The sequence below is a fragment of the Balaenoptera musculus genome, chromosome 5, assembly GCF_009873245.2.
Source record: "Balaenoptera musculus isolate JJ_BM4_2016_0621 chromosome 5, mBalMus1.pri.v3, whole genome shotgun sequence".
NCBI lineage: Eukaryota > Metazoa > Chordata > Mammalia > Artiodactyla > Balaenopteridae > Balaenoptera > Balaenoptera musculus.
In genome coordinates this window covers 53,115,888-53,187,976 of record NC_045789.1, presented here as the reverse complement: position 1 = coordinate 53,187,976, position 72,089 = coordinate 53,115,888, and the positions used below count along the sequence as shown (strand labels likewise).

The 72,089-nt window shown below is 35.3% G+C and overlaps 1 protein-coding gene across 1 annotated transcript; it reads right to left on the bottom strand.

The window, feature by feature from the left end:
* Positions 1 to 27,324: 27,324 nt before the first annotated feature.
* On the bottom strand, positions 27,325 to 52,550 carry SULT1E1 (sulfotransferase family 1E member 1). Its single transcript, XM_036851966.1, has 8 exons — positions 52,439 to 52,550; positions 48,403 to 48,564; positions 46,228 to 46,353; positions 45,129 to 45,226; positions 35,133 to 35,259; positions 33,154 to 33,248; positions 30,093 to 30,273; positions 27,325 to 28,174 (listed from the first exon to the last, which is right to left on the bottom strand). The coding sequence occupies exons 2-8, from the start codon at positions 48,551 to 48,553 to the stop codon at positions 28,062 to 28,064; spliced, it is 891 nt and encodes a 296-aa protein (XP_036707861.1). The 5' UTR covers positions 48,554 to 48,564; positions 52,439 to 52,550; the 3' UTR covers positions 27,325 to 28,061.
* Between the last annotated feature and the right edge of the window lie 19,539 nt (positions 52,551 to 72,089).

Genomic DNA, 72,089 nt, shown 5'->3' with positions numbered 1-72,089 from the left:
CTGAGCCTTAGAATAAACTTGGTAAACGTTTTGATGAATTAAAGGCTTTTAGATTTATGTTAATAATCATAGAGTTACGTGATATATTAAAAGTTTTTAGTCCTAGGTATAGGAAGCAGATTAATTTTATTTAATCAATTGTGTTTGGTAAATGTCAGCATGTAATTAATCTCACAACTGATTTCTTTGATAATTAATTTGACCCTGTCTGGTAATCAGCCTTCAGAGAGAACATAGTAGAGTGATGAGATCATGAACTTCAATGTCTACAACATAAACGTGAGTTCAAATACAGACTCTCTCTCTAGTTGCTCGTTGGGTACACACTATTAAAACAGAAATGAGCATTAAGTAAATTCTCACATACAACTGCCACCAATCAAATATATTCTCTTCTTCCTCAAGAAAGAGAGCTTCATTCGGTTAGGTGAGGCAAGGTTCTTGGGGCTGTGAATATGGACGTGTATTCTTTTTTCTTTCTTTGCATTGTTAATAAAAGTGAGTTTTCAGAACAATAGACAGAGAATGTCTCAGCACCAAAGTTATAATCTTGGGTGCTACAGGAATGCTTACTCTTTTAGCTGCCGAAGAGAAAAGCCCTGTTTGACAGCTGTGGTTTTTGTATATAATCCTGGCCTTATCTTGACCCTGGAGAAGGAAATAACCAAGCCTGCTACCTGATGTCCAGTCTTCTTCTTCCCATTTATACACACCCACTCCACCCCCAACACACACACACAACACACACATGCAAGGAGGGTAAACCCCACTCTTGTTCACCATAACGTTAAAAGGGCTTGAGTTGAAGACATTTCTCCTCTTATTCCAAGGTGGAAGAGAAGAAAGTAGAGACACAAGTTGGTTCCTTCTTTTCTTCTGTAGGCTTGGGAAAGTAGAGGTAGCAAGCAGCTACTTCTACTGCCCATACGTTTTTCTGTGGTTTACATTTCTTGAAAAAGAAACAACAAAAGCTCTCTTAAGGAGGTGTGTCTTTAGCCCTAGTTCTCATAAGCTGCCTCAGCAAAGGTAAAAATGATATTTTCTATTAACATGTAATTTGTACTGTAATATCCCAAACTTTACCCCTCCATTCCTCCCTCCCTGACCTCTACGGCTTTAGAGATACCTGCCCCATATCTGAACAGCACCCACTCTGAGCCTGATTGGGCAGGCATCCCTACTGAGTACATTGCTTTGTATAAGTTTTAAATAAATGAATATTTAATGGTTTGTATTTTAGACTGAGTAGTACTTTTGTGTATATCAACTGAGTCAAAATACTGTATAATAATTTTTTTATTAAAATCATCTTTAGAAATTATGATTTCATAACTAAGTCCTTAGAAGAGTTTTCTGTTTTCTTTTAAGCTCCTATCTTCTAGATTTTTAATAGAAATTGTTTTTGCATAAATTGCCATCATTTACTGCTTTAGAAGAAGTTATATTGTTAATGCTCTTGAGAATTTTGACTTTCATAGCTGGATGAGGTAAACACATATCAAAGAGTGAGTCATCTTTTTTTTTTTTTTTTTTTTTGGCAGTGCCATGTGGCTTGCAGGATCTTAGTTCCCTGACCAAGGATCAAACCTGGGCCCCCAACAGTGAAAGCCCGGAATCCTAACCACTGGACCGCCAGGGAATTCCCAAGGGTGACTAGTCTAAAATGGTTGTTTTATGACTATTTGAAATACAAAGCAAATGATTGCTTTTACTTGCATGAAATAAAATGCATTATTTTCTTCTGCAAGGAATATTAATGATGTTTTCATTTTGGTTTTAATAAAAATAAGGTGATATTATACACTATAGTTCTTGAAATTTCCAAAGTTTATATTAACTTGAGATCTGTGAGATCTTTTAAGGTACTACATATTTTTAAAGAAATAAAATGCTGAGTCTAGGGTTAATTTTATGTTATCTGGCTATACAGTATTTTAACTGACATAGTTGGTTGAACACACACCCTATGAATATCTCAGTGTACTCATAAAATAATAAAGAACTTTAACCAGGAAATAAACACAGAATGGTGATTCAGATTTCTATAAATATAGTTGGCTCATAGAGAAGTTCCTTTAGCATTTGTTTTAAAGCTGGTTTGCTGGTGCTGAATTCTCTTAGCTTTTACTTGTCTGTAAGGGTTTTAATTTCTCCACTGAATCTGAATAAACTCCTTGCTGGGTAGAGTAATCTTGGTTGTAGTTTTTTACCTTTCATCACTTTAAATATGTCCTGCCACTCTCTTCTGGCTTGCAGAGTTTCTGCTGAAAGATCAGCTGTTAACCTTATGGGGATTCCCTTTCAAGTTATTTGTTGCTTTTCCCTTGCTGCTTTTAATATTTTTTCTTTGTATTTAATTTTTGATTGTTTGATTAATGTGTGTCTTGGCATATTTCTCCTTGGATTTATCCTGTATGGGACTCTCTGCACTTCCTGGACTTGATTGACTATTTCCTTTCCCATATTAGGGACGTTCAACTGTAATCTCTTTAAATATTTTTTCAGTCCCTTTCTTTTTCTCTTCTTTTTCTGGGACACTTATAATTTGAATGTTGGTGTGTTTATTGTTGTCCCAGAGTTCTCTGAAACTGTTCTCAATTCTTTTCCTTCTTTTTTCTTTATTCTGCTCTGCAGTAATTATTTCCACTATTTTGTCTTCCAGGTCACTTATCCATTCTTCTGCCTCAGTTATTCTGCTATTGATTCCTTCTAGAGAATTTTAAATTTCATTTATTGTGCTGCTCATCTTTGTTTGTTTGCTGTTTAGTTCTTCTAAGTCTATGTTAAACGTTTCTTGTATTTTCTCCACTCTATTTCCAAGATTTTGGATCATTTTTACTATCATTACTCTGAATTCTTTTCAGTTAGACTGCCTGCTTCCTCTTCATTTGTTTGGTCTGGTGGGTTTTTCCTTTCTCCTTCATCTGCTGTGTATTTATCTGTCTTCTCATTTTGCTTAACTTACTGTGTTTGGCATCTACTTTTCCCAGGCTGCAGGTTCGTACTTCCCATTGTTTTTGGTGTCTGCCCCCAGTGGGTATGGTTGGTTCTGTGGGTTGTGTAGGTCTCCTGGTGGAGGGGATTTGTGCCTGTGTTCTGCTGGATGAGGCTGGATCTTGTCTTTCTGGTGGGCAGGACCACTTCCAGTGGTGTGTTTTGGGGTGTCTGTGAACTTATTATGATTTTAGGCAGCCTCTCTGCTAATGGGTGGGGTTGTGTTCCTGTCTTGCTAGTTGTTTGGCATGGGGTGTCCAGCACTGGAGCTTGCTGGTTGTTGAGTAGAGCTTGGTCTTAGCGCTGAGACAGAGATCTCTGGGGGAGCTCTCACTGATTTATATTACCTCGGGCTGGGATGTATCTGGTGGACCAATGTCCTGAACTCAGAGCCCCCACCTCAGAGGCTCAGTCCTGACACCCGGCCAAAGCACCAAGACCCTGTCAGCCACACGGCTCAGAAGAAAGTAGAGAAAGTAAAAGAAAGAAAGAAAAAATAATAAATAAAGTTATAAATTAAAAAATTATTAAAATTAAAAATTAAAAATAGTAATAAAAAAAGAGTAGAGAGCAACAAAACCAATAAACAAATCCACCAATGATAACAAGTGCTAAAGACTAAACTAAGATAAACATATAAATCAGAAACTAGTCAGTCACTTACAGCAAACCCCAAGTCTACAGTTGCTCCCAAAGTCCTCAATTTTGGGGTGATTCGTTGTCTATTCAGTTATTACACTGATGCAGGGTACATCAAGTTGATCATGGAGATTTAATCCATTGCTCCTGATGCTGCATGGAGAAATTTTCCTTTCTCTTCTTTGTTCACACAGCTTCTGGGGTTCAGCTTTGGATTTGGCCCCGCCTGTGAATGTAGGTTCCTCTCTGGCATCTGTTCTTCCCCCAGACAGGAGGGAGCTAACGGAGGGGCTGATTAGGGGGCTGTCACTCACTCAGGCTCTGGGGAGGGAGGGGTACCGAATGCGGGGGTGAGCCTGTGCTGGCATAGGCTGGCGTGACGTTGCAACAGCCTGAGGTGTGCCGTGCCTTCTCCCGGGGAAGTTGTCCCTGGATCACGGGACCCTGGCAGTGGCGGGCTGCACAGGCTCCTGGGAGGGAGGCCTGGATAGCGACGTGTGCTTGTACACAGGCTTCTTGGTGGCTGCAGCAGCAGCGTTAGCATTTCATGCCTGTCTCTGGGGTCCGCGCTGATAACCGCAGCTAGCTCCCATCTCTGAAGCTCGTTTAGGCGGTGTTCTACCTTCTGTGGGCAGACAGGGAAGGAGTCTTCTCTCCTCACGCACCCCAAAACAATGGTTTCTTGCCTCTTAGGAAGTTCCAGACTTCTTCCTGGACTCCCTCCCAGCTAGCTGTGGCACATTAGCCCCCTTCAGGCTGTGTTTACACAGCCAACCCCAGTTCTCTCCCTGGGATCCGGCCTCCGAAGCCCGAGGCTGGTGAGCGCTGGTTGGCACTGATCCTCTGTGCGGGAATCTCTCCACTTTGCTCTCTGCACCCCTGTTGCTGCGTTCTCTTCCGTGGTTCTGAAGTTACTCCCCCTGCCTGCCCACCCCCTTTTTCCACCAGTGAAGGGGCTTCCTAGTGTGTGGAAACCTTTCCTCCTTCACAGCTCCCTCCCACTGGTGCAGGCCCCGTCCCTATTCTTTTGTCTCTGTTTTTTCTTTTACCCTACCCAGGTACGTGGGGAGTTTCTTGCCTTTTGGGAGGTCTGAGGTCTTCTGCCAGCGTTCAATAGGTGTTCTGTAGGAGCTGTTCCACATGTAGATGTATTTCTGATGTATTTGTGGGGAGGAAGGCGATCTCCACATCTTACTCCTCCACCACCTTGGTGGTCCTGTCTAAATTCTCCTTTCTGAAATTGTATACTGAGATCAGAAGTTGTTTAAATTTACAGCAAAATATTTCTAAACATATTCATAAAATATGTTTGAAATAATAAAATATTATACAAAATATGTTTAAAATATTAAAATAGGCAAAATATTTAAACATTCAAAGATACAGAATGTTTGTCACTTCCCTGGTGGTCCAGTGCTTAAGACCCCGTGCTTCCTCTGCAGGGGGAGCGGGTTCAATCCCTGGCTGATGAACTAAGATCCCACGTGCAAGATCCTGCATGCCACATGTGGCCAAAAAAAGAAAACGTATAGAAAGTTTATATGTGTGTATATATTCTAATGTAAATTCTTTATATAGGCAGTTTTAAATTTTTTATTTGACTTTAAAAAGAAAAGACAATTGCATTAATTTTCCCTCAGATATAGCCTCCATCTGATTGCAGACTTTTCAAAATAAGAAGTGAGTTTGTGTGATTTAAGACAAAACAGTCCCACAACTGCTACATGTGTTCACTTGTCAAGTGATGTGCAGGTCAGTGGTCTTACACATATGGATCAGTAACTAATCAGCTAGTACAAATAAGTGAAAACATCTTACCAGTTTGGGACAGGTGGAGATAAGTAGTTCATCTGGTCAGCTTTCAAATGACTCCACCTGGGACCAGTTCTCAACAGTGCTGCAAAAGAGGGGGACACCCTGAACGTCCACCAAATCCCTCCTGAAGATATCCATCCAGCTTGCTGTCCATTTTTGAGACACTAGATTTTTTTTTTTTTTGCTTTCAATTTTATTTTTTTAACATCCTTTTCGGAGTATAATTGCTTTACAATGGTGTGTTAGTTTCTGCTGTATAACAAAGTGAATCAGCTATATGTATACATATATCCCCTTATTCCCTCCCTCTTGTGTCTCCCTCCCACCCTCCCTATCCCACACCTCTAGGTGGTCCCAAATCACCCAGCTGATCTCCCTGTGCTATGCGGCTTCTTCCCACTAGCTATCTATTTGACATTTGGTAGTGTATATATGTCCATGCCACTCTCTCACTTTGTCCCAGCTTACCCTTCCCCCTTCTCATGTCCTCAAGCCCATTCTCTACATCTGTGTCTTTATTCCTGTCCTACCCCTAGGTTTTTCAAAATCATTCTCTTTTTTTTTAGATTCCATATATATGTGTTAGCATACATTATTTGTTTTTCTCTTTCTGACTTACTTCACTCTGTATGACAGACTCTTAAGTCCAACCACTTCACTACAAATAACTCAATTTTGTTTCCTTTTATAGCTAATATTCCTTTGTATATGTGTGCCACATCTTCTTTATCCATTCATCTGTCGATGGACACTTAGGTTGCTTCCACATCCTGGCTATTGTAAATAGTGCTGCAATGAATATTGTGGTACATGACACTTTTTGAATTATGGTTTTCTCAGGGTATATGCCCAGTAGTGGGATTGCTGGGTCATATTGCAGTTCTATTTTTAGTTTTTTAAGGAACCTCCATACGGTTCTCCATAGAAAATATTTGCAAACGAAGCAACTGACAAAAGATTAATCTCCAAAATACACAAGCAGCTCATGCAGCTCAATATCAGAAAAACAAACAACCCAATCCAAAAATGGGCAGAAGATCTAAATAGACATTTCTCCAAAGAAGATATACAGATTGCCAACAAACACATGAAAGGATGCTCAACATCACTAATCATTAGAGAAATGCAAATCAAAACTACAGTGAGGTATCACCTCACACCAGTCAGAATGGCCATCATCAAAAAGTCTACAAACAATAAATGTTGGAGAGGGTGTGGAGAAAAGGGAACTCTTTTGCACTGTTGGTGGGAGAGACTAGATTTTAAACAAAGGGGAGCAGGTTAGATGGTCTTTATTTTAATAGTATCAATCAAATTAAAAATCAATTTATACTGTATCAAATAAAGTAACGTTTCATTACTCTAGATCTAGCAGCCTAGATCACAGTACTGTGCATTATGAATCAGTGGAAAAAGAAGGTATTATAAAAACTAAAGAGGTATTGCACAATTCATTTCATTTATGTGCTTATGTTAAATAATAGTTACTGGACTTTGGAGTCAGGAGAAACTGTCTTTACCACAGTGCTCTAATGCATCACAACGGACATTTGAACAAGCCCCTTAACTGCACTGGACCTTCTTAACTGTAAAATCAGGAGTGACCTAAGTTAGTACTTCCATCCCCTTAGATTACAGAGTGGATTGGTAAATTATTCTATCTAAGCTCATACATACTGACATAAAGGACAATGTCATGAAAGCAAAATAAATTAATTAAAAATTTACTGAATATTACTATTACTATTGAATATTACTATTTAATATCTGGCAGTCACTGTGCACTGGAGAATCTAATGATGAGGGGGGGAAAATGTAGCTGTCTTCATGGTGCTTAGAAAAGTGGGTGGGAAAGATAAATACTTATCAAACAATCATGCCAATAAATTGAAATTTTCATCAGTGGTAACTGCTATGAGGCAGAGGTATATCCACAAATTGAGGGAAATTGACAGAGTCAAGCTGCTTAGAAATGTTTCTCCTGAGTAATGAGTAAGAGTTAATCTGGAAAAGAGGAGAACTTTCCAGCCAGGAAATAGCATGTGCAAAGACCCTGTGAGAGGAGAGAGAGTAGTAAGGTCTGTGTGCCTGGAGTGTACAAAGTGAGGAGTAGCGTGTGAATACTTTGCCAAATTATGTAGTAAGAAACTAGAAATTTCAGGGTGATTAAGTGTGTCTGGGATATACTGAGTTTCTGGTTAGAATCTACCAGAATAGGGGTGTCCACTAACTTGCCATTATGCATAGTTTCAACAGCAGTTTTGTCCTCATGTAAGAGCCTGGTGATATGCAACTGATTCTGGGATGTTTCTGAGCACCACTGGGAGAGGAGTATATAATTAGGTATTAGTGATATAAGTTATTTTTTTTTTAACCAAAAAGTTTGGGGATTTAAAAGACCATATAGTTTCAATACCAGTAGATCATGAAAAGTTACCTTTTGTGTTTGTTATACCTCAAAAGTAAATTTATGACAACATTGGGGTATGGTTTAATCATACTGGTACTGTAATATTTCTTGTCGATTTTGGCTAAGTTTCATGAATTCCTAACTGTGAAAAGAAAGCATAAGAAATGTAAAGTTTAAAAAGTGCACAGTTAGAAGTTGTTTCTTTACCCTCCTTTCAGAATAACATATTTTGATATATTTATTTAATAGTATTTGCTGGAAACTACTGGATACCAAATACTATTTCCAGGCACTGGTGATAGAACAGGGGCTGGGGCAGGAAAAGTGCTTTGCATTCACAGCACCTTTATCTCTTTCTGAGCATAAAGACTATGTTTCAGACTCCCTTGCAGCTAGATTGGGAGGATGCGACTGAGTTCTAGCTGATGGGCTGTGGATGATGTAAATCCATTCCTCCACCTCCAGTCCTTTCTTTCACTGCCATGGAGCCCTTGGAGTCTATGTGTTCGAATCCTTAGGTACAAGATGGAGATGATCTTCCTCATACTGTGGCAGTGAAAAATAATTATTTAACATGTTAAACCGTTGATGTTTTGGTGTTTGTTTTTTTTTGTTTTTGTTTTTGTTTTTTTTTGCTGTAGTATAGCCAAACATATTGTGGATAGTATAGGACCACTGTCACATTGATCTCCCATCTCTTTGTTTATTCTCAATTTCCAAAAAAAAAATATTTCTACCTATTTAGGCCAGAAGTATTGTTTTTCCTTTGAGTCCCATGGTTGACTTCCTTATTTTACACACTTTTCCATGGTTTTAACAACCACCTGTAAGCTGATGCCTCCAGAAGATAGATTTATCTTCTTTTAAAAATTTCTGTTCTGAGCTCCAGACCTATATATCCAACTGCTACTGCTACTGCCTGTCTTTCCCCAGAGTTCCTCAGCCAAGTCTAATTCAGTAATTACAAATTTAACTCATTAGCCTTGCTCTCCAGTGAACCAGTTCTTGTCCTAGATTCCCTACATACCTCATATTTTGGTGATACCACATTCACTCCACCACTTAAGTCGGAAAGCTGGAAGTCATCTTAGATTCTGCCTTCTCCTTGACACTTCCAAATCCAATTGGCTCATAAATCTGATTGTTTTTATCTTTCAAGTATCCCTGGGAAAAGCAGCTTCTCTTCATGAACTAACTTAGTGGTTAAGACTAAGGTCTCTAGATTCAGAATTCTATGCCAAATCTGTCATTTACTATCAGTGGGACTCTGGACAAAACATAAACTTAAGTTCAACTTCCCAATCTTAAAACAGAGGTAATGACTTATTTACTTTATAGAGCTATTGTGATGGAGAAATCAGAAGATGGGTGTAACATGAATGTTCATAAAACATGGTGGGTGTATTTGGTAAATGGTAGCCATTATTAATATTATCATTATTATTATCCCCCACAATCTGCCTTAATTTATGTCCTTATCATCATTCACCCTGTACTCGGGCAATAGTCTTAAAATTAGTCTCCTTATGTCTAAGCTCAGTTCCTCCCTTTCACCTGCTAACTATCATGATCTCTGTAACACCTGATCACAACCCCACATTGAAAGGATAAAGTTTAAAGAGCTTTGCCATGGTTTTTCCAATTAAACTTCTCTGACTCTCTCTAGTTTTTAAAAATGATAGATCCACCCCCTTACATCTAGCTGTTGCATTTGCATGTTTCTGTCTTTGAGCTGATACTCTTATTTCTCTTGTCTATCCAGGCAACTCATTCTTTTCTCAAACTCTTGTACAAGTTTCACATCCTCTGAAAAGCTCTCCTGGTGACCTAAAGAGAAATTAGTTACTCTTTCTTCTCCATTTCCATTTACTAAATATACTGATATTATTTTATATATTTTAGTATGTTGTTATTATCTGTTTACAACGTGTTTCCCTGATTAGAATTTAGGTTCCTTGTCCCTAGATTGAAATATATATTTGACTTTGTAATTCCAAGGCCTTTACTGTAATGAGGTTAATAACTGTATATTGAAATGAAATGAAGTTTCTCTAATATTCTAGGTGGAATAATCAGGGTTTTAATTATTTTATCTTACCACTATAATTTTGATTATCAAGTTAGCACTTTGGGATATACTGGGAAGTATCAGTACGTCATAGACCCAATCAACAAGGAGTTTACTCTCTAATTCATTATTCAAAATACATACACATTCACACACACATGTATATACACACACACAACCCTGCTTTCAGTGCATGTATTATGTTATTCAATCATTGAAAAAGTCTTCTAATTTAAGTTCTATTATCCCTATTTTACCAAGTGGAAAATCAGTATAGAGAAAACTTAAGTAATTTGCCCAGGTGTCATTATCAGTTAGTGGCAGGACTGGGTTTGAACCCACATAGTCTGACTACAGGGCCAGCAATCTTAATCACTATTCTACACTACCTTCTAAATATAAACTTTGAAGAGGTAAATTTTAATACAACATGATATAAGAGAAGTGCCAAGTTATGGTAAGGTGGTTGGTTGGTAGATCTCTAGTACAAGCTGTGATTTGATTTTGACCGCAACGTTTGGCTAATTAGAGATTCAAAAAATATTCAAGGTAGAAAAAAATAAAGAAACAGTATTCTTTTTTGCTCAATGTCACACACACTAGTGCTTCATAAATATATGGAAAAGACTACTAAAGTGCATAGGAAATGACTTTTAGAAAAACTGGATCACACTAATGATTTCTTTTAATAATATTTGTTTTCCTTTAATACTCATATATTTTTACCTGATTATATAAAATTTCATTCAGAACCATTTCTAAAGGGAGATATTATGCATTTTAACCTTGTTTCATGTATGAAAACTGTACAATGAAATGTTTTAATTTAATTTATACACAGGTTTTTGTAACTTTTGGAATATTTGTGTTTTTTCCAATATCTGGTTATTATGGATCATACATTGAAGGTGAACTAATCACATCAGTGTATTTTAATACTTCCTGAACTGGATTCAAATTTTGCATGAGTTTAATATTCTAAAGTAACATTATTACTCAAAAAAACTGAAAAAAAACTGATTTATTCATAGAACAAATGCAGTCAAATTTAACTTACCTTTAAACTCCTGAGAGCTTTAAATGAATATCTTCAAGTTAAGAATCAGGGCCAGCAAATCATTAAAAGGATGATACCCTTGTGTGGTGTATAACTTACTCTGTTTAAGAGAAATTGAGTTGGTGAAAGCTCAGGAAATGTTGAAAAAAGATGGTTGCTTGCTTTAGGGCTCTTTTGTTTACTCGTCTGAAAATGTCCCTTGAAATATAACTATCTCTGGAGGATAATTACAAGACATGGGAAATAAGTTAGTATCCTTCACGCTGATAAAAGTCAATGTTAGACCACATTAACTTAAACAAAACTATTCACTCTCATGTCCATTAAAGAGTTAAAACAATGCAATGTTTTACCTAAGGATATGATGATGTGCCTTTATCATAAAAAATGAATATTAAACTAATAATAATCAATACATTATTCTTTTAGAAAGTGATACTTTGATATTCAGCAGATCTTTGACCTTAACAGGATAGATCTTATTAGCTCCTTTTTAAATAGGTGAAAGCTAAAATACTTTAATGCTAGGAAAGCTGTATTTGTAGGACTCTTCTAAGCATAGCCTCGGGAAGCTGAACAGAGGCATTTAGTACAGCTCTTCCACGAACCAGCTGAATGACCCTGAGCTGCTTACCTCATATTTATTTTTCATATGACCATTGGTAGTTTATCTCTGCAATAAAAAAATTCAATTATGTGACTTTCAACTGTTGTTTTTTGCTCTTTTTTTTGCTTGCTGTATACCTAGAAATGTGGCTATGTTCCTTTCCCACACTCTGTATCTTATAAATAATCTTAGTCTATATTACAATTATCGAATTTAATTGGCTAAAACTACATGGACCAGAGCATCAAGCCATGGGCTATGAAGACGCTTAATATTTACTGAATACTTACAGGCATTATAATTTCTGTACCATACATTTTCACTTGAACCTAATAATAATAGCTTTAAAATTCATATAACCATTAGAAATTTTCAGAGTTTAATGTAACCTGCCCAACTACACAAAATTTATGAATGGTGAAATCAGGCTTCAAATCTTGGGAAGTAACACACTAATGGTGAAAACATTTAGCTTTGTTGCTGGAAAGGCCATTGTTAGAAAAATTTTTAATTTACCACCTATGTAGCTTTGGGCAACTGAAATTTTTTTTTTTGAGCATAGAATTCTTCATTTTAGTTGATCGTATCCAATTCATAAAACCATTGTCATTGTGTCATTTTCATTGTTATAATCTCATAAATGAAATAATTTAACATGTATAAAGATGCAGCATGCTGTCTGGCATGTAAAAATCACTCAGTATAAGCTTAAGTATTACCAGGATTATTATCACATTATTGCCACTGGTACCATCATAATCTCAAAGTCCATGCTCTTTATTAACATCAACACTGCCTCAAATCAGCAGAAAAATACATTCTCTTTAACCTAAAGTACAGTTCTCCATCCTTCAGTCAGTTCCACACAAAAAGAGATAATGGGTCTAAGTTTTTATATTTGATCTCTGCTTTACAATCAGTCTTGAGCAAGTCATTAACCCTATTAGTGCTTGGCGACTTTAGCCTTTGACTAGAGATAATCACACTTCATCTTATACAGATGTTCTAAGGTTAAATATATCCTATTCTTTGATATCCTCAGTAATTAACTGTATATAGTCAGGAAGTACCGTATGCCATTTGCTACTAGGCGCTCTTATTGTCAGGGTCTTTTAATGTAGGTATTTTATGGTGAAGAGCTAATTATACTCTTCTCCATCAGGGTCCCTGGGGTCTAATAAAATCCAGAAAACAGCTTTCCAGTACCGTAGCAATGGAAGAGATCAGTGAGATCATCATCTCAGTTCCTGAAAGCATAAAAAACTCCGCTTTATAATAGGCCTTACTTGTTTGTCAGCCTAAATGAAATATATTATTAGAAATAGGATAACAAATATGGATCTTCATTAAAAATGTAACTGTGTATGTGTGTATTTGCATATGTGGGTTTCCCTTAACTTTATTTTATCTCTGTTTCTTTCTTTAATGATTTGGTTTTCCTGTCACCCTAGTGCTGCATGATTTTACCTAAAGTTTTAAGTAGGAGATTGAGAAATAGACAATATCCTGCAGAGCTGGTTGTAACACAGGTTGAGACAAAGTTTCCTATTTTTTAAAATCAAAAGTAGGCAAGGAAAGATTGGTGGAGAAATAAACATTTAAGCAGCATCTACTAGAGATTGAGCCAAGTTCTCAAAAGGACAATTCAAGTGTGATTTTGAATAATTCATGTACATTTTCTTTGCCATAATGTCCTCATCTGTAAAATGGGCATTATTTTATGCCCCAACATACTGGATAGTTGTGAGAATTAAATGAGTAAAGTACTTAGAGCAATGCTTGATGCAGAGTAAAGATCAATAAAATATTAACAACAAAAAATATGTATAATAATAATTTAGCCTTACAGCAATTTTTGAGATGGATATTATTTATCCTTATCTTACAGAAAAAGAAACAGGCTTAGAGAAGTTATGAACATTTCCCAAAATCAAACAAGTATGTAATGAAGTAAAAAATCATAACCAGTTTTATGGATTTTGGAAACTATTGTGTTCTTTTTTTTTTTTTCAGTTAAATAATTTCTTTTTTTTTTTAACCTAATATGAAAACATTTAAGGTTTTAAATTTGGCACTGATCACTGCTTTGCCCAAAACCCAGAGATTTTAATATTTCCAGTTTTTATTATTCACTACATAATTTATGCTGAATTATATGATGACTGCTGACTCAATAAATTATTTTAAATAAAATGAATTTGGTTTAGTTTTAATTTTCTAATCAATTGCATTTTACAATAATGTTTAATTAGACTCTATATGTTAATTTGCTGGTCTAGAGAATACAAACATCACAAATTCTGCATTTTAGATTTGGTTGTGATTTTCTTGTGCCAATAAATGATCATTATGTTGCAAGTTGTATTACCTATTGATAGTATAAGCATAAATGTGTGTATTTATATATACACACACACAAATGAATTCAAGAGCAATATATTTTTAAATCTTCAAAATCTTTTTTAAACATTTAATCAGTTGGATAGATTAATATTGTGTTAAGATCACCCTCTGCACATATGTTTCCATCAGTTTTTCTCAAAAATTTAGCATACACAGGTGAAAGGAACTATGTCAGGAATGACTGAGACATGACCTGAGGACTTTCATGTTTGTTACCCATGCGGAAATTCCACTGAAGATTCTAAAATAAAACTTCTGGATAGTTGTTGAGTTGCCAAAAGAAAAGAATAATGCTGAGAACTGGACTCTTTTGGACTAAAGAAAACACACCTCTCCCTAATAAAAGGTGAGATGCATTCCATAACCCAATAATGTGTACAGATTAAATTTACCCTCCAATCCAAATTCTTGGTAAACAACTTGTGTTAAGTCAGCATTAAATTCCTCCTTTCTCCTATAAAATTCCCTATTCATTTTCCTCTAGTGGGACATTATTCTGGGTTCCTCTGGAATCTGTGGTCCTCGAGTGAAGTTCTAATAGCCCAAATAAAATGCCTTTTTGCCTCTTTATACTTCATGGTCCTTTCAGTTGACACACAGCATGTGAGTTTCCTTTTTACTTTGAAAGTGTGTTATTTAAAGCATAAATTTTTATGTTTATTATGGAATATAATATTTATTATTATAGATACACCTTTCTATCACTTAATTCTTTTTGTTTTGAACTCTGTCTTGAGACAATAGTATTGTTAGGTTTTTGTGGGGTTTTTTGTCTATATATGTTATCTTTTTTTCAACTAATCCTTTAAAAAATCCATATATATGTGTACATATGCATACACATATGTATATAAATATATTTATGTAGTTTTTATTCTTAGACAATATAGATGCACTTCTATTAACAGAGGTATTTCATTATTCTCCTTTAAAATATGTTTCCTTCTTCCTTACCCTTCTGCAACTTCTATCAGTACTATAACTTTTATAGCATGAGTTTCTTTTGAAGATAGAATACAAAATACAGAGTCTTTCTTTGAGAAATAATGATATTTATATAGGTTAAAAACTTTGATAATATCTGCTAACTTGAGAAACCTAGAGTTAGGGATAGCCTTAAGTCCACATTTTCAAGGACAAAGTGATCCATGTTGGCCTGAATCAGACCCAAAGAAAATTAGCTGGGCAATGGCAGATCCCTTATTGTCGAACCTTTTCCCAAAGAATAAATTTCTCTTCTCTAGGAAAGATTAATGTTATCTTCTTCCTCTCTAAAATCTGCTTTCAGGATGTGGTGAGATTAGATGAGATAGGTACATTGTGAAACTTAACAAAGAAGTCCTTCAATTCTTCATAGAAGTAGATGACTACCTGCTTTAACCCACTTGAGTATCTTAGATTGTAACATTTCAGATGTTGCCTGGCCACCAGTCCTCTGCTGCCTGGCCACAAGTCCATGAAAGTACTGAAAGAGCAGGACCCCATGGTCCTTGCCCCCCATGTCCTCCATCTGCCTTTCATCTATGGAAAAACTTTAACCAAAGAATAAAGTTTAATCAGAGAGGTGAAAAAATGAAGAAACAAAGGAAAACAGTCCAACAAGGCTAAATAATAATAGTTTAGTCATTAAGCATAGCCAAGGACCTTTAGTTATATCTCAAGGGTTATAGGTAATATTCTGAGCCACATCCTGTGAGCTGTTTTGCAGATACTGACGCCACCACCAGGTGGAGGAAGATGACTACATGATGACCACATTGAAGCCATGACATAAGCTGCTCCACTTCACACAATTCTGAGAACTGGCATCAGAGAAATGGGAACAAACCCGGGCACTAAAGATTAACTGTACTGAAAACAACCAAGATGACACTGATCAGACCACTGCATTACTGATTTTGAGATGACTGTCAGAGCTGACCATGTTGTTCTGCTTCCTCCCTCCACTTATACAATCCTGAAACTCCCCTTTAAAAACTCCTGTCCCCTGAGCAGCAATTGGGAGTTGGTTCTCAGGCAGGAGTCCACCTTCTCCCCTGGTTGCTGGCCTTTGAAATAAAGCAAACTTTCTTTTCCTACCAATACTTGTCTCTCGAGTTTTGGCTTTCGAGCAGCGAGCAGCTGGACCTCGGTTCGGTAACAGCATTCTGCAAAATTTCAAAGGCTTTTGAAAACTACTTCCTATCAACTTTTTAAATCACTTTCAAAAACTCTGTCATGGTTATTTGTATCAAGTTTCAGACCACAAAACGAAGTCACTCTTAGACGCAATGAACAAAGTTATAAATTTGCTAATGCTCAAAGGAGAACAAAGAATCAAAATGATGTTGAAGAGCATCTTCTTAATATGCTGGGCCATGATGAAATACTAAATGAGTCATGTGACCCAAAATGAATGTTTTTTTTCAATCACATGAAAACCTCGTTTAGAATATACGTTGATAGTTAACAAATCTATATGCCATTAAAAATAAAAATACAATTTTGGAACATTTTCAGAACATTGGCTTATAAATTTAAAACATATATATATATATTTTCCTGTATCTGAGGAAAATATTTAGATTAAAAAATAAATAAATAAAACAGTAATTGTGAAACATTTATCCATTGAAAAAATTTTGTATTGACCAGTCACAGGCATTAGGCTAAATAGATGAATCTGACTTACTAGAATTTTATTTAATTTAAAATATTTGGGTTTAAAATGTATTGAATCTTTTTTCATTTGTTGTTAAAAAATAAGGTTAAATATTCTCATTACTACAATAGATGATGATATCATGCGACTCTTCTTTTATTAGAACTTTTTGTGCTGATGTGGGGTTCTTGGAATATTGTTTTGGTAATAAACTCAGGGAAAAGACTAAGGGATGTATAAGAGACCATACTGAAGTGGTCATCATTAAAATGACAATAGGAGGGTATATGTGAAAATAAAATAGCTCAAATCTTGTTTCAAAACCCTTTAGGAAGTAATGAATTTCCAGAAATTTGAAGAAAACATCATTATAGTAGTTCTCTGGTTTTATAATAAAAAAGATCATAGATGTATTGTAGTGAAAAATATGCCATGTAGCCAAAAATTTTTGAAAAAGAAAAAAAGCAGTTATCAATGGAAAATGCATTTATCTGGCATCTAAACAATACATGGTCTTTGGGAATTTTGAGAGGTACACAAAAACAGAGTTGTGAGAACTATTATCTTTGCCTAGATCTGATTTTCATATTCCCACACAGATTTTTTTAAGAACTCAACCTAGCAGCAGACCATGCATGAATATTCCTTTAGAACTAACTAGAAATATTGAGAAGGTGGAAGACTAATTGACTTTAAATTTTCTTGTAGCTTTACCAAACTAAAATTAGTAGAGCTGATTACCTCAACACAATTTTAAATATGAAAAATAATCTTGTGAATTTATGATAGGAAATCTAAAGAATTCCCAAATATATCCCGTTTTGTGGCAAAACAGCTATACTAGAATTTTCCATTTCTCATTTTATAATTTTTCAATTGTTGAATTTAATAGTTTTATGGAAAATATAGGCTCTTTGAAGACAGATTTGATAAATCACTTACCTAGTGCCAGTTTAAAAAACTGAAGGTCCAGATTTTGTTTCTACTGCAATTGGTTAATGGAAGCTTTCACTCTATATGTTGTTTCAGTCAACTGAGATAATCCATCCTATGCATTAGGAAGGCAAAAAAAAGAAGTCTATAGAACTGTATGAAGTTGATGACTAAACTGTAAAAACGTCTGTTGTTATTTTAAGAATTAAAGGCTTACCAGAAGGCTTTTTTGTTGTCTCTTGTGGTGGTAAATAAAATGAAACAAAGAGCCCATGGAAATCTACTAAGTTTAGCAACTGTAATTAACTGCTCTCAGATGATTATGTGTAGTAAATGAAGGCCCTTTACTTTTGCTTTGACTTTTGCTTCTGATTTCAACAATAAAGGCCAAGTAAAATACAGATGCTCTTTCATGGCTTCAGGGCTTCTATTAAAAACCCTCACTTAAACGTGATTTATCCTTACCTCTAGAAGTACCAGCATAAGTTCAACAAGCAAGAGCATGCTCCCTGTGTGGGATCAAAGGGAAAAGGAAATACAGCCAAGAAAATTTGGAGCATAGTGTGAATATTATATAATGCCTGTACCATCTAGAGGCAGGCCTCTATATCACCTTTCTTAGTCACCTAGTAATAGTGGTGACTGTGGTAAAAACACCTGATTCAAAATAGAAAAAAACTTGTTTGAAATTCTTGTCATTTTCCATATGACCAAAATATTTTCTATTACTTGGTTCCTTTTTGTCTCTAGATGCTGAAATCATGATACTGACAAAGGACAAAGTTTTTAAAATCTGTGAGTTTTTAGATCTGTACAATAATGGAATTTGAAGTTGAAACCTCTCATTCAACAAAATATGAAGATGTAAATATTTTTTATTATCTTCTGTGAACATCCTATACAAACATTTTATTTGAATCCCTTGGGGAAAATCTAGAATAAGATTTTTTCTGTCCTGTGATTCAGGGAAGAAAACAAGAAACAACTTGAATGTCAAGCTGCTACAGAGTTACAGAAAGGCAGAACAGCTAGAGGCAATTAGATGCTTTTACAGTTTAGTCTGAAAAGCAAGGGAAAAGCATTCCTAGTTTGCCTCTCTACATGCCTTGTAACCAGAAAATGATCCTCAGGTTCTCAGCATGCCCCACGTCTGTCCCATTTCTCTCCTTGCAGGAGACTGGGGATTTATAGTCTAGAAAAATTGCAATGTAGGGATTCAGGCATTAGGATAACTAGATATAGCCAAGGAAAATGTGTCATAGTGAAAACAAGGGAATTGTGGTAATATTACCGAACATGAGGGAAAACTAATATTTAGTTTGTCCCTTATTTTCTTTCCCATTTAGAAACAACCAGCTCTAGGACAAAATTACTCTCTTTTTCTCTTAACAAAAATATTTCCACTTTTTAGATTGTATTTTTGCAGACAACATATATCTTACATTTTTCATATATTGAAATACTATTATTTTTAGCAGCTTTCCTAATTATATATGTATTACAATTTTTAACCTTTAAAAACTTTAATCTCTAGTGCAAACAAAGAACTGTTTGTTATATTAGCATTTTTTGATTGGCAAACTTATGAACAGATCTTAAAACCTCTAAAAATATGTATATTTTCACAGCATAATTTCTTTCTTTAATGTGATACAAGATGTCCGTTTAACAAATCCAAACATCTTTTTTTTTTTAATTGAAGTATATAGTTGATTTACAATACTGTGTTTGTTTCAGGTGTACAGCAAAGTGATTGATTTAGTTATATACACATATGTATTTTTTGAGATTATTTTCCATTATAGGTTATTATAAGATATTGAATATAGTTCCCTGTGCTATACAGTAAATCCTTGTTGTTTATCTATTTTATGTATAATAATTTGTATCTGTTAATCTCATACTGAAACCACACTCCTTCTCAGGTGGGACTCGAAACCAACCAAAACTCAGATTGGGACTTGAACCTATGATCACTGAATTAGGAGAGGACTCAAACTCATTGTTTTTTTTTGTTTTTTTGTTTTTTTTGTTTTAATTTTTATTTATTTATATTTATTTTTGGCTGTGTTGGGTCTTCGTTTCTGTGCGAGGGCTTTCTCTAGTTGCGGCAGGCGGGGGCCACTCTTCATCGCGGTGCGCGGGCCTCTCACTATCGCGGCCTCTCCTGTTGCGGAGCACAGGCTCCAGACGCGCAGGCTCAGTAGCTGTGGCTCACGGGCCTAGTTGCTCCGCGGCATGTGGGATCTTCCCAAACCAGGGCTCGAACCCGTGTCCCCTGCATTGGCAGGCAGATTCTCAACCACTGCGCCACCAAGGAAGCCCTCATTGTTTTTTAATTGAAACTGCTCATCTGGTGTCAGGACTTGTTGAAGCTCAGGTTCTTTTGTCTCAGCACAGAAAGAATCCAGCAAGAGGCAAAGTGGCAGGCAAAGAGTGAGTTTATTAGCATTCAGGGCGCATGTGAGAAAAACTAGCCTGCAGGCGAGAAGGCTCTGCCCCTTGGTCTGAGAGGACTTTATTTTTATAAACAAAAGAAAAGTGGGGAGGGGGAGAAGACCACCTCCTTCCTTATTCTTGGGCAGACATCAAGGCTTACATCAGTAGCTCCTCCTTTGACCTTATAAGGTTTAATCAAGACTGTCATGGTGTTATTTAAATCATACGCATATTAACCGAAGGGTGGTAACATATACTGATATACAGTAATTCAGGTTTCAGTACAATGTCCCCTTTCACCTAGTTTTTTGTTTTTTTTTTTGTTTTCCCCTTTCACCTATATTCCTGTCTTGGCTACATACAGAAATGCTACTCTTCAAGGACTATTAACTCCCTGACTTACCATATAAGAAGATTCAGACCCCTTACCTATTGTTTATCAGGATTTGTGGTTTGAGTGTGTCTGGTGCTTGCTTGCACCTGGTCTTCCTGCAAGGTAATGTAAATTGTTTCTAGGTTACTGGATTCTTTTCTTGAGTGGTCATTAAATTATAAGTCTCCCAAACCCCCTTAAAATTCTCTTTCTGTCTTTAATCTGTTAGTGTGATTTCTAAACTATTTAATTATCCTACTCTATTCTTATCAATGTTCTTAATTTATCCCTCTTCCCCCTCCCTGTCCCCTTTGGTAACCATAAGTTTGTTTTCTATGTCTGTGAGTCTATTTCTGTTTTGTATATAGATTCATTTGTACTATCTTTTAGGTTCCACATATAAGTGATGTCATATAATGTTTGTCTTCTCTATCTAACTTACTTCAGTAAGTATAATATTCTCTGGGTCCATCCATGTTGCTGCAAATGGCAATATTTCATTCTTCTTTATGGCTGAGTAATATTCCGTTGTATACATACCAAATCTTCTTAAGCCAATCATCTGTTGATGGGCACTTGGATTGTTTCCATGTCTTGGTTATTGAAAATAGTGCTACTATGAACATTGGGATGCATGTATCTTTTTGAAGTAGAGTTTTTGTATTTTCTGTATATATACCCAGGAATTGGATTGCTGGATCATATGGTAGCTCTATTTTTAGTTTTTTTAAAGAACTTCCATACCATTTTCCATAGTGTCTGCACCAATTTACATTCCCACCAACAGTGTAGGAGCGAACTCATCTGAACATACTAATTACTAGTAGTGAAGTTGAATTTGTAATAAAAAATTATAAATATATACACACAAGACAACAAAGTCCCCAAAATATATGAAGCATAACCCTGCAGGGTCCTTCTCCATTTTAGTAAGACTTTTCCAGTTAATTTGATTGAAGTATGCAGCTCACTTAATTTGACCTCATGTGAAAGAGTCAGGAATTAATCAACTTGACTTCACCATCCTTATTCCCTCAGATCTCCGGGCAAATAGAAACCAGAGGGCCCAGAATCCTGCTGATGTAATCCATATGCATCAGCCTCCAGGGCACAGAACAGGATGGAAAAAAGAGGAGAATGAATCTGGAGGGGTAAACTAAAGATATACAGCATGGCAAACTTGTCCCATTTTTCAGAGGGAAAACCCTAACAAAACCCTAATTATTATTTTCCTAAAAAGCATTGTCAATTTGATTGGTGAAAAAATGTGTTAAATATTTTTCTGTAGGGATACATTTTGTAACTAAATATTCTCTTTAGGAATAAATCTTATAAGTTTGCAGAACATGTGTGTGTGTGTGTGTTTGTGTGTGTGTGTAGAAATCAAGATTGAAATAAGTGGAAATATATACTTAATCTAAAGATGAATTATTCATAGCATAAGACTGTGAGTTTTTGAGAGGGAGTATCATATCAGTGGATTTTACCAACATTATCCTGGATTTGATAAGACTGAACCTAAGGGTAAGATTATCTCAAAGCATAGATCTCTAGTTGCTCATCACTAGATTTGATTTCAAATCACTAGATTTGGTATAATGTACTATGGATGATTTTTTTTTTTACACTGGAAATATTCCCACAGAGATGATCATCTCATGGCAAGTTGACTAACATGACCTTAGCCCAGCTAATACCTCCCTTGTTTAATTTGCTCTCTCTTTTTTTTAAAAATTGAAGTATAGTTGACTTGCAATATTATATTAGTTTTAGTTGTACAACATAGTGATTCAATATTTTTATAGATTATACTCCATTTAAAGTTTTTACAAAACAATGGCTATATTTCCCAGTACTGTGCAATGTGATATAGAGAACAAACTAGTGGTTACCAGTGGGGATAGGGAAGAGGGGAAGGGCAAGATAGAGGTATGGTTTTAAGAGATACAAACTAGTATGTATAAAATAGATAAGCAACAAGGATGATCTTTAAGGTGTGGATCAATTTGATGTTTTCACTGTGGCCCAAGAGTCACAAATGATTCTTACACTTTGGGCCAAATATTGGGAGACTCAGAGGCCTTAATGTGAGTACTGTGTGATAAATTCAGCATTTTCTTAACAAGAAAATTAATAACTGAGTTTTAGGGATGGCAGGGGGTTATGAATGAAACTAGAAAGTGCTTGAACTCTTGATAATGCAATTCTTCCTGTAGAATATCAAATAGATAGCAACAGTTCTGATTATGAAGGCTATAAAAAGGTAAGAGAAGATCATGGAAGTTGATGTTAATCTTGGCAAATATTCACTGTCCTCCACTTTGCTGGGAAAGGAGTATACACTTTCCTGCCCAATAACTTTGGACTTGGCCATGATATCTTTGGCCAATTAAATGTGAGCAGAAGTGAGAACACACCAATGATGCTTTAAGAGACTTTACATTTTACAATGGATCTCTTGTTCTTTACTGTGTCTAACTTGAGAATGAACATGTACCCCAAGGGGGCTGCTTCTTCAGCTTGGGTCCCAGAATGAAAAACATGTATCAGAGTCTCAGCCTGTCTAAAACCTGGAAATGCATGGCAGTATAAAGGTAACATGAACTTGGACTAGCCCTCTGTTATTGTAGGTAATGAGAGATTTCAGATTGTTTGGTTTCTTTAGTAAAGCTGGCTAACATAATTGCTTCTCACAGACCTTCCCTAAAATAGTTACTAAGTTGGAGACTGGTTTAAAATTTTTCCAGTGAGTAGTTGTTCTAAAATATGTACAATAAATCTTTTCCTTTATAGACAACTTTGGTCTTAATATTTAGAGATTTGGACAAAAGTACTATATAATTCAGTTAAAATTAATGTTCGATGGTTTCAAGAGTCGATATAAATGAGAAAAATGACATTTTCATTGGTATAAGTAAGGAATTTATTTTTTAAACCCTTTTTAATAACAGAGATGTACATATGTACCTGGGTAGACATTCATTCATTCATTCATCTAATATTCATGAATATATACTGTACACAAGTCACCGTACACAAGGCTTTGTATTGATCAGTGAATAAAACATAGTCCCTGCCTTCATGGAGTTTAACTGTATTTAGATTGGAGAGAGACAAAATGAATGTTATCTTTGATTATTGATCAAGCTGGAGTCTGATAGGTTTTGTGCATCTTAATGTCACCATTTCTCTCTTTGTAATTGATTAGCATTGTCTGGAGAGGTACACTTAGTATCTGCGATATCCAGTTCTACACTGGATTCGTTATATATTATAGTGTAACAAATTACATACACTAAAATGTAGTAGCGTAAAGCAACAAACATTTATTATCTTATGCAGTTTCTAAGGGTTAGGAATATGGGAATGACTTAGCAAGGTAGTTCTGGCTCTGGGTCTCTCACAAGGTTATAGTCAAATTGTTGGTTGGGGTTCCAGTCATCCAATGGCTTGACTAGGATTGGAGAATTCAATTTTAAGTTCTTTGACTTGCATGGCTGTTGACAGGAAGGCTTAGTTCCATTCCAGTTATTGACAAATGACCTAATTTCTTTGTCATGAAGGAATGTCCACAAGGTTGCTGAGTATACTCATGACATGGCAGTTTTCTTTCTTCCTTTGCAATCTGTGTGCTATTTATTTATTTATTTTTGCCTTATTACAGTGGCCAGAGCTTCTACTACCAGGTTTAATAAGAATGATGAGAACAGGTATTCTTGCCTTGTTCCTGATTTTAAGATGAAAGGATTCAGTCTTTTCACAATTGAGTGTGATATTAGCTGTAGGCTTTTTACAGATAGTCTGTGTCAAGTTGATATAGTTTTCCTTTATTCTCAAATTGCTGAGAGTTTTTATCAATGAATTCTATCAAATGATTTTCCTACATCAATTCATGTGGTCATATGATAACTCTTCTTTAGCTTATTAATATGATGATCTATATAGGTTGATTTTCAAATGTTGAAAACTCCTCACATATTTAATATGAATTTCAATTGGTCATATTGTGTGTTTTTTTTAATATATATATTGCTAGATTCAGTTCACTAATACTTTTGTTGAGGATTTTTGTGTTTAAGTTCATTATGGATATTGACCTATGGTTTTCTTTTTTGTACTATGTTTGTCTGGTTTTAGTATCAGGATAATATTGGTTTTATGAGTTGGAAAGCATTCTTTTCTTTTTTATATCCTAGAAGAGATTGTGTAAAATTGGTCTTAACTCTTTAAATGTTTGGTAAAATTCTGTACTGAAGTGAGCTAGGAATGGGTATTTCCTTTTCAAGGGTATTTTAATTAAAAATTCAATTTTTAATAGTTACAGGACTATTCAGGTTATATATTTCATCTGGTCTGAGTTTTGATAGCTTGTAGTTTTTAAGTAATTGGTTCATCTTTTTCTAAGTTGTCAAATTTATGTGCATAAAACTGTTTATACTATTTTCTTATTATCCTTTTATTGGCTATGTAATCTATGGTAACATCTCTTCTTTCCATTCCTGATATTGATGATTTACATCTTGTATCCTTTCATCTTTGCCACTCTTGCTAGAGGACTGTCAATTTTATTGACTTTTTTTTAAGAACTAGTTTTTAGTTTATTAATTTTCTCTATTGTTTTTTTCTGTATTCAATTTCACTTATTTATGATTTAAATTTTTATCATTTCTTTCCTTCTGCTCCTTTGCAGCTTATTTTACTTTGGTGAAATAATGAAAATACTGTTCCAGAAATCTAGAAGAAACAAAAATCTAGAGAATCGAACCCTGCTAATCCCATAAGGACTTCTGATTTCCTGAAAGGTAGTTGAGAAGCTGAACATAGGTTTTGAGAGGCCTGTGGGTTTAGGAAGATAAAAGCTGGATTCTAGGCCCCAGAAAAAGATGGGGGAGAGGCCTTGTATAACCACTGTGTTTTTAATTGAATCCTGAAGACCACATAAGTTCAAATTCATATTTCTTTTCTTCATATTTCTTTTCCTTGAAAATGGTAACATCACTAAGGGCTAAAGAGTTACTGGGGTCTAGCAGGCAACAGCATGCCTGGGTGAGGAAAAAGTGGCAGCGAATCTAGGGGTCAAGTAGGTGGCAGGCAAGAGCAGATAGTAGCATGATCATGAGATTGGTTATCTATGGGGAAAGAGGGGTGTGATTAAGCAAAAAAATAAGTACATTAAAGATAATGGGAAATAATTTAGAAATTTAGAAAATGAAAAGATTGTATAATATTATTGAAGTTATAGGTGTAGATGTAAACTTGTATTTTTCATAGTACATATACTTCGATTCAAATTACATATATATAGAAAGAGATTTATCTATTTATCTATTCATTTACCCCTATGTATCTATATGTCTATCTACCTATAGAGAAAGATATTGAGAAACGAAGAGTGACATAGCTGTGCACTAAGGTGACTCAGAAGCAATGACAGTCTAGAAAAAATGAGCACACAAAATACTCAGATCTTGATTTCTAAATGGTACCTTCCACTAAATTAACTCAAGTTCCTTGGAAAAAATAGCTTGTTCCAAGGTCGATGCAAGGAAAATACATAAGTCAGAAAATAAGTTCTCAAAAGATGATAAGGGAATGTCAAGAAGGCACAGAGCCAGTTTAAAGGGACTCCCACTGGCCAGAACTGAGATAATTTGAGTATCAAATACATTTTGATATGACATATAATAGCTTTTGAATTAAATGGGAAGTCATGAGTTCATATTGATATGAATAAATAAATGAGGGGAAAGAAAAATTCCTTTCTTATAATATAATGCCATGCAATAAATTAAGAATGATAGAAATAGAAACTATTGACAGAATTTGCAATCATTTTAGTGGTGAAAGATTTAGGCTAAATAATCGATGGATGCCAAATGCAAGGGAGTGAATTATAGTCTCAGATTATCTCCCCACAAAATACTAATCAATCACAAAGATAGAAAAGTGACATTATGGTAGATAAAAAGGGCAGACGCCAATCTAACCAAATGATCAAGCTTGACAACACCAGTGTGGAACAGGCTGGTATTGCATGCCCTCTGATGTGATGTGCTGAGAGAGCCACAATTTTTCTGTATGTCCTGAGAGTTGAGATGGGCAAGATTGGAAGATATTGTGCAAAATTAAAAGTCTATATTCTAAAACTGCAAAGGTCACGAAACACAGAAAATACTGAGCAGCTGTTGAGACTGAAGGAAATCTGAAATATGACAATATAATGCAACATGTTATCTCAGATTGGATCCGGGACCAGAAGGAAAAAACAAAAAGCCTTTGATGAAGCAGTTGGGATGGATGTGATTGTAATATATGGATTGGACAGTAGTACTGTGTCAATATTGATTTCCTGATTTGGATAGTTGTGATTATACAGGAAAGTGCCTTATTTGGGGGAAATAGACACTGGCATATTTAAGGGTGATTATGTCTTTATCTCAGATGGTTCAGAAAAAGAATAATGATAATGAATGAGTCTGAATGTGTGTATAGGTATATTCACGTGTGTATGCATGTAACAGCTGTTCCCTCCAGAGACTGAGATTCTAATTCCCACCTCAACCCAAACAAAATCTTAAAAGTTTTCAAGACTCTTCAATTTTTGTATAATGCATAGCAATGTTACACTAAAAAATAGCTTTTATTCTGAAAATCATAATTATTAAATAGGGGGCTGAGAAATTCCTAGCTTTTCCCCCAAAGAGTAAGAAAACATATATCAGTTTCTCCCTAGATTTGATCTTTGAGTTTAGGAAGTAAAGACATTCTATTCTACTAAACACCCATAGTGAATTTTTTGAGATCTTGTGTGTCTTCTGATTTAGAGAAAGGAAGCATTGACTGTTAAAAGAAACATGCTATAGAAAAAAATGATCAAGAGAATAGAGAAAAATAGGAGACATAAGCCAAAACAACATTGTTTAAATAAAAAAATAATAATTCTTCTTTTACTTTTGTTTGTATTTTATTTTAGTGGCATATATCACATTCTTTAAAACTTTACAGAGCTTAATTTTATTATATTGTGTATAGGACAGAAATAATACTAAAGCATAACTATTTCAAATTAGCTAAAGACATTCAAGCATAAATAACACTCATTGGGATTATTTATAAACGTCTGGAAATCAATTCTGTTATGCCCCAAATTTACATTAAACTAAGGTAAATTCCAAATTAAGCCATTTTGCAGAAAGTGAAAGAAAATATCAGGAAGGAAATAACAGATCTATTTATATCCTCATATTTATTTATTCTTTAGTTCTTTCTGTCAAGGTTTTCAGTTTCCATGTAAATATATATATTTATGCATATATGTATATAAATGAATATGTATATACTAAATGTACTAATAAACGGAAAAAAGTAACAACAAAGTTAAAGAATTTGGAATGTTTGGTTATTTTTGATGAGGCTTTAACAACTTCAATAATTTGTGTGTTCCTACATCATTCTCATAGGTTATAGATTTGTGTAATAATTTGTAATAAAGAAAGAAAAGGAAAAAAAATTAAAAGATAACAGCAGGGAAAAAATCTTTCTTGCTTTTTTATACGAAGATCTCAATAATCATGTGAACCTGATCATGATCTTTCACATGACTCATTCTTTACTAGTCTAAAATAAAAGAGGTAAGGAATGATGAGAACACTTTAATCTCAGATGTGTCAAGAAAACCCTTCCTAGATCTCGGTTCGTAACTTCAGTGTAGACCCCTTCATTTGCTGCTCATAGTGTGTGTCAAATTTCTCATTTAGGGCTACTGTAAAGTAATTCTTCCAGTCTCCTGCAATCCCTGTAACAAAAGAGAAAAAAACAGTAAATATTATGTCTTCCAGCCAGAATAATGAAATTTTCTAATATTCATCACTTTCATTAACACCTAATCAAATTTTATTCTTGTAATCCTTAATTATAGAAATAAAATATATACCATAAATACTATATATTTGAGAGCGCAAACAAGGATTTGTCCTGATTGTTACAAAACAAAACAAAACAGACAAAAAAAACAGCAAATTTATTTCTCTGACCTTCCCCTGTTATGCTATCAATACTTCACTTAATTTTTCTTCTCCAATTTCCTCTGAAATGTTGGGGCTCCTGAGATCCATGTTTTACCTACTCCCAAGATATTAAATATCATCTTCATGATGATAATATTAAAATCCAGACTTAACGTCTTCATATCCAAGTGCCTACCTAATGTGACCACTTTCATTCCATACGAGCAGCTCAAATTCACCCAGTTTAAAAATAAATTCATTTCCTTCCGTACAAAATTGCATTTTTTTGGTGACCTTTTCCATAACCTGGTTAATGGCAACAGCAGGTAGCCACTGCATAAACTTGGCAGTTATCCTTCAACCACAATATCTAATTCTTTATTTATATTCAGACTTTCTTCCTAGCCATTGCCTTCTCTCCATTTCTGCTGCCACCGACAGAGAAGCTCCTCCGCGTTTCCCACCTGTGTGTTACAATAGCCTAACAGGCTCTTCTCTTTGGCTTTTCATCACATCCAACCCTCCCCTGACAGAAGGAAGTCACCTTGTATTTTAAATTAATCAATTGTTCAATTGCCCCGTTAGCTCAAGGAGATCTAAACTTTCCCAGTGAAAAGACCCAAAAACCAGAAGACAGAAAATGTGTGTCTTGAGAATCATGTGGGGTCTGAGGGTACAACAGTACAAAGCCCTTTACAAACATGGCCATTATTTTAAGTTTGCTGTTTTATCTTAAAAATACATGAGGACATTATGGGAAAAGAAACTGAGATAATCTGAGGATTCAATAATTTAAATTTACTCTGCATGTTAACTCTCTTTCATGTGTGCCCTATTTTCACCCAGTGGCACGTTTGTTATTCCAATTGTTTAAAAAAATCCCTGACCCTCTCAATGACAATTTGGTTCCAAAAGCAAGATTTTCTCTGTTCTGTTTCTGCTTCACGTACCAGTAAGACTGGATGTCCCAATACTCTGCATATCCTACATGCCTTTGGATTTATAAACTGACTATATCTCATCAAGACCACCATGCCTCCTCCCAATAGATGTCACCTCATTGTATCTTGATATTTTTGCTAAGCCAAGCTGTATTTGCCACTAAGTGTTTTGAAACTTAGTCTTTTTTAAAACAGCTTTATTGAGGTATAATTAATATACAGAGAACTGTACATATTTAATGTATACAATTTGATAAGTTTGGATATTTGCCATTTAGTCTTGAAAAACGCCTTCCACTTGGTTAAGGAAAAGCTGACTAATTGTTCTAAGCTTGTTTCCTCATCTCAAAATTAGATTATAATAGAAGTTTCTCTTAACTCTTGCATTAGAATTTTTTTTAAAAAATTAGAATTTACAATTTATATGATGTATGTGATACAGCACCAAGGCACAAAGACTTAATAAGTAATAACTAGTAGAGTGTGGTATTAGTGCTAGTACTGAGGCTGGGGTGGCCGCTGGTCATTCTTAATATAATTTGCTGCATATACCAAGTAATCAACAAGTAATAGTAATTTATTAGTAGTATTAGTAGTAGTACTAATATTTTATGCTTCTGCAGAACTGGTCACTCAAATGTGAAACAGCTCTGAAGAAAACAAGCAGGGTCCACAGGCATGAATAGACCTTAATAGATGTTTACCTATAACTATTTCAACTTATGACTTCCTACAGCAATGGAGGCAAATAACATGACTATCTCACCCTTTCTCATGAAGGGAGATACTTTTTGGTTCATGACTTCATCCGGTAGCATTGTGTAATTGGTAGATGGATTGTTCTTCATCTCCTGGAATGAAGTGTGTTTTATAATCTTGTCCACAAGCTCGTCTGATGCCTTCCTTCCCAGAAATTCTATCAATTTCATCACCTCTTTTCTGATATTCTAAGAAGAAAAAAATATTTTGAAGACTCAGTTACTAAAATTGAATACATTACTTTGTGGATAAAAAAGGACACAGAAGGAAAACTTTTCTTCCCTCCTCTTCCCCCCACTGATATTGGAATTAGGCTTCTAGAGCAAAAACATTTCTTGGGGAAGTGGTATTTTTTAACTTCTCTAAGCATAATTTTCCTCATTCATATAATGGACATAAAAGAAACTTCAAAGATTTTTAGAACACTAAATGAGATGGTGTTTATAAAATATTTATTTTCATCCTTTATGCATAGTACATGCTCAATAAATACTATCTGTGAATATAATATACACTCTTAAAGACTACAGTCCCCTTTGACAGATCAAGTTTTGGGTTGAAAATATGCAGACAGCTTTCATTTTTCTTTTAATTTATTGGTGTAACTAGTGAGAAGCAAAGGAACCAGAAAGATTAAGAAAGGGTGTAAAAAGTCAAATACTCAACATGGAACAATATCAGATTTTTATGAACTATAGTTACAAACATCCCCATCTCTAGTCACTTCTATAGCATACCCTATTATTCAGCTTAATCTTTCAATGCAACAATTCTCAAAACCAACTATAATGCTTATTCTGGTATGTAGTTCCCTTTACACAGAATGCAGTTCTCTAATTCCCTGTCCTACAAATTACAGCTTGCCTGTCAAACTTCAGCTTAAGTATCACCTTCTTTGGGATGATTTCCTCGACTATTCCAATTTGAGTTAGATAACTCTATTTTTGCTCCCATAAATCCCTATATAAATCCATTGTACCATATATGTATTCTCACATGTTTTTTATTTACTTGTTTTCTACAAAAAAAGGTAGTATCTCTACATAGCAAGGTTACTGTCTTTTTCTCTTTCTACTTGATATGTTGTAGAAACAAGAGTAAACATTTATTCTTCTGTTCCTCATTCACTCAAATAGAGAAGAAACCTAAACATGGCCATTATTGACCAAAATAGAGAGTAAATGGACATGAACAATTTGAAAGGGTGAAATGGTTGGATTAACTAATAAATTTTTTTCGTGTGCCTTTTAAATTTACTGTCTTCAATATTCTAGTTACAGAACACAAATTTAAGTAATAAAATAAACTACAGATCATGGCTGCTTCTCATTCCAATTTGTTCTGTGTTAAATTCTGTAAAGAAATAATAATTCAGTTTCTAAAATAATACTTATGATTTTATTTCAAATTTGTCCTCATCAAAGTAAATCTAGAATTACTGCCACATGAATCTTAATAATTGTGCAAAGATGTGGACAAGACATGGATATCAACTGCTTTCTTGGTACTAATAAAGAATGAGAGAAGATATTTCTTACCCCTTAATAAAAAGACCCAGTATTTTGTCTTTCATTTTAAAATTATTTGATATGTGCACATATGTGCTTTAAAGAATAAAAATCAATATAGCACCCTTACCCACTACCCAATGTATGCAATAAAACGTTCATAATTGATTGAGTTTTTCCATTTGCAAGTTTCCAACTTCATTCTTTTCATTCTCCATTCCAAGTTCCACAAACAACAACAAACTTGCTATCCTGAAATTGATCTAATCAATCCTGGGCTTTACTCTGTAGATTTGAAACTCATGTATGTATCCCTAGACAACATATGGTTTGGTTTTACCCAATTGATGTGCACATTTGAAGTGTATTCCTTTTCATTGCAATATAATATTTAATTGTAGAATAATAGTATATATCATGTATTGATTCCTGAATATATGTATATTTGGGTTGTTTCCAATTTTTATGGTCATGGGGAATGCTGCTATGAAGGTTGCTGTATATATAAACTACTACACACAAGTCAGTGTTTCTCAAGAGCATATATCTACTAGTGGAATTTCTGAGTCTTAAATTATGTGCATGTTTGCCCTCCCTAGGTAACATGTTGTTTCCATAGTGTTTGTATATTTTTATACTCTTATCAGAAATGTGTTACTTCTCACTAATACACATCCTGACTGGTATTTATTATTGTCAGACTTTTTAATTGTTGTCAGTCTGGTGGATGTGAAAGGGCATCCTAGTAATTTTTATTTTGAATTACCCTGATTATCAACAAAGCTGGAAAAAAAACCCAGATTATGAAGAAATTGTGATGTCCTCACTCTTTTTCATATTGTTGTTCCAGCATTCTCTTTACTCTCTTCTTCTGGAAGTTTGAGTTGATATATGTGGGACCTTATTACTCTATCTTGTATATTCATTACCTCTTCTGAAGTATTCTGTTTATCTCACTGTGGTACATCCTGTGGACTTTCCTCAGCATCATCTTCTTCATTACTAATTCACTATTTAGCTATGTCTTATCTTTTATTTAAACTATCTTTTAATTTTCTAATTTTAATTTTTAAAAATTATTTTAGAAATTCTATTTTGCTGGGGTTTTTTCCAAATCTGCTTTGTCAATTTTAGTAATCTCTTGTTTTTTTGTAAAATTTTTAATTTCTTCTTTTGTTTCTTTAAACATGTTCAGCATAGTTATTTTATGGTCCTTGTCTGATAATTCCTACATCTATGGATTTGGAGACCAGTTAACTCTTCTTGCCCATTGTGATTCCTTGTGTGCATATGTGTGTACGTGTTGTTGTTGTTTTGTTTTATGAACTTAAATTCCTTCAACTTTTGTCTTTGGTTTTTTTTTGAGACTTGGGTTTATATGTATTCATTTACAGAAGGTTTTTATTTACTAGCTTCAAATCTGTGCTAAAGTATCTGGATTATTTTAACTTTTGGAGTTGGCTGCATCATTTATTTAAAGGCAGAATTTTGTATTTACCATGTTGTCAAATTCTAACATTTGGAGAATTACTAAGTTGTCATATGTTTTGAGTTTCTCACCTCCTTCATGTCTTCATAGAAAATAAATAGCACTTGTGGATTCTCTCTCTTTTCCCACCAAGATTTTGTGTGTTCATACCAGGAACCATAAGGAACTAAAATTAGAGACAAAAACAACGTGAGGAGATAGCACCATCTTTATATAACTTGAAAATGAGTCTTCAGACAAAGAAATATAAATAAATGGTTATGGAATGAAAACTAGAGATCAGCTGCACATCTGAAGCAAATTTCTCTGCAGCAAAAGCAGCACAGTATGTTGAATAAACTATATACAGAAACATATTCTCACCTTTCATTATTATGACATGGTTTATGACTCAGGGGAAAAGTGAAGGAAGACTCCATCCATTTGATTCAGAGCTTATGAGAGCATTTTTGAAAATGGGGTGTGTGTGTGTGTGGGTGAAATCAGGTTAGTGAAAGGAGTTGAGTAGTGGAATTATCAACATTATTATGATCAGAATTCAGTCCAGGTCTCAAATATACCATTTAAAAAGTAGCTTTGGTAACTGAAGCTAGCAGCTATATAATTTTTGTTACACTACTCGCAGTTTAAATGGTAAGAGGTGTCCTCTTAGGGACCCTTAGTATCATTCTCACTCTAAAAAATTAGAAGATTTTGGAGATCATGTGGTATGACCAAATACGGTTTCTTCCTTTCTCTTCCTTCATCTTCTCTCACATATATCCAAGTGTTTTACCCAGTAAAAAGCTGACATGATAATATATGTGATGTGTGAGCCAAAGTACTCTGCTTTGCATTAAATCGTTACATACCTCTTCTGTTCTTTGACTCTACCGACAATTTATTTATTTATTTATTTATTTAGTATAGTTGACTTACAGTATTATAGTGGTTGTACAACGTAGTGATTCAATATTTTAATAGATTACACACCATAAAGTTATAATAAAATATTGACTATATTCCCTATGTTGCCCATTACTTCCCTATGACTTATTTATTTTATAACTAGCAGCTTGTACCTCATAATCCCCTTCATCTATTTTGCCCCTCCCCATCCCCCTCCCCTGTGGTAAACACTAGTTTGTTTTCTGTATATGTGGGTAGGTCTGTTTCTGTTTTGTTACATTTGTTTCTTTACAGAAAAAGTCATATAATGATTTTTATAGTGATCTTATTCGTTCATTTTGCAGAGGTCCATTATCTTTCTCTGCCTTATAACACCTGTTTGATGATCTTGAGGCATGTATTTTATTCATGATGCTTTAGCATAAAATTTTCCAAATGTAGCAACAAGCATAAAGCACATACACCGCATTTTCGTTGAGTCAATATTAAATTTTGTGGATATAAAAATGGTGTTATTATCTTTTTTCCTTACAATTATTACTATAGGATTAGAATGGCCTTCTTTAGTTAATATTAGATTCTCCTGAACCCTTTCTTTCTCAAATTTGAATACTCAGTTGCTTTAGTTGGGAGTTAAATAAAAAGACAAAATTTCCCAGAATTTCTGCTCAAGTAACTCTTGTACTGTTCTGAGAAATCTAGTTGAATTATTCAGACTGTACAGTGGTTAGAATGAGTAAGAACTTTGTAGATATTCAGACTTCTTTGTGGATTCTGGCCCCATGTAGTATCTGAAATTTTTCTTAGAAACAAATGAACATTTTCTCTCCTCTGTCTTTTTCCCCTCTTGTTCAATGAAGTTGTAATAACACACTGTGAAGTGCTTCTGTAATAAAAAGAGATGAGAGAGAATTGGACACACATACATCTGTATACTTATTTGTGGGCACCAAACTAGAGTATCCAGATTCTGCAATTTGCCACGCGCATCTGGAAACTCTATGCTTGTTCTAAAGTTCAAGGTCTTCTAGAATTTCTGTGTTTTAATTAAGGACCAGGAAGGATAACAGACTAGAACAGACAACAAAAATTTTTGCCCAGAGATGCCATTTGTCTTGTATCATTTACCTTGAAAGAATTCATGAAAAGAAACTGTTCATACCTTCTCCATCCATAAATTTTTCCACAAAATCTTGAAAAGAACCAGGATCTGGATTAGCAGTCACCATTAAAAAGAAATAATAATAAGAAACAACAACATCCTTGGCATTCCGGCAAACATAGATGATCTAAGAAGATGAAATTAGATATTAAATCAGCTAATATTTTTCAAATATAGTCTCATCAAGATTTAAAAAGGAAATGTTTATGTTTTCAACTATAAACATAACACATATTTATTGTAGAAAATATATAAAATATATAAAACTATAAAGAAGAAAACTCTTTAAATAATCTGAAGTGACAGCATCTTTTGCATTGTTCAATGTTAGTTCTCACTTTTCATTTCTGTGCCATATTCATATTTATTTCACATATTTCATTTGAGTGTCTCAAATTCCATTGATATAAAATGGATGAGGCAGATTATTATCCCCAATTTATAAGTGAAGAAACTAAACTGAAGCTTAGTCAGAATACATGGTTGAGAATAAATGTACCCAATGAGAGTAAAAAGTCTTCTGGCCTTTATACTACACGACTATTCCTTATAGCAATTTAAAAAAAAAGTCCTGTTATTTTCTTGCTTGCAATCTTGAAGAAAAAATCATGTTTATGAGGTTATTTTTAAATACATGTTGCTGTCAGTGAAAAAATATAATCTTCACTCACACCTTGTTGAGTTTCCATTTTATATAGCGAGGAAACATCAATAAATGAACAGTCAGGAAGCCTTGGTTTTAGACGCTGGTTCTGGCACTAATTTCTACCATCTTGTGCAAAGCACCAACCATTTTGGACCTACATTTTCTATCTACTAAACAAATGAGTTACATCAGATCGTTACAGTCTTTTCTAGGTCAGACACTCAGTGCTGCAGGAAAAGAGCTGCAAAAGTAAACTCCATCTCTCTGGTCTTCCACTTCCTCCTTCAGGCACCTGAGCAATGCCATTGGGAATGGCTGCTCTTGACTCTCCACTCTTTCCTGGATATGATTAGGCTCATAACCTGTCTTACTCAAGTTAATATATTTTCAAACAATTTTAAAGAAATCTTTTTGTATACTCTAAGAAGTATGGTTTTCATTTTTAAGGTCCCACTATAAAAAGCTCCAAATACTACAGTAAATAAAGTGAACTTTCTTTTCTCATCAAAGCTATCATTAGCCATATTGAACTTTTCCAATCTTATTTAAAACTCTCCCTAGTCCTTTTTGCCTATTAGCTGAATGGAACTCTTTGCCACTATATCCAACAATTTACTTCATAATTTTCATCGCTTTTTTTTATTCATGCTGTTCCCTCTGTCCTGAATAATCTCTGCATCTCAAAATACTATCCATGGATTGGTTCAAGATGGAGGGGTACAAAGACGTGCGCTTACTCTCTCTTGCAAGAGCACCAGAATCACAACTAACGGCTGAACAATCATTGACAAGAAGGCACTGGAACTCACCAAAAAAGATACCCCACCTCAAAAGACAAAGGAGAAGCTGAAATGAGATGGTAGTAGGGGAGCATTCACAATCAAATCAAATCCCATAAATGGGGGGTGGGTGACTCACAAACTGGACAAAAATTATACCACAGAAGTCCACCCACTGGAGTGAAAGTCCTGAGCCCCAGGTCAGGCTTCCCAACCTGGGGTTCTGGCAAAAGGAGGAGGAATTCCCAGAGAATCAGACTTTGAAGGCTAACAGGATTTGATTGCAAGATTTCGACAGAACTGGGGGAAACAGAGACTCCACTCTTGAAGGGCACACACAAAGTAGTGTGCACATCAAGACCCAGGGGGAAGGAGCAGTGACCCCACAGGAGACTGAACCAGACCTACCTGCTAGTGTTGGAGGGTCTCCTGCAGAAGTGGGGGGCATCTGTGGCTCACTGTAGGTACAAGGACACTAGCAGCAGAAGTTCTGGGAAGTACTCCTTGTCATGAACCTTCCCGAAGTACACCTTTAGCCCCACCAAAGGACCTGTAGGCTTCAGTCCTGGGTCACCTCAGGCCAAACAACCAACAGGGAGGCAACCCAGCCCCATCCATGAGCAGACAACTGGATTAATGTTTTAGTGAGCTCTGCCCACCAGAGCAACACCCAGCTCTACCCACCACCAGTCCCTCCCATCAGGAAGCTTGCACAACCTTCTTAGATAGCCTCATCTACAGCAGAAGCAAGAAGAACAACAATCCTGAGCCTGTGAAAAGAAAACTACATTCACAGAAACACAGACAAAATGAAAAGGCAGAGGACTATGTACCAGATTAAAGAACAAGATAAAACCCCAGAAAAACAACTAAGTGAAGGCAACTTTCCAGAAAAAGAATTCAGAATAATGATAGTGAAGATGACCCAGGACCACAGAAAAAGAATGGAGGCAAAGATCGAGAATATGCAAGAAATGTTTAACCAAGCAAGACCTAGAAGAATTAAAGAACAAACACTTGGAAGAATTAAAGAACAAACAAACAGAGAAGAACAATACAATAACTGAAATGAAAAATACACTAGAAGGAATCAATAGCAAAATAACTGAGGCAGAAGAATGGATAAGTGACCTGGAAGACGGAATGGTGGAATTCACCGCTGTGGACAGAATAAAGAAAAAAGAAGGAAAATAAATGAAGACAGCCTAAGAGGCCTCTGGGACAACATTAAATGCACCAACATTCGAATTATAGGGGTCTCAGAAGGAGAAGAGAGAGAGAAAGGATCCAAGAAAATTCTTGAAGAGATTATAGTCAAAAACGTCCCTAACATGGGAAAAGAAATAGCCACCCAGGTCCAGGAAGTGCAGAGAGTCCCAGGCAAGATAAACCCAAGGAGAAACATGCAGAGACACATAGTAATCAAATTGACAAAAATTAAGAAAGCAAGAAAAATTATTGAAAGCAACAAGGGAAAAATGACAACATACAAGGGAACTCCCATAAAGTTAACAGCTGATTTCTCAGCAGAAACGCTACAAGCCAGAAGGGAGTGGCATGATATACTTAAAGTGATGAAAGGGAAGAACCTACAACCAAGATTACTCTACCTGGCAAGGATCTCATTAAAATTCGATGGAGAAATCAAAAGCTTTACAGACAAGCAAAAACTAAGAGAATTCAGCACCACCAAACCAGCTCTACAACAAATGCTAAAGGAACTTCTCTAAGTGGGAAACACAAGAGAAGAAAAGGATATACAAAAACAAACCCAAAACAATTAAGAAAACGGTCATAGGAACATACATATTGATAATTACCTTAAATATGAATGGATTAAGTGCTCCAACCAAAAGACACAGGCTCACTGAATGGATACAAAAACAAGACCCATCTATATGTTTTCTACAAGAGACCCAATTCAGACCTAGGGACACATACAGACTGAAAGTGAGGGAATGGAAAAAGATATTCCATGCAAATGGAAATCAAAAGAGAACTGGAGTAGCAATACTCATATCAGATAAAAAGGACTTTAAAATAAAGAATGTCACAAGAGATAAGAAAGGACACTACATAATGATCAAGGGATCAATCCAAGAAGAAGATATAACAATTGAAATATTTATGCACCCAAAAAAGATGCACCTCAATACAAAAGGCAAATGCTAACAGCTATAAAAGAGGAAATTGACAGTAACACAATAATAGTGGGGGACTTTAACACCTCACTTTCACCAATGGACAGATCATCCAGACAGAAAATTAATAAGGAAACACAAGCTTTAAATGACACAATAGACCAGATAGATTAAGTTGATATTTATAGGACATTCCATTCGAAAACAGCTGATTACATTTTCTTCTCAAGTGCACACAGAACATTCTCCAGGATAGATCACATCTTGGGTCACAAATCAAGCCTCGATACATTTAAGAAAATTGAAATCACATCAAGCATGTTTTCCAACCACAATGCAATGAGATTAGAAATCAATTACATGGAAAAAAACATAAAAAACACAAACATGTGGAAGCTAAACAATACGTTACTAAATAACCAAGAGATCACTGAGGAAATCAAGAGGAAATCAAAAAATACCTAGAGACAAATGACAAGGAAAACACGACCATCCAAAACCTATGGGATGCAGCAAAAGCAGTTCTAAGAGGGAAGTTTATAGCAATATATTCCTACATCAAGAAACAAGAAAAATCTCAAAAAAACAATGTAACCTTACACCTAAAGTAACTAGAGAAAGAAAACAAACAAAACCCAAAGTTAGTAGAAGGAAAGAAATCATAAAGATCAGAGCAAAAATAGATGATATAGAAACAAAGAAAACAATAGCAAAGATCAATAAAACTAAAAGCTGGTTCTTTGAGAAGATAAACAAGATTGATAAAACTTTAGCCAGACTCATCAAAAAAAAGAGGGAGAGGACTCCAATCAATAAAATTAGAAATAAAAAAGGAGAAGTTACAATGGACACCGCAGAAATACAAAGCATCATAAGAGACTACTGCAAGCAACTCTATGCCAATAAAATGGACAACCTGGAAGAAATGGACAAATTCTTAGAAAGCTATAACCTTCCAAGACTGAACCAGGAAGAAATAGAAAATATGAACAGAACAGGCACAAGTAATGAAATTGAAAATGTGATTTTAAATCTTCCAACAAACAAAAGTCCAGGACCAGATGGCTTCACAGGTGAATTCTATCAAAGATTTAGAGAAAAGCTAACACCCATCCTTCTCAAAATCTTCCCAAAAATTGCAGAGGAAAGGACATTCTCAAGCTCATTCTATGAGGCCACCATCACCCTGATACCAAAACCAGACAAAGATACTACAAAAAAAAAGAAAATTACAGACCAATATCACTGATGAATATAGATGCAAAAATCCTCAACAATATACTAGCAAACAAAATTCAACAATACATTAAAAGGATCATACACCACGATCAAGTGGGATTTATCCCAGGGAGGCAATGATACTTCAATATATGCAAATCAATCAATGTGATACACCATATTAACAAACTGAAGAATAAAAAGCATATGATCATATCAATTGATGCAGAAAAAGCTTTTGACAAAATTCAACACCAATTTATGATTAAAAACTCTCCAGAAAATGGGCATAGAGGGAACATACCTCAACAAAACAAAGACCGTATATGACAAACACATAGCAAACATCATTCTCAATGGTGAAAAACTGAAAGCATTTCCTCTAAGATCAGGAGCAAGACAAGGATGTCCACTCTCGCCACCATTATTCAACATAGTTTTGGAAGTCCTAGCCATGGCAATCAGAGAAGGAAAAGAAATAAAAGGAATAGAAGAAGTAAAACTGTCACTGTTTGCAGATGACATGATATTATACATAAAGAATCCTAAACATACCACCAGAAAACTACTAGAGCTAATCAATGAATCTGGTAAAGTAGCAGGATACAAAATTAATGCACAGAAATCTCTTGCATTCCTACACACTAACAATGAAAGATCAGAAAGAGAAATCAAGAAAACAATCCCATTCACCATTGCAACAAAAAGAATAAAATACCTGGGAATAAACCTACCCAAGGAGGTAAAAGATCTGTACTCAGAAAACTATAAGACACTGATGAAAGAAATCAAAGATGACACAAACAGATGGAGAGATATACAATGTTCTTGGATTGGAAGAATCAATATTGTGAAAATAGCTATACTACCCAAAGCAATCTACAGATTCAATGCAATTCCTATCAAATTACCAATGGCATTTTTTACAGAACTAGAACAAAAAATCTTAAATTTGTATGGAGACACAAAAGACCCCGAATAGCCAAAGCAGTCTTGAGGGGAAAAAATGGAGCTGGAGGAATCAGACTCCCTGAGTTCAGACTATACTACAAAGCTACAGTAATCAAGACAATATGGTACTGACACAAAAACAGAAATATAGATCAGTGGAACAGGATAGAAAGCGCAGAGATAAACCCATGCACCTATGGTCAACTAATCTTTGACAAAGGAGGCAAGGATATACAATGGAGAAAAGACAGTGTCTTCAATAAGTGGTGCTGGGAAAACTGGACAGCTACATGTAAAACAATGAAATTAGAGCACTCCTTAACACCATACACAAATAAAATAAATAAATAAAATAAAATGGATTAAAGACTTAAATGTAAGACCAGACACTATAAAACTCTTAGAGGAAAACATAGGAAGAACACTCTTTGACATAAATCACAGCAAGATCTTTTTTGACCCATCTCCTAGAGTAATGGAAATAAAAACAAAAATAAACAAATGGGACCTAATGAAACTTAAAAGCTTTTGCACAGCAAAGGAAACTATAAACAAGACAAAAAGACAACCTCAGAATGGGAGAAAATATTTGCAAATGAATCAATGCACAAAGGATTAATCTCCAAAATATATAAACAGCTCATTCAGCTCAATATTAAAAAAACAAAAACCCAATCGAAAAATGGGCAGAAGACCTAAATAGACATTTCTCCAAAGAAGACATACAGATGGCCAAGAAGCACATGAAAAGCTGCTCAACATCACTAATTATTAGATAAATGTAAATCAAAACTACAGTGAGGTATTACCTCACACTGGTTAGAATGGGCATCATCAGAAAATCTACAAGCAACAATTGCTGGAGAGGTTGTGGAGAAAAGGGAACCCTCTTGCACTGTTGGTGGGAATATAAATTGATACAGCCACTATGGAGAGCAGTATGGAGGTTCCTTAAAATACTAAAAATAGAATTACCATATGACCCAGCAATCCCACTCCTGGGCATATACCCAGAGAAAACCATAATTCAAAGAGACACATGCACCCCAATGTTCACTGCAGCACTATTTGCAATAGCCAGGTCACGGAAGCAACCTAAATGCCCATCGACAGATGAATGGATAAAGATGTGGTACAATGGAATATTACTCAGCCATAAAAAGGAACGAAATTGGGTCATTTGTAGAGAGAGACATGGATGGACCTAGAGACTGTCATACAGAGTGAAGTATGTCAGAAAGAGAAAAACATATATCTTATATTAACGCATATATGTGGAATCTGGAAAAATGGTACAGATGAACCGGTTTGCAAGGCAGAAATAGAGACACAGATGTAGAGAATAAATGTATGGACACCAAGAGGGGTAAGTGGGGCGTGGGTGGTGGTGGGATGAATTGGGAGACTGGGATTGACTTATATAAACTAATATGTATAAAATAGATAACTAATAAGAACCTGCTGTATAAATAAATTAATTAATTTAATTAAATTTAAAAAAATAGTATCCATATTTAAACCTTTGCTCCAGGTCCTCCATGAAAGTTTTTATTCTCCAGGATGTGGGACGGAGGAAGGTGGGAAGTTAAAGCAATTCCTCTTTCCTTAAACTTCCATCAGTTTGTCTTATCTCTTTTTTGGAAGATCCTATTCTCTTCCCTAACTTTTCACTGCACATGCTCTTCCTGCCTTCGAGGTAAATCTAGGTCTTTCCACTCAGTTCTCTCAAGTCAAAGTTTCTAGTTTGCCCACAATTCACTTGGGATCATAATCTATCTTAAAATTCCCACACTTGAAAAACCCCTGATCATATAATAATTCATACTTCAACCAGCTGAGCCATTTTTAAGCTTGTGGTCATTCCCTTGCTTTAATTGAAGATCTGAACACCTGCCTCATAGTGTTACTCTCCATACCAAAACTTTTCACCACACTGTATAATTTTAGTGTCTGTATGCATGATCCAGCTGATTCTCTAGGTTCATGTGGTCATTGATCATTACCTCTATTTTACTTCAGCTAACAATATTTTTAGCCAAATCTTGAAACTTGTCAGTACCCTAAAGTTTCTGAAGCCTTGTCCTTGAGCACCATGTTTTCTTCCAAGACAGTCCTGTTTCTTTATTCTTTCTTTCTTATCAGGAATATACCTCTTCTGCAACAACTCCAAGTTCTCAAGTTTATTGGTCTCAATTGTTTCTTTTATCTATTAGCCGGTTCCCTTTTTTTTTTTTACTTTCTTCTTTTTTATCACTTAAAGTTTCTAGTCCAACGCTCCAAACACACTTTTACTAACAGTCTCAATCCACCTCTCATCTTGTCTACCAGTGAATCACCCTGGAAGTACTCAGGATGTGAATCCATCCAATTGTCTCCTAGTCTTTGATGACCTCTGAGATGATCAGCAGTTTTGTGAAGACTGAGGCTATTATAAAGGTACAGAATGTATTTTCATTTAAAAGTAAAGGGGGGGAATTCCCTGGTGGCACGGTGGTTAAGAATCCACCTGCCAATGCAGGGGACATGGGCTGAAGCCCTCGTCCGGGAAGATCCCACATGCCACGGAACAACTAAACCCATGTGCCACAGCTACTGAGCCTGCACGCCACAACTGCTGAGGCTGCATGCCACAACTACTGAAGCCTGTGAGCCTAAAGCCCCTGCTCCGCAACAAGAGAAGCCACTGCAATGAGAAGCCCATGCACTGCAACGAAAAGTAGCCCCCGCTCGCTGCAACTAGAGAAAGCCCACGTGCAGCAACAAAGACCCAACGCAGCCAAAAATAAATTAATTAATTAATTTATAAAAAAAATTTTTTTTAATTTTTTAAAATTAAAATAAATAAATAAATAAAGGGGTAACATCAAGGCTTCATCCCGTTCTCCAAAGAAAACAAGTAACTTGGCCAAATCTCTTGAAAAAATAGTAATGACATGTTTCCCAAAAGATACATAAATAACGTTTATTAAAGAGAGAGCTCTTATGTATGGAATGACTTCAGCAGGATGTATGTGATCTTTCTAAGATTGCCTATGATAAAAACAAACAAACAAACAAAAAACATTGGAATCTTCAAAATTTTGCACCATGGATCTCCAGAAAATGTCATATATGCCCTGTTACGTCAGAGTACAAAATGGAAATGTTTCATGGCTCAGATAGATCCCCTTCTTTGTCAGTAATGACTACATATAGTGCTTTAATATCTTATATGTTTAGTATGGGTCATAGTGTGTCCTAATAAAGCTAGTAAGGTCTTGAGAAACAGCTTCAGTGTTTTAAGACAATGTTTTGCCTGTACTTTAGGATTCCATGTATTATTCTTTCTAAAAAGCAAAATTGATCATATAAATCAGCAGCTTAATATGGCTGTAACTCCTTATTATCATCAAAGTGGAACCCAAACTTTCTAAATTGGCTTCCATATCTGTTATAAACAAACCCAGCTTATCTCCCTTCACTCATCCAGCCAGCATGGACACTCAGCTTTCCAGCTAAATTGAACTGGTTTCACATCCCACCTTGGGTTGCCTCTGGGATTATATAGAGTAATTCCTATGCATCCTTCATGTATCAGCTGAGATGTTACTTGCTCCTGGATAACTTCTATGCCCTCAATGTCTGGGCTAAAATTCTTCTCTTACTTGACTTATAGTACCTTCTGTATTGTTTGTTTATTTGTCACTTTCCCCCTGTGGACCATGTGTCCATGAAGACAAGGATTGCATGCATCTTGTTAATTGTCATATTGCTGGCTCATGATAGGCACTCAGTAAATAATTATTATATTTTTTTTCTGGTTTATCCTTGTCTAGTTCATTTGCATGCCTCACAATGCCAAGCACAATAGTTTGCAAAAAGAGTACATTGAATGCAATTACTAATAACAGCAAATACAAAAGTAGCTACCATATATTATTTATAACATGCTAGGTTCTATGTTAAGCACTTTACAAGAATGATTTTAGTTAATCCTTATAACAACTCTATGCGGAATGCAATTATTATCCCTCTTTTATAGATGAGGAAACTGAAGCTAAGAGAGTTTACCTATTTTTCTCAGAATCACCTCTGGAGTTAGAACTGAAATCTAGACTCTCTGACTATACTGACTAAGATCTACATTTTAAAAATGTCTATAGATTCAATGAAGGAATAAATAAACAAGTGCGTATAAGACACAGTTAGGATGTTACATAACTTTATCATTGTAAAATTCTTTGAGTTGGGTGAAGTTCTAAGAACACTTGACTCTGGTTACCTTACAGTTCTTTTCCCAAAATGAGGCTGGAAGAAGCTCAGGTGGGAGATGAGACTTCACTATTCTAGGAGATGCCATCTGTTTTAATTGTTTTACTCCTAATTTTTAAAAAAACAAAAGTTAGACAACTTCAAAAATTATAAATATTTATATGGATTTTCATAGATTTAAAAAAATAAAAGTAACTATATATTCTATATTGTTTTCATAATAATAATACATATTCACTATGACAGAAGTTTAGGTAGAGAAAATTATAGAGAAAAAATAGATCAAATAAAATTTCACCTTTGAAAAAAATCATTATTAACATTTTGGTAAGAATCCTTCCATACAAGGATGTCTATACGCCCAGACTCACGGCCATACAAATACCACACACACAGATGAAATTTTTAATATCTTCTGATTGCATTTTTCTTTTCTCTTAAGATTTTTTTCATGTGGACCATTTTTTTAAGTCTTTATTTAATTTGTTACAATATTGCTTCTGTTTTATGTTTTGGGTTTTTGGCCGTGAAGCATGTGGGATCTTAGCTCCCTGACCAGGGATCAAACCCGCACCCTCTGCATTGGAAGGTGAAGTCTTAACCACTGGACAGACAAGGAAGTCCCCTAATTGCATTTTTCTCAATATATTATAGCAACACTTCAATGTCAAGAAACATATGACATCATAACATGTTTAATGATTTCATATCACTTTTAACTCTTCTTTTATTGATTAACATATATATTGTTTCTAATTTTTCATAATATTAAAAGAATCTGTGATAAAAATATTTTTGCATACATTCTTGAAAAATTTATGGATATTTTCCTGGCATTTAAAGTACTGTTGCCTACATCCCATAAAGAGATAAATGCTCACATATTACTAGGCTCTGCTGAAAGCATATCAGAGCTATCCTTATTCACTCTATTCCAGGCATATGCTATACCATAAACTCTGTCAAGATTTAAAATTAAATTTACATTCTTTCCTATGTAGAAGAAATAATACTAATTACCACTTTTGCTTATAGTCTCTTTCCCTGCACCATTTACACCCACACTTAAAATATGTGTATATAGCTTTTAAAATTAACTTAAGCATTACCATTCATCACCTTTTCAGTCCTGCATTCCAGGTAAGGAATTCGATTAAAAATGGCATCTTCTTTGCACTTTTCCACATCACCCTCTGTATAAATCATGTATACAATTTCACTAACCCATGTTGTGCCTGAAAAAATTAAACAAATCTGAGTCTCCTACTGAGGATGCATAGCTGATGATGCAGGGAGTGATAGATTTCTAGTTGGATAAAGTAGGAAGTTACCAATGCAATAGTATTTGAAAGATGCCAGAATAACCACAGGACTCAAGAAATATTTCTTCTAAAATTTAATCTTATAGGATCCAAACATAGCATCAATAAATAAGGAAGAACATTGTAATAAGATATACCTGTGGTAGAAATCTGAATTTGTCGATGATGAATTGTGACACTGTACAAGCTGATAACAGTCTTGGAACTAAATGTTTACATCTAGAAAGTAAGCATGCTTTCATCCACAAATTTTCTGGATAGCTTCTATGCCTCAGGTTGAGTCCTAGTACAGAGTATATAGAAAAGAATAAATCTGGTCCTTGTCCTGTGATGGTCACAGGCCCTCTGAAAAGTCAGAAAGAATGCTCAATAATTACAACACTGCTTTTTCCTTAAGATGTTGTAATACAGATGGTCACAGGGATTCAAAGGACTGTAAAGGAGGAACTTTGTGTGCTTCTGCTGCTGCTGTGATGTTTCCACAAGAAATGCCTTCAAGAGACCATGATAGTGGGAAGCAGCCACATAGCACAGGGAGATCAGCTCGGTGGTTTGTGACCACCTAGAGGGGTGGGATAGGGAGGATGGGAGGGAGGGAGACGCAAGAGGGAAGAGATATGGGAACATATATATACATATAACTGATTCACTTTGTTATAAAGCAGAAACTAACACACCATTGTAAAGCAATTATACTCCAATAAAGATGTTAAAAAAAAAAAGACCATGATAATTGAGCTTAGCTTTAACAAATTATTGGCATAAATTCACAAGTTTTGTAAGGTAGGAAAGTGGTCTACCAGACAGAAGATCTGTTTGTTTGTTTTTTATAATCAAAGACCAGATACTTACAAATAGTAAAGTGGCAAGGAAACAAATTGGATGTAGATTATAAAGACCAAATCAGAGGCTACCTGAAGGGATGGGTGGAGATGAGCCTACAGCAGCAACCAGATACTGAGCCTAAAAAGCCTTGTAGTTCATTCTAGAGTTCAAGTTGTTTTCTAAAAGTTTTTCAAAGGCATTAGCATACATTAAGCAAGAAAGCAAGATTATCATGGTTATATTTTGGAAGAACTCCTCTAGAGCCAAAGTAAATAAAACAATGGAGTGAGGGGTCAATAAGAAAGGTGACAAGAGACCTGTAAGAGACTGACTGTGAGGCATATCTAAGAGACTAAATGGGCAAAACACATTGATTGATTGAATATGGGAGATGCAGGAGTAAAAGAAATTGACTCTGGAATAGCTCTCAGGTGTCCTCTTCATGTGACTGGTTTTGTGCTGACATAGATCTAGACAAGGAAGAGAAATGCAGGAGCTCTTTACAGTGAGAGTAGCCAAAGATATATTTAGTGTTTGACATACTTAAGTGCTAATTGGAACAGTTAGAGTTAGAGAAGATAGAGATAGAGAAGATAGAGAAGAAGTCTGTACTGGACCTTTCTAATTTCTAAAGGTCTAGGATTGTAAGACTCCGGAGTTATGACTAACAAGCTAATTTCAAGAAAAAAGACGTTACTTGCAAATAGAGTTTCAGAGATGGACTTTATAAAGAGGAGCTGGTTAGCTGAAAAAGTGTTAATTTTTAAAAAATCTGTGAAAATTGCTTATACTTTGTCTATACAACAATGACAATAATGACATAAGGTAAACACAGTGGGTAGTTTTAAATTTTAGTTATGGTTCCATATTCATCCACCTATATTATGTGAATTTCTAAAGTGGCCAACAATACCCATTTGTCAATGTGCTGCTCAAATTATAGGTACAGATTGTGGTCTTAGAATAGAGCTAGCGTATGCCACTTTTTCTATGTCTATACCAAAACTGCTATATCTGTCCTTATTTAATATAGAGAGTGAGTATGGGAGGGGTGAAAGGGTCAATATTTACCAGTCAAGGTGGGTTTGTCATTTCTAGGTGAAAAGGGAACGACTTTGACATAACAAAGAGACTTACCAGATTTGGGATAGGTGACAATGACAAGGTCATCTGGCCTTGCCTCAAATGCCTCCACATCATGCCAATATTGGATAAATTCTTTATACAGTAGAATTCCATGGATTCTGCCAAAGTAATCTAAATAGGCAGGTTTGGAAGAATTCATCATAGAGTGGTACACTGAAAGAAAAAAAAGTATGCTTTCCACTTTGTATGTACTTTAAAATGTTTTAACATTAATAATAGCCCAGTACATTGAGTTTCTCTTGGGTGTCTAGCATTTCTTAGCTGTTGAGCATATGGGATAAAGGAATATTAAAGAAGGATATAACACAGCTTTGGTGTTTTAAGAGTTTCTAATCCTATTAATAAGTCTAACATATGAAAGAATAAGTACAAAGCACAATAAAGTAAGATGTTTCAAAACTATGTACAAAATGTGTGATACATTCAACAGAGCCTTCGATTTCTCTGTCAAAATTGATGGGGCATATAAAAAAGCTAAGAGATTGAGAAAATACAACAATACTTTGGCAAAGAATCACTTTGATTAATTCTGTATACATTAAATAACAATAAAGATTGATGGTCACATTTGATAGCTATTGCCAGATATCAAAGTCAGAGCTTCCTTAGTTCCTGAATATGTGTCATTTAATGAAAAAAAAATCAAATGCTTGTTGAGTGTATTAAAAAGAAGATGAAATTAATGACACTGTAATGGATATGTCTGAGACACAGATTCTTGAGGGTAGAGAAGATTCCTGTGTGACCCCTAGCATTACTTATACTTTTCTCTCTCACTTGATCAGTAAAGAAGTCGACACCCCCATTGAGTGACTTGTGTGACAATTATAAGGTTAAACAACATGGTTATCATTGACAGTTCCTCTCCTGATCCCATGTTAAATCATTTCACGTTCAGAGTTAGTCTTAAAATTTTTAATTAAGCACACTTTCCTTTATTGGCTTTCAACTTCTTTCACTACATTTTTACTCCCCAAACTTACCCCGTTCTGAGTTTGTGATATAGCATCACAACAAATGTTGTCCTTCTTTGATATTAGCATTACAGCTAATATCCACCCTTGCCCAAAAAACTGCCAGATAAGTTGTTATACCCCTATACATTTGTGACTGCTGTGGCTTTTACTGTCTTTTTCAGAAAGTTCATACCATAACAGGAGCCTCTTGGAGGCAGTAGTTCTTTTAGTCACCCAATGTGTTTCCTTTAATACAGACCATCCCAAACTATGAGAAGTACACTCTAAAGAGGAAGTGAAACTAGCAGATATTGTAACAAATGCATTAACCCAAAGGAAGAAATAACTGATGGTAAAATTTTAGAAAGATGTGACCTACAAATCAAACCAAGTATTTAGGCCACTGACTTACACTGAAAGCTCCTTCTGGTAGCGTTTCCCCTACTACATTTCAGGCTAAACAGTAGAGATGAAAACTTCCAGATGTTACCTCCTATCTCTCCCTCACTAGCACCAGGCACTCAAACGCATTGATTCCATCTCCATTATTTTCTTCTCTTTTCTATCTTCATGGTCACTGCCCTAGTTAGGAAGCTCAACAACTATTGACTGAATATGAAAATAGCCTTCCATATGGCCTCACTGTAGGAAGTGCCTATTTTCTTTCTACAACCACCCTAGGAAAGAAAATGGATGTTATTTATTAGACACTTTTTGCCAGACCTGAAAAGTTTTATTTTAAAACCTTATGCATATGTCATAAGGTTCTATGAAAAAGCAGACATCATTATAGATTAGGTTAAGTTTGTCCTGCAGGAGACTTTTTGAGGATTGAACCATATCTGTCTTACACAAGGAAGGATAAATTCGCACACATTCATGCATTCATGTAAACATGCACATATAAATATCCTTATTTTTGACATGTTGAAAACATTAAATGATATAGAGAAAATGAAAGTGCTCCCTTTATTCTACACATAAGAAATGACCATTCCTAATAATGCTGTTTTTATGTTTCTAAATATTTAAATATATATAAAATCTATACACTTATGAATGTAGTTTAATTTGTATTCTATTTTACATTCATTTGTAATCTATTTTTACACTAAACTTTATGATGTGAACATATTTTGGTGCTGGTACACAAATTCTGTTTTTATTCTTATAAATAACACATAGCAATCCATAGTATGGATGTAACATAGATGATACAACTCTTTATTGTTGGGAATCCCTGTTTTTCCTTTTTTCCAATATAAATAGTACTGCAACAAATTTCTTCGAGCATATGTCTTTTCACACTTATCTTTGCAGTGACGATGGAATTGCCAAAGTAAAAGGTATACACACGTAAGAAATTGGCAATTGTCCTTAACAAATCACTAAAAGAGTGTGCACATTTGCGCGGTATATGAAATTGCCTATTTTCTCACTGCATCATCAGTATTGGAAATTTATTTGTTGCAATCTTTCATAATAGAATATATATTATTTAAAATCTGTATTTCATAGATATTTTACAATTCTTCATGTTTTCATATTTCATAAATTTATTGGTTCTTTTAATCATTTTGATCAATTTTGCCCATCAGGAGTGTTGTTTTGTCCTAACTGATGTACAGCTAGTAATTTACTATTTATTTATAAATTGAAGATATCTGTAGTTTTCCCATCATGTATTTCCAGTTGTCTTTAACTTTCTTAATGGTTTGCATAGACATTTATTGTTCATACAATCACTAGAAAAAACTGTGTGCGGAAGGCATCCCTTGCCCTGTCTGTTGATTTGTTTATTCATGTGAACAACTTTCTTGATGTTCTGCCAAGTTTGTAAGAATTGGCTTATAGTCAATCGGGAGTAGCTGATTTATTATCAAACAGTTGACTGACTTCTGGCTGACCCTTCATGGTCAATTTGAATCTCAGAGTTAAACTAGGTGGTATATAATAAAATCTCTTGCTTTGTTTACTTAACTTCTTTTAGTAAATTATCTCACATCACAGTGTATAGATTCACCTCTAGTTGCTTTTTTCTTTCTCAAAAGACCTATTTCAGTTAGAAACTGTCAATTTCATTTCCTGAGTATGTAGGTTACTGTTGTCTAGAAACACCAACAAAAATTATTAAAACTGTGATTCATAAATTCAGTTGAAGGAAGAAATATTTCTTCTTTCTCTTTGTTTCTTCTTTCCTTCCTCTTTTTCTTTCTGTGTTTCTCCATCCTCCCCTCCTCCACTCCCAGTCTGCCTTTCATTCAGCAAGTACTCTCTGTCTGAGTTCCTCTGTTGTTACCAAGCACAGTGATAAGTGCTGAATACCAGGGTGAGTGTAGATGCAAAGAGCTCACTTCAGCCTCACCTTCTTCGACTTACTTGGATTTGAGCAAAGTGGCTGAAAGTAGAGAATATCCTCTTGTACATCATTCTATCCAGAACCTCAGCACTGTGTCACAAAATAGATGCTAAAAAATCCTCATTAAATTCAATGATTTAATTGTTAGATCAAATCTCTTCGGGCTCTCTAGGTTCCACTAAAGTCTCCTAGATAAAATAAGTACCATCCTGACAATGGTCTACCTGTCAACGACTTACCAAGGACTTGGATTTCTGCTCTTGTGTATCTCATATCTCTCACTTAAAAGTGATAGTAATATTTTCAAGGCCTCTGGTGGTAATAGACTGCTTCTGACATATTTCACAGAAGTAAACACCTGACTAGAATTCAGTCTCCCCTCTAACTTTTCTACTCTGTTGCTTTGTTTTCTTATCAGTAAAATAGAGAACATGTCCAACATGCAGGACTTACAAGGCCATTAGGATACTGTAGTTTTATGTTAAAACTCTTTAAACAGCAAAGCATTATATAAATACAAGATATTATTTTTAATGATAAATAAGTGATTTAATAAAGCTTTACATGTACATTATTAAGTGACTAAAGTATTGATTAACACTTCATTATCTCTATATTTCCTTTTTAAAACAGCTTTGTAATAAATAATTTGCATTCTGTATTTCCTATATCTAAAATCTAAATATTAATGTCAGCAATAATGAGATAAAACCTGTCCAGACGGTCCTGTGAAAGAAACTTGGTGATCCAATCCAGTTTTCTTCAAATCTCCACTCAGGTTTCAAGCTGCAAAAAAAGATGAGAACTACTGTGCATTTGGAATGTTTCTGGTGAGCTTTTATTCTGAATGCCAGAGAAGGAGGCGGAGATTAATCTGCAGGGCTAGGCTTTCTGGAGTTTGTGTTGCAAAGGAGTAATACAAATATGGAATCATACCTGCAGATGCAGTGAGCCACACAGAGTCATGTTTATTCATACAGAGATGTAGAAATTCTCCTGTTATTTTTCATTCTTGGTTCATGATCAAATTTCTAAATCTGCCAGTAGCCATCTGTGGGTTGAGGAGAAGGAGGGAGAGGAAGTGAAGGCAAAGAAGAGGGAGAAAAATGTAAACATGACGCAACAGAACATAAGAGAGCTTGGAAGACAGCGTCCCTTACTCATTCACTGATGAATAATCAAATGGGCGGGCTTGACCTTTGAGAGAATAAACTTACTAGGGGAGTAAGAAACAGAGAAGACACAGGAGGGCATCGAGGACCCTGGATCAGGAGACCTAGATTAGTTTAGGGAGACCTGTCAAAGAAGGCATTGTAGTACTTGCTTGTGTTCTAAGTCACTTGGAAAACACCTTCTATTTAAAAATCTTTGCATTTAACTCTTAAGTATCCCTGAAAATCAAAAACAGGTGACAGCTAAGGAAAGAATGTAAACAGCACTCACCTTTGGATTATTATTTTTAAAATCTCACTTCTCTCTGCTCCCAATCACATGTTCAATGATATAGTGTGAAATTTCCAGGAAAAGTTAGCCATTGGCACCATTGGCACCATTGGAATTTCGATAAGAGAATGAGAAAAATGGACTTGGAGTGCATTATGCTAAGTAAAGTAAGTCAGACAGAAAGACAAATCCTGTATGACATCACTTATATGTGGAATCTAAAGAAATACAACAAACTAGTGAATATAACAAAAAACAGCAGACTCACAGATATAGAGAACAAACTAGCTGTTACCAGTGGGGAGAGAGAAGGAGGGAGGTGAAAGATAGGCATAGAAGATTAAGAGTTATGAATTGTTAGGTATAAAATAAGCTACAAGGATATATTGTACAACACCAGGAATATTGCCAATATTTTATGATAACTATAAATGGAGTATAACCCTTAAAAATTGTAACTCACTATATTGTACACCTGTACTTATATAATATTTACCTCAACTATACTTCAATTCAAAAAAAGTCCAAGGGTTTTGGAATGCATGAATCCTTCACATTTTTTTCTTTTCATGTCTCTACACCTACTCTGTCTTCAGCTGAGGATATTCTCCTTTGCTCCCACCTTATACCCCCATCAATACCTCCAACCCAGTTAGTTCAAAGCCTGATTAGTTCTCCTTTGTCTCTTGACTCTAATTTGATTGCACTTTCTTTGAAAGGCTTTTCCTGACTCTTGCAAGACTGAATATCCCTCCAAGTGACCTTTGAAACCTTGCACCGCAACCTATTTAGCATTTATCTCATTGTGCCGTAATTAAAATTTACTTGTCCAACTCCCTTATTAGTCTGTGTATACATTTAAAACAGAGTGCTGTTCCGTAATTAGCTCACTGGATGGCATTTAGCAGGCTGGGCATTGAATACATATTAACTGAATGAAAGTGACTCATGTGTTCAAGAAAAAAAAGGAGTTAAGAGAACTGTGGTTGTTAATTGTAAAAGGCATTAATATCCAGCCCTACAACATAAATACACTACCGTATGTGAAATAAATAGTTAGTGGGAACCTGCTGTATAGCACAGGTAGCTCAGCTCGGTGCTCTGTGATGACCTAGATGGGTGGGTTGGTGGGGGGGATGGGAGGGAGGTCCAAGAGAGAGGGGATATAGGTATACATACAGCTGATTCACTTCATTGTACAGCAGAAACTAACACAACACTGTAAAGCAATTTTACTCCGATAAAAAAAAGCAAAAAAACAAAAACAAACAAACAAAAAATAAAACCAAAAAACAACCAAACAAACAAAAAACTAAAAGAAAATGAACAGTTAGGTGGCTTTTGAAAAATGGTAATTTTTCATGATAGAAAATCAAAGTAGAGCAGGCTTAACCAGGGGCTTATTTTTAGATTGTATATTATTTGGTCTTATGTAGTTGGTCATTTTATTTTTTATATTTATTTGAGTTGAATAAAATGTGTTAAAACATTTAATTGTTAAATATACAAATTTAATATGGACTGTAATATTTAACACTATTGTGTAGTTTAATTTAATTTTTAAATTATCATTATTTAATGATAAGGATCTGTGATGTTTCCTTCATTGTTTACCAAGATATTCTTTGATCTAAAAAGTCAGGGTATGAGCAAAGGCTAATCTGAACAGACTTAACCTTCTCTCTTTTCTTTCAGGCCATCTCTCTTGTCTTTCACTTGTAAGCAATTGGCTGCAAGGATACTACAAATGTTTCTAAACCATGTGATGCTGGCAGCCACTGAAGTCCAAAACACATTTAGCCTTGACAAATCTTTCAAATGATGAGGATTCACTTGCTGATAAAAATAAAGCAACAGGCAAAATGACCACGTTAACCTTCATCTTTCGCCATGAGCAGTGAGTATAGAGGAAGTTAGAAAACATTTGAGTCCATGTTTTGATCTTTCCTCCTTTGTACATTCGATCTAGGAAAATAAATCCCTAATAAGGAACTATTTTTTAAATGTTTATTTTGATTCTTAGAGTTTGGGCAGATGTGATAGCATACCGCTGTCAAACTCTACAACACTGAAAACAAATGTGGCACTGGCATGTCCGTGTGACAAAATGCTCCCAAGACAATGGTTTTTCCTTATTTGTGAGTGTTTAGCTTTTTCTTTTCCTTCTGTATGACACACTTACTTCTTTTAGATCTAATTTAAGGGTCCTAACACTTGTTTCATAAATGACAAGATTTCGATATTTATAGTGAAAAACTGTGGCTGTGCGACAGAGTGGTTTCTATTGTTATTATTAGTAGCAGACTTTATTTTTCTGAACAGTTTTGGGTTTACAAAAATGAGCAGATAGTACAGAGGGGTCTGATATATCTCTTATCCCCTGTTTGCTTTCTCCTATTTATTAACATCTTGCATCAATGTGGTATATCCGTTATAATTGAAGAACCGTTGTTGAAACATTAGTATTAAATGAAGTCCATCATTTACATTAAGGTTCAATTTTTTTGTATTGTACATTTCTGTGGGTGTTGACAAATGCTTAATGTCAAGCATCCACCATTATGGTGTCATACAGAATAGTTTCAACGCCACCCCCTCCCCCCCCGACACAAAAGAATATCTATTCATCCTGATTCCCCTCCTGTGAACTGACAATCACTGATTCTTTTACTGTATCTGTAGTTTTGTCTTTTCCAGAATGCCATACAGTTGAAGTCAAACAGCATGTGTAACCTTTTTAGATCAGCTTCTTTGACTTAACGATGCACATTCAAAGTTCCTCCATGTCTTTTGGTGCTTTGATAGCTGATTTATTTTAATTGCTGAATGATATCCTATTGTCTGAAGGTACCAAAATTTGTTTATCCATTCACCTATCAAGGGACTTCTTGGCTGCTTCCAATTTTCACGAGTATATATAAAGCTGCTATTAAGATTCATGTGCGAGGCAAACGTGATAACTACTACACTACGGAAACACCCTAAAGAAGATGTGGCACATATATACAATGGAATATTACTCAGCCATAAAAAGAAATGAAATTGAGTTATTTGTAGTGAGGTGGATGGACCTAGAGTCTGTCATACAGAGTGAAGTAAGTCAGAAAGAGAAAAACAAATACCGTATGCTAACACATATATATATGGAATATAAGAAAAAAAAAAAAAAAGGTCATGAGGAACCTAGGGGCAAGACGGGAATAAAGACACAGACCTACTAGAGACTGGACTTGAGGATATGGGGAGGGGGAAGGGTAAGAGGTGACAAAGTGAGAGAGTGTCATGGACATATATACACTACCAAACATAAAATAAATAGCTCGTGGGAAGCAGCCGCATAGCACAGGGAGATCAGCTCAGTGCTTTGTGACCACCTAGAGGGGTGGGATAGGGAGGGTGGGAGGGAGACGCAAGAGGGAAGAGATATGGGAACATATGTATAACTGATTCACTTTGTTATAAAGCAGAAACTAACACACCATTGTAAAGCAATTATATTCCAATAAAGATGTTTAAAAAAAAAAAAAGATTCATGTGCAGGTTTTTGTGTGGAAATAAGTTTGCACCTCATTTGAGTAAATATGTAGAAGTGTTATTGTGAGATTGAATGGTTAAGACTATGTTTGACTTTGTAGGAAACTGTCACCGTTGCTGTACCATTTTGCACTCCCACCAGCAGTGAATCAGAGTTCCACTGCTCCACATCCTCGCCAGCATTTGGTATTGTAAGAATTTTGGATATTATCTGACGAAGAGTTAGGCTGTATTTAATGTTTGCTATAGTGTCACATACTTGAGTTTCCTCTAGTGTCCTTGCTTTGGTCTCCTCTGTTGTCTTTTTCCTCCCCTTTATGAGACAGGAAGCCCAGAGGGGGCTGTAATTGAGTATTTCCCTTCCCCCGGGTGAGATAAGATTATGGTAAGATCTTTTTCTTTAACGAGTAGGCCCTTATTGTGGAGGACACGCTAGGTTTATTTTATTATTATTTTTCTTTTCTTCGGCAAAACATGTTGGTTATAAAGTTTATTTGAAAGACACAGAGCAAAAATAGCCATTGAAATTCTGAAAAGAATAACTCCAGGAAACACTTCCTTAAATATTTAAATTTTTCAATGAATTTTGAAGGGTGAAGAAAATAAGACAATGATCTTTCAACAGTACAAATACTAGACAGAATATTTAGCTACATTTTTCTTTTTGTTTATCTCCAATTCTTTCTCACAGATGGAACTTTTATTTATAAGCAGATTTAGGTTTCAAAATATCCTCTAACATTCAGGAAGACTTTATTAAGTAGATGAATCTATGCTTTTTTTCCATGATCCTCAAGTTTGAAGAGACTTCTCATATTTGAACTAGGCCTAAATGTATTTTAAAAATAAACACAGACACAAATCAAATACCTTGACATTGTCTCTGTACATATTAATCATGAAGACATTGTGAGCTTTGCATAGAAAGTAAGCAAAATATTGATGAAATAATGTTCCTCTTGGAAAATCTGTGTAACTGTAATATTAAGAAGGCAGAACAAAGGATAAGAGTTCCTTTAATATGTGGCTGGATTTACCCAATATCAAACATCTAAATAAATGACCCAAAGTTCAATTTATCATCCGTATCTCTATGACTAGAATTTTTACTTTCATCTGTTTATATTAAGATACTAACGACTATAGACACTTTTCAAAGCCTTCTAATTTCAGGTACTTTTGAAATTTGCATTCTCATTTTTTCCCTTTAGGTTTTTTTTTTTTTTTTTTTTAGATGGTTATTTTTCCCCTCTCTCTGCCTGAACCCAGGGGATTTTTCTCCATTTGTTCTTCAACATGATAACCTGGTGAGACTCTTGGAAGTAAAACTCACAAAAGCCTGGGGCTTCTCTCTGACTGGGCCCTCAGGAGTTTTTAACTCTTAAACTAATCCACACTGAGCCTCCAGCATTTCATCAGTTCTTACCAGTTACTGGCTCCACTGGCTTTCACTTTCATTGACTCTCATTCTATGTATTCTCCTGTCTCTCCAGTTTTGGGGGCTGCAGTTTGCCCTGTGACCTCATTTCTCTGATGGATCTAAGACGCATTGTTGATTTCCAGTTCAGTTTTTTGGGTTTTTTTTTTTTCTTGTTGTGAGGATATGATTGACTATTTACATGCTCTTTATATGTCAGAGCAAATCCAGGAGTCTGACAGCACTTTAATGCATCTATGTGGCTTCACTTTTTGATATTCTGTGAGCCTAAAAATGTAAAGTGACTACAGTCTTCTTCCACTCGTGAAAAGTCCCCTGAGAGTCTTATCAGGGAAAAAAGACATCACCACTAACTTTCCAGTAGTGTTCATTAGAGCGGATAGCTTCTTTGAAATGCCTGATACTTGGAATGCCAGAAATCTTTAAATGACTTACAAAACTCAACATCTTTGTTTATCTTAGTAAAAGAAAATCTTTTTGAACTCAGGTTTTTTCAACATCAAATTTCGTACTTCATTTTTCATTCCTATCAGATATATACTTGCTATCCACTTGATAGAGTTACCTTTAAAGCTCAAACAGTAGTTGTTGGCCTCTAAATTATACTGTGAATTCCAAATGAGCCTTATCCAATTATTTTAACAATGTTGTACATTTGAAAGTAATAAACTACATATAAAATAGACTATAATTCATAGTATTTTGCTACATGGGTCATGACATTATTAGTGTAATATTGCTGTACTTTAAATACGGCACTGGTAATTTGGTAAATACTTTTAAAATCCTTACATTATAGTCCTATTTTTCATGGATTTCTTTATTTTGTAGGGATTTTTTACCTTAAGTTCAAGCAAGTATCAGCTTCCAGGAAGATTATGAAATCATATGTTCCTCTTACTGTTTTGATTCCATTCCTCTTGATGGCTCTAATTCTCAAACATGATATCAATATGCAGGTTCAAGTTTCCTCATTTTACCATTCCTGAACATTCTACTCCCAATTCTTGGCAAATTAAAAATTATTTTGAAAAAATATTAATACTATATTTCTTTTATGATAAGTCAGCCCTGTTACTGGTCCACTGTTAGCCTGTATCTAGTAATTGGGCTCTTTCTCTACTCATGTGTCTGCAGCAGCAACAATGACAATAAGAAGAGGACATAGTAAAATTTACAGAATTTATATGCCACTCAGTTTGTGTACAGTTATCTGTGATCTTCACATTTATCCAATGGAAGTATGTCCTACAACTATGTCCTGAGATATGCAGGTGGGAGGACACACCTGTGATACTGGAAACCAACTACACAAAGACGCATCATGGTGAAGAGAGAGTGAGAGAAACCTAGGCTAATCTTAAACTCTTTCCAGAAGTCATGGTCTTCTTCTTTAAAATGATTCAGATTTGAATTAGATTTCTTGATCAAAAAAAAAACACCACATTATCACAGAACAGATAGGCAGAAAGTGCTAGGACAACGGAATTCAGGGAACATGGGGTAGTAGGTAACAGAAAGGTGAGTATTAAGAGTCAGGAATTGGAGAACAGGGGCAGAAAGAGCTGAGCAGATGATAGAGGTGTTGCTATAAACCTGGAGCTCAGGAGCAGGACTAATTCCCAGAGAGACAGAAAAAAACAAGTCTGAATCCTATATGAGAGGAACTTAAGGTACCCAGATACAGATTCAGATGTGGAAGAAAAGTGAGAAACCTGGGATATAATGGCATATAATGCAGGTTTTATCATAAGACAGAGTTCCTCACCTGATTTGTAAAACTGCTAAAATTATCTCAAATTTCATGAGGGCTTATTTCATCCCAGGAACTATGCTGAGTGCTTTTCATAGATTGTCTCTTTTTCTCCTCACATCAATTAGTGCTTTTATCCTCATTTTAAGACAAAAGAAAAGAAGTTCAGTTAGGTTAGGTAAGTAGCAAAAATTTACAGCCACTAAGTGGCTGACTTGGGATTTGAACCCAAGCCAACTGATTCAAAAGCTCATTCAAAGAACCCTGTGGCAAAGGACTGTAGCAGTTAAGTACCCCTCACTTCCCTGCACCACCTCTAGCTTCATCTTCTCACTTCATCCTCATTCTTAGCAGGATTGGCTTCAGGGCATGAGGAGATGCCACAGCTGTGGAAACCAGAAAGATTGTGGGGGAGTGAGAAGAGACGGTTTTTTAGATATCCCCCAATTGCTTAGTCAAGTCCAGTAATTCTCTAATCTTTAATCAGCATATTGAATTCCTACTTTATTTTCATCTTTTTTTTCACTAGCTCCTAATAGTTCTGTCTCTGATAAGACTGCCTAGCTAGAGTTGAGCCAGTTCTGAAAGGGATAATCATTCTAACCTACATAAGGGCTTCTGCCTCTGTGCATTATACTCAGGTGTAATTTCCATATTCCTTTTGCTCGCAGGAATCTCATAGTCAACTACACCAGGGGACTGGTGAACTGGGGCAATTCCTGAAGATCTGAAGCCACAGAAATAGCTTGCACCTATGCAGGTCCACTGCAACTGTGGGTTTCTGCTCTGATCTCCACTCTGTAGTCAGTCTACTTTCTACTATTTTGGCCATCTTCTAAGAAAGAATTCCATCTTGAATCTTGATCCATTCCTCTACTTCCTCAATTTCGGAGGTAACTGAGGTAACTGTTATAGTGTATATTCTTGAAAGGTTATGAACAGGGAGAAAGGAAGAAAAATGGTGGCAGATTTATAATTTGTAAGAATGCCTTCCCTCTTTGCTTGTTATGGGTTGAATTATGTCCCCTCAAAATATATGTTAAAATCTTAACCCCTGGTACCTCAGAATATTAGTTAAGATCTTACTGTGGTAGGGAGGAGCCTTAATCCAATATAATGATGTCCTTATAGATGACAGTGTAAAGATATAAGGGGAAAACTCCATGTGAAGATGGAGGTAGAGATTGGAGTTATGCATCTACAATCCAAGGAACACCAAGGACTGACAGACACCATCAAACCTAGGAAGAAGCAAGGAAGGATTCTACCTACAGTCTCAAAGGAAATATGGCTCTGCTGACATATTGATTTTGGACTTCTAACCTCCAGAACTATGAGAGAATAAATTTCTGTTGTTTTAAGCCTCCTAATTTGTGGTACTGTGGCAGCCTTAGGAAACAAATGCACAGCCGTTGTTACCTGAAGGTGAAGTATAGTTCTCTACTACAATAATCTTACAATTGACCATGTAACTTGCTTTGTCCAATAGAATATGATAAGACATGACATAGGCCATGTCTGAGCAAAAGCTTGGAATGTCTTTGTGTGTTTTGGCTGTGATTCTGTTATCCTCCACCAAGAGAACATAATGTACCAGATAATACCTCCTCCTTCATCTTCAGTCTTTGAACGAGAAGACAAATGAAGCTCAGCAGAGCCCAACTACACCATAACTGAGTTGTAGCCTTCAAGTGGCATGAGCAAGAAATTAGTTTTTCTCATTATAAGTCACTGATGTTTTGCAGTTGTCTGTTCTTTCAATAAATGCCAAATGAGCAAATCCTAGAAAATAAAGCTGTATCTTTCTAAATGAACCAATCTGATTAAACAAATAGTGGTCAAATTAATTCATGCCATGATATATATGATACTATATATGATACTGATTAATATAAGGGAAGTACACTGCATTTTAGAAAAATATTACAGAGCACAGTAAAGTAACCTAGTATTATGGACCTTTGCACAGATTTAAGGAAAAAAATACGGTTTTGTAATACAATAAAGGTGTCTTGTTTTATCTAGGACATAAGGCATATGTAATTAGAAGTGAAGAGCTATAAAAGGCTTTAAAAATTAGGGTTGGTATTATGAGGAGAATTGGACAATACCTAGAGCTAAGAACATGGGAATATCTGACCTTTGATAAGGATAAGGTCAGATTACTGTTTCAAAAGAACATTTACTCTGACAGTGAAATGGAGAATGTCCCTTATAGATTGTAATATTGTAGTTTCAAAAAACAAACAAATATGGACTTAGTAGAAAGAAACTTTATTTAAAAGAATTAAACTATTTCAAGATGACAGGGGATTGGCGGGGGTGGAGGAAGAACCACTGCAATAGGGAGAACATTCTGACTGATAGATCAGCAAGCATCTTAAGAGTCAGGCAAGGTATATATTATGTGATCTCACTTATGTGTGGAATCTAAAAAGTCAAACTTGTAGAAGCAGAGAGTAGAAAGGTGGTTACCAGGGAGCTAGTGGGTGGGAGAATGGGGAGATGTTGGTTAAAGGGTACAAATTTCAAGCTATAAGATGAATAAGTTCTGTGGATCTAATGTACAGCATGGTGACTATAGTTAATAATACTCTATTGTATACTTGAAATTTGCTGAGAGTACATCTTCAGTGTTCTCACCACACAGACAAAGTTAACTGTAAGAGATGATAGACATGTTATTTAACTTGATCGTGGTAATCATTTCACAGTGCATGCTTATATCAAATCATCACATTGCACAACTTAAATGTACACAATTTTTATTTGTCAGTTATACCTCAGGAAAGCTGGGGGTGGAAGAGATAGGCAAAAGGTTTTTTCTTTCATATGGAGAAGTCAACAAGGCTAGAAAGAACCATGAGTGGAGAAGTGGGATGAAGGGTGGTGTGATGGAATAGACGATCAGAGAATGTCTCACCCTGAAGCCAGCCTATTCTCAGATGGGCTGTTAAAAAGGGGTTGTTACTACTCAGCCATGTAAAAAGATGAAATATTGCCATTTGCAACAACATAGATAGATCTTAAGGATATTATGATAAGTGAAATAAGTCAGACAGAGAAAGACAAATACTGTATGATTTCATTCATATGTGGAATCTAAAAAACAAACTAACAAGAACACAAAATAAATGAACAAACCAAACCAAACGAAAATGAACACAGATACAGAGGACAGAGTAATGGTTACCAAAGGGGAATGGGTGGGGGAAGAGGGGAAAATGTGTAAAGAGGCCAACTGTATGGTAATAGATGGAAACTAAATTTTTGGTGGTGAGCACGGTGTAGTCTATACAGAAGTAGAAATATAATGTTGTGCACATGAAACTTACATAATGTTCTAAACAAATGTTACCTCATAAGAAAATAAATTTTATAAAATGGGGTTGTTTATTGATTCAGGCAGATGGTAGGACAAAGTTCAGGCTCCTGGGGGAAGGAAAGAATCAAAACCAAAGTTTAGTCAACAAACATTTTGTTCAGTTAATCATTTACAAGGCAAGAATGGAAATGTGGAGGGTAACTGTGTCTGTGTTACCAGTAAACAAGGGGGCATCTGTGACTCTTGCCAAAGTCATATAGGAAAGGGTGTTTCTTTGCAATAATCCCTTTTCCAGAGAACAACAGGTAAAGTTCAATATTGTCAGCATAATTATAAATTCACTGAGATATTATAAATTCTAAATATAAAGAATATGTTATATAAATTATATAATATATACATTATAAATTATAATGTATATATTATATAAAATTATAAATTAAAATTATAAATTATAATTTTTATATATTATATTATATATTAAATTATATAATATATAATTATAAATTATAATTTATAAATTATAACTTCACTGAGAAATCAAATGTAATTTTTTCCCTTGAAGTTCATGGTGCCCTCCATAGAATACCAAACAAGATAGTGAATGATAATAGACCTGATAGTGAGGCTACCTGGTCTCCTTGTGATGAACTGAGCAATACAAGGGAATTATTTTAACTACTATTTCTTAATATAAAAGAGAATAACACATCTTCTCTTACTATAAGGAATGGGGCAAATATGAAAATCTTTGGAAACGCTTTGTAAATTGCAAAATATCAGACATGAGTTTAATAGGTGTAAAATGAATATTGGCTGAACAAATGAGTGGGTGCAGAGGTGCAAGGGGACAGGAAGAGCCCAATGTTCTCTCTGCTAGTTTGTTAGAACATACTGCTCTCTCCGCCCTAGCTTGCCTCCACATCTTGCTTAAGTAGGAAAGAGTAAATTAGGTTTAGCTTGCCAGAGATAGCAACTTTGAATTCTATGCTGTCCAGTACATATCAAAAGCCAGGTTATGAAAAGCAATATTTATAGAGACCTGTTTGAGGGAGTGAATTCTGTTTCTCTGGATATTTTAAAATGTTACTTTTGGATTAAGGCAGGCCGTCAAATAGCTATGTACTTACACTCGCTTATTTTGTCTTCTCACAGAATAATTTCATTGAGCCAAGACTCAATACAGGAGTTTCATGGAGTGGCTTAGAGCTCCAACTCTAGACTTGGGGCAGACCTGAATTTAAACACCGGTTCTGTCACTTAATTGTTGTGACCTCGAACAATTGATTGACGCTTCTTGAGGTTTATCTATTAATTATGTTCATATAGTAACTTCCTTATAGGGTTTCTGGAAGAGCATATGAAATTATATATTCAAAAAGATGATCACCATTTCTGGAAATAATAAACCTTTTTGGGTATGTTTCCAGCTAAAAATGATGTTCTGAACTCTACAGCTTTAGAACCTCAAAAGTCAATTTTGTAAAAGTGACCCTTTTGATCACAGATGATCAAGAAGGAATTAGATATTCCCCCAGGTAGGGCTAATCAGATTATGACCAGGAATCTAAACCTAGAGGTTCTGTAGGATTTGCGGTTGGCCTCTTAAACAATTCAGTTATGGCACCAGAGCAGCAAAGTTATGTTTGCATTGGAAATTGAAGAGTAGATAGAGCCATACAGGGAGAGAAGAAAAGAGCAGATGTGAGAAAAAGATAAATCCTTGGGAGCTTTTCTCTTCGGTCTCAAGTGTCTTTCTGAAGGCTGCACCCCTGGCCTTAGGATCCAAGATTACCCTCATGGGAAAACTGTGTGTCTAGTTTCAGAAGCTGTATATTTCTATAACAAACTTCTTCAATTATTTATTCTATTTTTATTTTTTATTTTTTAAAGACTTATTATTTATTTACTTATTTTATTTATTTTTGGCTGCATTGGGTCTTAGTTGTGGCACACGGGCTCTTCCTTGCAGAGTGTGGGCTTCTCTCTAGTTGTGGCGTGCAGGCTCCAGGGTGCGTGGGCTCTGTAGTTGTGGCACACGGGTTCCAGAGCGCATGGGCTCTGTAGTTTGCAGCACTCAGGCTCTCTAGTTGAGGCACGTGAGCTCAGCAGTTGTGGCACGCGGGCTTAGTTGCCCCACGGCATGTGGGATTTCAGTTCCCTGACCAGGGATCAAACCCACATCCCCTGCATTGTAAGGCAGATTCTTTACCACTGGACCACCAGGGAAGTTCTCTTTTTTTATTTTTAGAAAGGAAAATTGAAAATTGGATCAGAATAAGATTAAATGAAAAGGAGAGATTATATATATGATCCGTGCATCCATGTAAGGAGTGTACTTTATTGATGAAACCAGCATCCTATACCGCTTTAGTATTTAATTAATTTAAATGGAAATCAAGACATACTCAATTATTACTAAATTTAAATATTCTCTCAATAGTTTGTTCTCATCCAGCGTAAACTCATCAACACAAGTTGAACCCTCCTTTGAAAAAATCTCTAATTGCAGAAGTCAATTTATAATTGTTGGGGAAGGAAAAAACTTTATTCTTCTAGGTTCTTCTGACTGGACTAACACTTAAATTGACATGAAACATTAACAGAAGAAAAACCAAATTTAACTGCATATGCATAGAGCTTCCATAAGACTATGAGGCCCAAAGACAAGTTAGGCAATCAAGGCTTATATGCCATCTGAGAGAAGAAGGGGGTAGGGGTTTGAGGCTTCAGAGGGGAGGAAGTCAATTCACATGGAGATGGAAAAACAAATTTTTGGTAAACAAATGTTTGCTATGCCATAGAGACAGTGGGACACAGAGTGGACTTTGGTCTCCAGGCCCTGCTGAGTTTCCCTACCACAGTAGCCCATGTTCTCTGCAGATATCTCTGGTGAGAGGGCTCTTCCTGGACAGGGCCCCTTATCTAAATTCTTTTAGGCAGTTAAGGGGGAGGAAAAAAGAAAAGACTTCCTGAGCCTTTTGATTCTTAAAAACTATCAGCTCAAACTAACTGTCAAGCCAAAGAGACACATTTTGGGGTGGCAAGTTTTGTTTTACCAGCTAATCACTCAGAAAACTGGATTGCAGCTAAGCAAGAATAATTCCACTCAAGAGGATTTGACTAAAGTGAGTTTCATGAGGTTATTTCCAAAGATGCAGGCAAGATTAAGGGACCTGAACTGATAAGGAATAATGAGGCACCCAGAGACTGGCTTCAGTAGAAAGCGATCACCACTCTTGGCCTGAAGGGGCTAGAGAAAAGGATATTACGAGAACCCAGTGAGAGCTGGAGAAGAGGCCACCTCACAGGAGTTGACTTTTCTATATGACTTTCCTTAGATTCAGCATATCTAATTAAAATATAAAACAAACTCTGTATTTTTATCACTTTTGTTTTATTAACTAACTTAGGAAGAATTCTTAACTGTATGAATTTGTGTCTATGTAAAATCACAGAATCTTTCAATTACTCAAGTCTTAGTCTGCATCCTTCTGTAGGTTTCATGGTTTTTTTTCATTTAAGTCTTACATGAATCCAGCTTTATGGGGAAGGGTGTTTCATCTTTGTTGCTGTTATTGCTGTTCTTGTTATTACTGCTGCTTTTGTAAATAGTTTTCTTCATTATCTCTTCGATCAGGTGATTCCCTTATTAATTGCAAGCTCTTGGAATTGCATTTCAGAGTGAGCTTTTCACCACTTTGACGGTGGTCACTAGTTAGTACTCTTCCTGCCCTTCTTCTTTTCACTTCTTCACTATCAGATTTGGCCAATCTCAACTCAAGAGAACAAGTTGACACCAAATACCTTAAGTGTTTTCCCCACATTTACATTTTAATTTAGAAAGACATATATAGCCATTGTACCAAGAAAAAAACAAACCATAAAACCAAAAATATTGTAATAGATGAAATGAATATTAAGTATCAGGTACACTTCCTAGAAATAATCACATTAATTTTCCTTTTTTTGTGGTATATGTATATATTTGTTTATTTTAGAGTAGTCTCAAATATATTGTAGAAAAAGAAGGCATATGAATAAATAAATATGTCCTTTCAAACTTTAGATATCCAAGGTTCTTGTTTAAATCTCATTATCTGGGAAATGTTTGAGCAAAATTGATGCAATGTCAATACAAAAAGAAAATTTCACTTATTAATTGTAGAAATATCAGCCCTTTGAGGGCAAAATCTATATCTTTTAATTATTTGAATTGTTTATTTATAAAGTACATTTCTATATAAAGAAGTAGAGTAACTTACTGTAGACTTTATACCAGCTGATCAACCCCAGAATTTTCTGAGGTTTTAGACTATGCTTGTGTTAAAGAAAACATTATTCATGACACTTCTTAGAGATGTGAAGGTAGACTTTATTCAGGACTGCTGCACTTTGTATAGGGATTATTGCAATGGAATTGTGCAGTAGGGGAGAGCTATTTGGCTCAGCTTTGAATACAGCAAGGAAATGTGGAAATTTATAGTCAAGGAGCAAATAAGAGGGGGCATGGTGGAAATAAATGGGAAATTAGTAAGAGGGAAAGGTTTTATTCTTGCTAAACTGACCTAACAAGATTCTTGCTGAAGGTAGGCCAGGATGATCAGATATTACCTGGGGGATAGTAGAGGATAAAGGAATTTGGGCAGATATTGAGGGTGATCAGATATTAATCATGGGGGATTCTGGCTAAATGGACTTAGCAGGATTCTGCCAAAACTAGACTCTACAAGTATTAAGATAATCCCAAGATCAGGCCTAGTTGAGCAGAGGGCTCGGAGAAGCCCGACTAAAGTTTTGTCCTGGAAAGAATCCTTGTGCTACTAGCAGTAAAGGGTCATGCTGCTCTCTACTGGCACATATCAATATCTGCTGCTAGACTGACTGCAGCATTAGTTCATTTTTAGATTTCTGGCTTGGAGCACAGTGAATATCAAAGATGATCAGAAAGTTTAAAGAGAATCGATTCTACTAATTTTCTGCTGTTTCATTAAGTTCTTTAAGAGTAAATAAATTTTTGTTTCATTTTTTGAAGCGATTCAAATAGTTAGTGATTTAGAAATTAATTCGAGAAACAATGTCTTAGCATCAACTAAGTGCCAGGTATTATGTTAGTCACTGAACACACATAGTTCAATCATACGTAAATCTTACCTTCAAGGAACTCATACTATATTAACTATCAGAAAATGTCATTAAAGATAACAGTAACATACAAAGGAAGTACAGAGAGAAAAAGGATGTGCCTTCACTCTCCCATCCATAATCAATTTCAGAAAAAACATTTTTTTCTAGTGTCATTCCCTCAAGTTCTTGAACCAAACCTGATAAAGCCTGCTAGGAAAGAAGGATTTAAAATTATTTTTCTTATTTTAAGATCATTCCTCAGAAAAGTTCTTTATTCATGGTGTTATTACAACCTTTTCCATTAATTTCAAAAGTGTACTAATCCACATGAAACCATTTCTTCCATAGTCCCTTAGTGGGACTGGAATTCTATGCTGAACTTCAGACAAACTGGAAGAGATCCTGACACAGATCCCAATTCTATCTCCTTTAGGATCAGATGTTTTCCTTGGTCACTTTAGTTAGTAGGAAAAAATTCTATTTCAAAAAAGGAAAATATCTAGAACCCCAGTACAAACCTTCCCCCTCTTGCCCACTGATTTGTAAATATTACTCTTTTCGCCCATAGATATGAATACTGTCCACAATTACACTCCAGTTTATCCCTCTCCACTGGACCTTGTGCTTTAATTTATGATACCCCTCCAAGGGGATGAACCCTACACATGGGTCAGGTCCTTTAATTCAGGGGTTATTCCTCTTCTCCTCCCAGCCTTTCGGGCCATTAGAACAGAAGTTAACGTACCCTGAATGGTAAGGAAATGTTTCATACAAGAGGTAATACTTGAGCTAGGTTTTAAAGGATGAGTCAAATTTCTCTTAAGAACAAAATGGAAGAGAAGAAATAACATTCTAATTAGAGAGAAGAGCAGGTGTAAGACATCTAATCATTTAGTACTTAAAAATAATGATGTGGATATATTGATATGAAATTATCTCTAAGACATTCTTGAGTGACAAAAACTGGGAGAAAAACAATTCATAAAGTGTCATCTCTCTAATGTAAAATGAACAATTATATATTTCTTAATATATGTATACATATCTGATTGTGTATATATATATATATATATATATATATATATATATATATACAGGCAAAATGCTTGCAAACTGATTTGGAAGAATCTCTGAAAAAGAATATGAAATTGGGTGGTACAAAAGAGTGACTTTGCTTTCTCTAATCATTTGAATTTATAAAATGTGATGGTGTAGGATTGTGTGTATGTGTGTATATTCGTGTATTACTTGGGAAATTAAAAACTTGTTGAGAAGAAAGAATAAGAATGCTCAGTAGAAGAAAAAGAGCATAGATAAAAAGGTGACTGGATGGCAGGACTGCAGAGAAAATATTTTTAAATTTTTGTATAGTTAAGTCTTTCTGAACAAAGAAATCTGGGACCTAGGTTAAGAAACAAGCCTTGGCAGTTAAAAGATGACTGAGATTTACTATCTGGGACGTATTCATTTACATTTGGAATCCAGGAAACTTTCCTGGGCTTGCAAAACTGGAGGTATTTGACACATTCCAACACCCCTGGAGACATTCATTTACATTCCAAAGGATAAGAACCTTGAAACCCTCTCCTTCATTTCCCAATTATAATTTGTTTAAATTAGGGAAATTAAGCTTTCCTTCCTCTCTCTGGACCAGAGGAAGGCAACATGTATATAAACTCGTATTTATATTTTTCAGGTTCCACTCCTGTAATGCAAAAACAGCATTTGTACTTGCAGGCGTGTCCATCTGGTTATCACATTACTTCAGAGAAAGAATTAGGGTAAAAAGGAATTAATAAAGTTATGACGGTGAGTAATAATACCTCTGATCTCTGCTCCAGAAATTTTATGTTTACTTTCAGATAATATGAACAAATATAGGTATTAAAAACTGACCACAACACTGTTATTCAATTTCATCGAGCGTCATACTTTTGTGGCAGGGTTGAAGGTGTCTGTCTCCCTGGTGTTTTTTTTTTTAAATCCCATCATTTTCAGAACAGAGATTGAAAGACATTATTTTTCCTTTTTTCGTTTCACACGTATTTATTGAGGGCCTAGTAGGCACCAAAGTACAACAGTGGATAACAGCAGATATAATTCCCCACAATCTGTTGAGATGAAGCAGGCAATAGACAAAATAAATGAGACATATAGAATTCCAAATAGCGATTAGCATTAATTTCTAATAAGTAAAGCAGGATGATAGGGTAAGGAGTAGTTTATTTTAATTATGGTGATCAGGAAATTCATTTCTGAGTAGGTAGCATTTGAACAGAGATCTGAATAAGAAAAGTGAGTGAGCCATAAAGATATTTTAGGGAAGAGCATTCCAGAAAAAAGGGCACAGCAGGTGCAAATGTGCCAAGTATGTTTGGGGAATAGTAAGGCTGTTAGTATGGAAGGAGGAGAAAAAGGGATAAGTAGGAGGAGAAGAGGTTAACAGCAGTGGAGAGCCAGATTACAGAGGGGTTTGCAGTCTACTGTAACATCTTTGGTTGTTCTGGGAGAACTCATCACAGAGATCTGAGCAGAGGACTGAGAGATCTGATTTCTATTTTAAAAGATTTACCCTGGTGACTGCACTGAAAATAAATGTGAGGTTGGAGGTGCAGGCAAGAGTAGAGCAGAAAGAATAGTTGGGGTTTCAACTAAAAAACATACACACACAACAATGTGAGAGCTGTGAGTTCAGTTTTATTTGGGGCTTACTGAGGACTATAGCCTGGGAGACAGCCTCTCAGATAGCTGTGAGGAACTTCTCTGAAGAGGTAGTGGGGAGGTCAGTATATATACATGATTTTCATGAACAGGGTACGTGAAACCAAGTCCACATCTCTGTAGAAGGTTGCTGCTAGTCACAGGGAGCAGATGTCTCCATTAATGATTTTAGTACCTCTCTAGGTATGAGAAGATGCAAGATTTGGGGTTCAAGAATTTCTCCTGAAGGTACCTAACTATCTGAAGGTTTGTTCTGCCAGTTTTCCCAGAGCACAGAGTGTCTCATTCCTAATCTCCACCCTGAACTCCTTTCAGGGTGTGTTAAAGGTCAGCAATCACAGTGGCTAATGACCTAATCCTTGTAGAGCCGGATGGCAAACAACATTCTTTAGTTGGCAGGAGCTTTTGCAGCTATCCAGGCAATGGCCCATGCTGACTTGGATGAAAATGAAAGTGATGGATTTGGTAAGAAGCAGCCACAGACTCTACAGGATTTGGGAAATGGTTAAGTGAGAGAGTAAAGTAAAGGATGATTCCAAGGTTTGGGGGCTGAGCAAGTCAAAGAATGTTTTATTTGGAATTCACTCCTTTGGATACAAGCTACAGGAAAGGGAGGATAAGAGTTCAGTTTTGGACTCATTAATTTCGAGAGGTCAAATAGATATCTACATGGAGATGGGTAGTAAATGTTGATTTTTAGGGGAGAATTCCAGCATAGAGATAACACTCTATACCCTATAAATGTGCATACATAATTATTATTCATAATAATATACATAATTATTCTGTTCTTCATGAAGTATAACTTTCATTCAGTTTTTTGCTCAAGTATCACTTTCATAGGCATTTCTAGATCAGTTTATATCAAATAGCAACCTTCCCCCAAACTTTAGTCCTTTACTCTTCATTATGATAATTCATAGGATTTATCTCCACATGGCATATTACACATTTGTAGGAATATGTTTGTTTGTTTGCTTCTTTTCTCTCTCCCTCCACCAGAATAAAATATAGGCTTCACG

What these genes read in the sequence shown, in the direction of transcription:
- SULT1E1 (XM_036851966.1), bottom strand. Translation starts at nt 48,553, where the DNA reads ATGATGAATTCTTCCAAACCTGCCTATTTAGATTACTTTGGCAGAATC. An exon ending in GACTGAAAAGGTGATGAATG is followed by an intron (nt 45,227 to 46,227) that starts GTAATGCTTAAG and finishes TTTAAAAATTAG; the next exon opens with GAGTAAAACAATTAAAACAG. An exon ending in AAAATTTATGGATGGAGAAG is followed by an intron (nt 33,249 to 35,132) that starts GTATGAACAGTT and finishes CTCTAATTTTAG; the next exon opens with TTCCTTATGGTTCCTGGTAT.